A 70,102-nucleotide genomic window follows, 5' to 3' on the forward strand; every position below is an offset into this window, starting at 1 on the left:
CCTCCTGTGCTGGCCTCAAGGGCTTGAAGGGACGGCGCCTGTCAGCAGGGATGGGAGAGCAGCTGGCGTGTCTGCTCCCGGCCCTGCTCCTGCTCGTGGCCCCAGGTGAGGGGGCTGGGCCTGGGATGGAGGCTGTGGGGCTGGGGCAGGACACAGGGTCTGTGGGGCGGGGACGTGCCAGGGGACATTGCAGGGCCATCCTCCCTGCAGACTCTCCCTCCCTGGGGAGGACCCAGGGTCTCTCACAGGCCCTGCTGTGCTGGGACAGAGGGCACCGGCCAGCAGAGGCGCCCTGAGGGCAGAGTCTGCTCCTGGCTGGGGGCCCAGGGTGAGGCATGTCGAGGGCCCAGGCCTGCTCTCTCCTCAGGAGCAGACTCAGCTCAGGGCAGGCCTGTCAAGGAGGCCCAATCTCTGAGGACTGAAGGGGGTCCTGGACCTCAGCCCCCAGGAGCTGGAGCCCAGGGGGGCACAGGCAGGGGAGTAGCTGCCCGGGCTCTGGGGAGGCTCAGGGCACACGTGGTGCCTGAGTTTCTGCTTTGGAGGTGCCAAAGCCCAGAGCTGGTCCATGGGGTGAGGGCAGCAAGCCAGGCTCCTGGGGTCAGTGGGGCTGGGGCTGGGAGCCCAGGGGAGAGGGGAAGTTGGTGGGGTGAGACATCGGGAGTGTCTATTTCTGGGTGGTGTCTATGCCCTTGGGGAGCCGCTAGGTGCTGAGACAGAACGGGGGTGGGGGATCCATGCCCACAAGCCTCTGCTACTTCTCATCCTTCCTGGGCCCCCTGAGGACCTGTAACCCCAACTCTGGGACAGAAAGCAGAGTCTCTTCTAGAAGGAGGCAGCAATGGGGAACAAAACGATCATTTATCTGCCAACTTGATCATCACTTATGTGGGTGAAAAGACTCTGAAAGCAGAAATGTTTGCCAGATATTTACAGACAAACCTTTTAATTGTGTCACTTTAAGCTAGTGGAGGTAAAGGGGGTGCATTCTGCATTATTCTAGAGCTGCCGTAGCAAACAGGAAAAACGGAGCAGTGTTTGTCATGGAGTGTTCTGACTAAAGTGAATTGGGTCTTCATTCAGGATCATACTATAGATTTTGTGTTATTAAACCTTTCTGTCCCTAAAATTGCATCACGTGTGTTGACAAGTCTGACTGGTGTCCGCGGTGGCTCTTCCCGGGTCTGTAACACACCTGCGTGTTGTCAGGATGGAGCTTGTTTTCCTTGGGTTGTTCAATGTTTCTTTTTGGCTCACAGGGACGTCACTGAAATACACGTGCAAATCTCACTGTTGAATTCAATTATGGACTCAAATAGTTTTAATTTAAATCTTTTTTTCCAAATCCTTTTTAATAAGCATAAGTTTGGTGTTTTTCCTTCTCTCGTGTTTTGGTCTTAGCTCCAGAAGCATCTGACAGGAACACTGAGAACTCGTATGTGGTTCATAGTTTCTGGTGGAGTGACTGTAGTACGTCCTTGCTCAGCACAACTTGGCTTTGGGGTTACTATATACCTACAAGTTATTTTAGTTGTGGAAAATACGTGTCTGCAGAAAAGTACATAGAACACCAATGTCAGTGATGAGCAACGTAGTAGAGCGCGCACCAGTTTCCACGATGACCTGACATGTGAAGTGTGTGATCACTGACCTTCCAGGAAAGGAGGTTGTGTCTTCACTAAGGCTTTTTTTTTTTTTTTTTGATCAGAGTAATCTGTCAGTATATTTTATTTGGTTCTTGTGTTTATGTTGATTCATCATCATCATTTGCTTATTTTTCATTCTTAGAAGTTAGATACATAAAAAGTAATAGCTAGTGAATAGAATTTTGATGTTTAATTTGTTTTTTTAATAATAAATTTTATTTTTCTATTCCCCATACAATTGCAACCGCCCCATTCTGACCCCAATCCCTCCCATCCCGCCCCCCACCCCCCAAAAAGTGTCTCTGGTTCATAGTTTTTGTTGATTTTGATTTTCACTTTCACTTTCTTAACTTATAGTTATTCATTTTCCTGGTCCCTTATTTAAGTTTTCTAGATTCCTGCTATGAGTGAGACCATCCGGTATTTTTCTTTTTCTTTCTGGCTTATTTCGCTGAGCATGATCCCTTCCAGCTCCATCCATGTTGCTGCAAATTGCATGTGTTTATCTTTTTTGAATGCTGAGTAATATTCCATGGTATATATGTACCACATCTTCTTGATCCAGTCATCTATTTTTGGGCATTTGGGCTGCTTCCAAAGTTTACCTATTGTAAATAGTGCTGCTATAAACATAGGGGTGCAGGTGCTCTTTGGAATTGATGTTTCTGTGTCCTTTGGGCAAATACCTAGGAGTGGAATGGCTGGATCCTATGGAAGCTCTATGTTTAGTAGGTCCAGAAATCTCCACACAGCTCTCCATAGTGGTTGGACCAGTTTGCACTCCCACCAGCAGTGCAGGAGAGTTCCTTTTTCTCCACACCCTCGCCAACATTTGTTGTTGCTAGTTTTTTTAATATGTGCCATTCTCACTGGTGTAAGATGGTATCTCATGGTAGTTTTGATTTGCATTTCCCTGATGACAAGTGATGTTGAACATTTTTTCATATGCCTGTTGGCCATTTGCATTTCCTCTTCAGAGAAGTTTCTTTTTAGCTCTTCTGCCCATTTTTTGACTGGATTCTTTTCTTTGTTGTTGTTGAGTCTCATCAGCTCTTTGCAGATTTTTGTGATCAGTCCTTTATCATTAGTGTTGGGTGCAAAAATGTTCTCCCAGTTGGTGGGGTTTCTCTTTGTTTTTGTTATTGTCTCTTTTGCTGTGCAGAAGCTCTTTAATTTGATGTAGTCCCAGCTGTTTATCTTTGCCTTCACTATCACTGCTTTGGGTGATGTGTCTGTAAAGATGTCTTTGATGTGCAAATCACGTAGTGTTTCACCTATATTTCCTTCTATGTATTTTATGGTTTCAGGTCTTATGTCTACTTCTTTAATCCATTTTGAGTTGATTTTTGTGTATGGTGTGAGGTGGTGGTCAAGCTTCATTCTTTTGCATGTATTAACCCAGTTTTCCCAGCACCATTTATTGAACAAACTTTCTTTGCTCCAATGCATAGTCTTTGCTCCTTTGTCAAAGATTAGTTGACCATAAATCTGTGGGTTTATTTCTGGATTTTCTATTCAATTCCATTGGTCTGTATGTCTGTTCTTGTTCCAATACCATGCGGTTTTGATGATTATGGCTTTGTAGTAGAGTTTGAAGTCTGGGAGTGTGATGCCTCCATTCCCTTCTTTTTTTTTTCAGGAGAGCTTTGGCTATTTGGGGTTTTTTGTGATTCCATATGAATTTCATCAATAATTGTTCTATTTCTTTGAAGAATGACATTGACATTTTGATTGGAATAGCATTGAATCTGTATATTGCTTTTGGTAGGATGGCCATTTTAATAATGTTTATTCTTCCAATCCATGAGCAGTGGATGTCTTTCCATTTCTTTGTGTCTTCTTCTATTTCTTTTAACAGTGTTTTCTTTGTATAGGTCCTTTACCTCTTTTGTTAGATTTATACCCAAATATTTGAAAGGGATTTTTTTTTTAATTTCTTCTTCTTCAGATTTATTGTTTGTGTATAGGAAGGCTACTGACTTTTGCGTGTTGATTTTGTATCCTGCCACTTTACTGAACTGATTGATGAGTTGAATTAGTTTTTCTGTGGAGTTTTTGGGGTTCTCTATGTATATTATCATATCATCTGCAAATAGTGATAGTTTGACTTCTCTTTTCCTGTTTGGATTCCTTGGATGTCTTTCTCTTGTCTTATTGCTCTGGCTAGGACTTCCAGTGTTATATTGAAGAGCAGTGGCGGGAGTGGACATCCTTGTCTTGTTCCAGATCTTAATGGAATTGCTTTCAGCTTTTCACCATTGAGAATGATACTGGCTGTTGGTTTGTCATAGATGGCCTTTAAGATGTTGAGGTATGTTCCTTGTATCCCAAGAATTTCAAGGGCTTTTATCATGAATGGGTGTTGCACTTTGTCGAAAGCTTTCTCAGCATCTATTGATATTATCATATGGTTTTTATATTTCTTTTTGTTGATGTGTTGGATAACGTTGATTGATTTTCGGATGTTGATCCATCCTTGTGTCCCTGGAATGAATCCTACTTGGTCGTGGTGAATTATCTTATGGACACATTGTTGGATTCTGATAGCTAAAATTTTATTGAGGATTTTTGCATCAGTGTTCATTAGGGAGATTGGCCTGTAGTTTTCCTTTTTTGTGTTGTCCTTGTTCGGTTTTGGTATTAGTGTAATGTTGGCTTCGTAAAACGTGTTTGGTATTGTCCCTTCCTTCTCAATTTTTAAGAAGAGTTTGTGAAGGATAGGCACTAATTCATCTCTGAATGTTTGATAGAATTCATTTGTAAATCCATCAGGTTCTGGGCTTTTGTTTTTGCGGAGGTTTTTGATTACCATTTCAATTTCGCTGCTTGTAATTGGTCTGTTTAGGTGTTCTATTTCTTCTTTATCTAGCTTTGGGTGATTGTAGAGTTGTAGGAATTTGTCCATCTCCTCTAGATTGTTGAACTTGTTTCCATATAAGTGTTCATAGTAGTTACTGATTATTCTTTTGATTTCTGCTGTGTCCGTTGTGATTTCTCCTCTTTCATTGATGATCCTGTTTATTTGTGCTTTCTCCCTTTTTTCCTTTGTCAGCCTGGCTAGGGGTTTGTCTATTTTATTGATTTTTTTCAAAGAACCAGCTCTTGGTTTCATTGATTTTTTGGATTGTTTTTTTTAGCTTCAATTTCATTTATTTCTGCTTTGGTTTTTATTATTTCTTTTCTTCTACTGGTTTTGGGGTTTTTTTGTTGTTCTTTTTCTAGATCTTTGAGCTTCGAGATTAGGTTGTTTCTTTGGGTTCTTTCTTGTTTCTTGATGTGAGCTTCTATTGCTATATATTTTCCTCTTATTACTGCTTTTGCTGCATCCCATACATTCAGGATATTGGTGTCCTCCTTGTCATTCAATTCAAAGAATTTTTTAATTTCTTCTTTGATCTCCTCATTAGTCCAGTGGTCTTCCAGTAGTGTGGTTTTTAATCTCCATGAGGTAGGAAAGTTCCTTGCCTTCTTTTTATGGTTTATTTCTAGTTTGATGCCTTCATGGTCAGAAAAGATGGTTGGTATGATTTCAATCTTGGTGTATCTGTTGATGTTTGTCTTGTGCCCCAGTATGTGATCGATCCTGGAGAATGATCCGTGTGCACTTGAGAAAAATGTGTATTCCGTTTTTTGGGGGTTTAGTGTTCTATAGATGTCTGTTAAGCCCAAATGCTCTAGGTCCTTATTTAGAGCTTTAGTTTCTTTACTTATTTTTTGTCTTGTTGATGTATCCATTGTTGATAGTGGTGTATTGAAGTCTCCCACTACGTATGTGTTTTCTCTGATGTCTGTTTTCAGAGAGGACAACAGTTGTCTGATATATTTTGGTGCTCCTTTGTTTGGTGATTATATGTTAATGAGTGTTATTTCTTCTTGAAGTATTGTCCCCTTGATCATAATGCAGTGACCGTTGGGGTCTTTTTTTTATTTTTTTGAGTTTGAAGTCTGTTTTATCTGATATAAGTACAGCTGTTCCTGCTTTCTTTTTTGGTCCATTTGCTTGTGGATTGTTTTCCATCCTTTAACTTTGAGCCTATTTTTATCTTTTGTAACTAAATGTGTTTCCTGGAGACAGCAAAAGGTTGGGTTTTGTTTCTTAATCCAGGCTGCAACTCTGTGTCTTTTTATTGAAGAGTTTAGTCCATTTACATTTAGAGTTAATATTGATATGTTAGCATCTGTATTTGCCATTGTGTTTGTCTTTCCTTTGATTTTATTTATTTATTCTTTTAATAACTTTTTTTTTTTGCCTTCTTTCGTTGTTATTCATCCCTCTGAGGTTCTGTCTTTAGGATTCCTTGTAGTATTTTTTGGAGTGGGGGTTTATTCATAATGAAATTCCGGAGTTTCTCTTTGTCTGGGAAGGTCCATATTCTTTCTTCATGGAGGAAAGAGAGCTTTGCGGGATATAGTATTCTTGGTTGGCATCTGTTTTCTTGGAGTCTGTTGACTATGTCCCTCCACTCTCTCCTTGGCCGTAGTGTTTCTTCAGAGAAGTCTGATGTCAACCTGATTGGTTTTCCTTTGAATGTTATCTGTTTCTTCCCTCTTGTCAGCTTCATTATTTTGTCCTTGTCCTGGATTCTTGGGAGGTTTACTATTATGTGTCTTGCTGTATTTTTCCTTTCGTCGTGGAAGTTTGGTGTTCTTTTTGCTTCTTGTATATCAATTTTCAGCTCCTGGGCCTCCCCGGTGGCGCAGCGGTTGAGCGCTGGGTTGCGAAGCTGCCCGCGGCCTCTGCGGCGCCGGTTCGATCCCCGGCTGCTCCCAGGCCACTGGAGGAGGGTCCCACATGGTGCGCAGACCTCTCCTGCCACCCGCTGCTCCCCTCAGCAGTGTACTTCGGTCCTTCTGTCTGCTCTGCTCCCTGCTCTGGCTCTGGTGAGTTCTCTCACCCTCCCGCGCTTCTGACTGTACCCAGTGCATGTATAAACAAAACAAACAAACAAACCAGCAAACAAATAAAAAGCATGCCTCTATTAAAAAAAAAAAAATTTTCAGCTCCTTCTTCACATTTGGGAAGTTCTCTTCAATTATCTCCTGTAATATTTTCTCTGTTCCTACATCTCTCTCCTCTCCTTCTGGAATTCCTATAACTCTTATATTTCCTTTCCTCATGGAGTCAGATAGTTCCCGAAGTCTTTCTTCATTCTTTTTCCTTCGTACTTCTCTTTCCTTTCCTGTTTTGGTTCTTTTTATTTCTGTGTCTTCAAGAGAACTTATTCGTTCTTCCATTTCATCTATTCTGCTTTCATTGCTTTTCCCAGAGTTCTTTAGTGCCTCCATTAATTCTTTGATCTCCTGCATTTCTTTTGCTTCCCTCTTTAGGGACTCAATTTCATTCCTCTGATTGTTGATTATTTTTCTCATATCATTGTTTTCCTTTATGACTTCTGTCACTTTTTTAATCAGGGCAATTTTAAATTCTCTTTCTGGAAGGCTCAGAAGTTCTTACAAGTTACTGTCATTGTAATCTGGGGGGTGGTTTTCTTTTTGTGGTGTGTTTTTTTCCTGAGGAGTTGTTAGGTTGCGTGTGGTTCTTCTACTCCCTACTGTCTGCTTTCTAATTTGCCATATGCATTGGGACACTGTGTTGCTGGGACTGGCCAGCATCTTGGGTGAACTTCTCCGCTCCCCTCTGGCTCCTCCAGGAGCCATCTCTGGCTTCTGAGGGAGCTTTCTGCTGGTTTCAGGCAGTGTTTACTGAAGAAATATCCCTGTTCTAAAACGGCGGCGTGGGATGCAGTCCCTGTACATCTGATCTCAGGCACACTCTTCTGCGCACCTGGTATGCCCCGGCGTGGGTGCCTGCTCCCCCTGTGGGTTCAGACTGCTGGTTGGAAGGGGCCAGGCATGGGCTAACTGCCCAGCTGGCCACTGGCTTCTCTGGGAACCTTCTGCCCTTTTCAAGCAGTCTTTTCTTAAGAAATTTCCCGGTTCTATGGGGTGTTAGTGACTTTTTTTTCTGGTCGCTAGGTGGCGATAGAGATCTCTCCTATTGTCCTTGGGGGGTTGTTTTTCGCTCCCCCCCCCCGTGGGACAGGGAACAGAGCGGGAATGGTAGGGTCCCCAACACCCGCCTTGAAACCCCCGGGTCAGTGACCATGAGGCTGTTATTGACGAGAGGGACACAAGGAAGGACAGAGTGGGAGCCCACTCAGGGTTTGAGGAAAAATTTAAAGAGTTTCAGTGAAGGGCTACAAAAACAAAAGTCGCTCACTAGGGCCTGTGTCGATCCCCACAGGTTATGTGAACCCCAAAAAGCTGACTGTCACCAGCACCAAGGGCTGCTCAAGAGGCCTGAGCCCCTCTGGGGATTTCTCATCAGAGCCGGCGGGGCTGAGAGGATGAGGCAGGTGTGGGGTTCAGGGCGTGGATCCAGGCCTGCTCGGGGCTGCCCTGAGGGGCTGGGCCTGTCCTGTGGGCGCGTCTCTCTGACGGTCAGTCCTGGCAGGTGGTCAGGGAGGGCTGGGAGCACTGATGGCAGCTGTGAGATGCTCGTGGCCACCCGCCCTCGTCCACCCCAGGCCACGCGCGTCGCAGCTGTACTCACGCCCGTGAGCGCGGGTCAGAGGCTGCACCCCTGGGCAGGGCTCCCTGGGGCTCCGTAACTGTGGAGATTTTTGAGCAGGTCCCGTTCAGTTGTGTCCGTTACTCTGAGTCCTTCAAGCAAAAGCCTGGACCGAACCACCAAACACGCTGGTGTTTACACCTGACCCTGCTCCTCTCACAAGCCCGCCTGGCTAGGTGTCACCCTGGCAGCTACCGCAGTCCCCCCACTGCTGCTGCATGTAAACCGGCTGTCAGGGGCACATCCGGGTCATAGCTCAGGGACCTGCCTGACACCACACCTGGAGAGGCCGCTCTGCCCCTCGGTTCTGTGTGTTCCTGCTCCTCCCTGTCTGCTCCTCGTGGTGCTCGTGACCTTACTCACCCCTAGATCTCTACTACCCTGGGACCCCACCCCCACAGTGTCTGGGGCAACCTCCAGGGCCACCCTCGCTTCTCCCTCAGCCAGGGAGGCCGCTCTCAGCTCCTGGGTATTTGGGGACATCTGAGAGCATCTGACACAGAGGGCGCAGGAGACGGTGAGATAGGACATCTCCCGGGGAACTGAGGAGAGGCCGTGGGGGCCCCACATGGACATTTCCCCGCCTAGTCCGAGACACCGTTGTCCTCTCAAGCAATGGGAGCCACCAGTGGACATGAGTTCCGTCATACCTGGGGCCGTGGCATGAACTTGCTGAAGGAAGCTGACCTGTTTCACAGCTCCAAGGCTTAGAAGTCTGCCAGCTCCGAGCAGGCTCATTCTCTGTTACACCTGGAACCTGGAAGGATCACCGTGATGATGGACAAATATAGAGCAGGACCCACAAGGACAGAGTCATGGAGATGAAGAGCAGATTCAAGGGAGGGGAGATCAAAAAGTCGGCATTTTGAGAACAACCATGGAGAATTTCACATAAAAATTAATTTCAACAGGGCCTCCCTGGCGGCACAAGCGGTTGAGCGCAGCGCTATGAAGCTGTCCGCAACCTCTGCAGTGCCGGTTTTGATCCCCGGCTGCGGAGCAACCCACATGGCGCAGCAGACCTCTCCTGTCTCCCTGCTGCTCCCCTCAGCAGTGTATTTCAGTCAGGCTGCCTGTTCTGCTCCCCACTTTGTCTCTGGTGAATCCTCTCACCATCCTGCACCTCTGGCCTGTCCCCCATTTCTTGTATAAATGAATAAATTTTTAAAAAAATTTAATTTCTACACCAAATATTTCATCCAAGGGTTAGATGGCTGCATACAAATAGAAGACAAATTAAAAATCTCCAAAAATTACAATGAAAATTAATAGTGATAAAAAATGATAAAGAAGAGATACAAAAAATCAAATCCAATGTAGGGGAGAAGGACCAGGGCACTGAAAAAAAGAGGGGCCCCCCTGAGGGAATGGGACAGCAACAGGAAAGTCACTAGAGGCCGTCAGAAAAGCCAGTTTCTTGCATCAGGGAAATAGGCAAAGAGGAAGTAGAAGAACCTTCCAGAATAAAAGGCAGAGGGTAAAAGCCACCCCTCCTTTCCAATAATCTCCTCGTGGTGGCCTCTGCTCAGAGTTCGTAGGGGTCTGGGATGAAGGGGCGGCTTGTCAGCCTCAGCGGGGACAAGACCCAAGGCAGGAAGGGGGTGTCCTGCTCTCGGGGAGGGCTGTGAAGGAGGTTGAGGATGGGGTCGTCCTCCTGGAAGGTGGGGAGGCCAGAGTGCTGCTTTCTCCCCAAGGCAAGTCCATCGAGTCTCTAGATCACCAGACTCCCCACCCAACTCTATAGTCTCCTTCTGACAGAGACCCCTGAACTCCTGCTGGCAACCGCCCCCCGCCCCAGCTCTGCTCTTCTTCTGTGCATCTGCACAAAGGTCTTGTCTCACACAGCCCGAAGTTCAGTGCCCCAAAGAAACACCCCCTCGTCTCCTCATATGTGAGGAGGAGAAGCAGGTGCAGGTATAACAGGAAGGAACGAGAGAGAAACTCAGAGGAATTCTCCCAGGTCCTGACTCAGAAGCAGGTTCAGGGGTCAATTCTGTCCTGGCCTCCAGCCCCAGAAAGGAGCGGTGCTCGTCGTCAGGAGGAGCCGCGGACAGCCAGACAGCCCGGAGGGCCTCAGCTGTTACCCGAGACTCGGCATCTGAGCGAAGGTGTGGCAGGGGCGGCTGGGGAGAGCCATCGAGAGCAGCGCTGCCTCTCCCTCTCCCGGCCAAGCTTTATTAAAGATATGAGCAAAGGAACAAAAACATAGCACGCAACTGTGTTTTGCTGATCCAGATGAACAGGTTCCTGCTGAAAACAAGCTTCTGTAGCCAGTAGGGCGCGTGCACACAGCCAGCGTGTCCTCAGAGGACAGGAGTGAGGCCTGGGAGAAGTTCTGTTCGCAGAACCTCAAAGGTCTTGGAGCTCCGTGTGCAGAGTGGGCAGGTGCTCTCGGAGAACTCAGCTCCCTCTGGGGCGGCAGACGCCCGGCAAGGAGGCCGGAGACAGGAATTAGGAGCCCGATGAACAGAGCCAGAGCGGGGCTTCTGTCCTCCTGGAGCCCAGGGGGTGACAGTGGACCCCCAGCCTGGACGAGCTCTCAGTCCCCTCCCCTGGGATGTTCGGAGGCTGACCGCGGGGCCATGACTGACTGACTATTGGTCACTGGTGACTGGTCCCTCCCCCCACCCAGAAGTCAGGGGCCAAACTGGAAGGTCAGCCCGACTCTCGGTTGGTTTCCCTGATGCAGCAACACCCTTAGGTGCTCCCCAAGAGACCCTCATGGATGTACAGAGACGTCTTAGCTGTAAGTGAGGTGTTTCCGGATCCCGAGGGCAGCTGCAGGATGGGGCCTGAGACCAAACACAGACGCCCATTCTAACCGCGCCAGCCTAATGCCGACATGATAGGCTTCTTCCTAAAGAAGCCCCCTCACCCCTCCTGCCATGTGAGGTACGGCAGGAAGGCAGCACCTATGCCGCATAGGGTGTGAGCAGACCATGCCCTGTGCACCCTAATCCTGGACTGGCGCCCCGGATTTGCGACGGCAACGTCTGTGGGTCATGAGCCCCAGTCTCTGTCCTCGTGACAGCGCGTGGGGGTGAGCGTGAAGTTTCAGGTCCTCTGGTCGCAGCGGCTCCGGTGCCCCGAGTCTGCTCTGTCAGAGGCTCAGCTGTCCGGGAACCTCACACTGGACACCAGCCCTGGGCGTGGGCGAGGAAGATGAATCGAGGACCTGGGACTGCAGCGGAAGCCCGAGGTCCTGGTGACACCGCCACGGCATCAGGGACCCCAAATTCAGGGGTATCAGAGTTAGAGGGCGTGCATCGATGGCGGCCCGAGGCCCAACACACACAAAAGCCGGGAGACGTTCAGGAGACGCCAACAGATGCGCAGACAGTGACGGGGGATTAATTGGCCAGAGGTCGTGTCCACCCGCCATCGGGGACTGTCCTGGGGGGCGCGGAGGAATCAGTGTCACCTGTTCTCATAGCCAGGCTGACTCTGCCTCCCCCCAGGGTGCCTCTGAGGCTGGTGCGCTCAGAGGACGGCACTGAGCATGCCCAGGAGCAGGGGCACCTTCAGGAAGACCAGGAGCAGGAAGTGGACGCTGCCCAGCAGGGAGCTGTGGGGGGACAGGACACAGGAGATGAGCAGCCTCCAGGGCCCCAACCCCAGCCCTCCCTGGGCCCATCGGGGGTTCCATTGGCTGTGAGCCCCCCAGAACTCAGCCAGGACAGCTCCCCCAGGCCACGGGCATGGTGCTCCAGGGTGAGCCTTCAGCTCCTCCTGCCCCAAACTTGGCCCCATCCCCTTCCTGCTGCCCCCAGCCCCCTTCCCTTCTGCCTGGTTCTCATGCAGCCTGGACACAGGCCGGGTTTTCTGGTCAGTGTCGCCCTGGCTGCTCCTGCGGTCCCCCCGCCGCTGCTGCATGTAAAGCGTCTATCAGGGGCACATCCGGTCACAGCTCAGAGGACCTGCCCGAAGCCACACCTGGAGAGGCTGCTCTGCTGTGGCCTTGGACGTGGGGGCGCTGCCCCTCGGTTCTGTGTGTTCCTGATCCTCCCTGGCTGTTCCTGTGGTTCCTGTGACCTTACTCACCCGTGGATCCCTACTACTCTGGGAGCCACATCCCCACAGTGTCTGGACCCCCTCCTGGGCCACCCTTACTTCTCCCTCAGCCAAGGAGGCCACGTTCAGCTCCCGGGTGTTTGAGGATGTCCGAGAGCATCTGACCCCGAGTGCACAGGTGGCAGGATGACACAGGATGTGTCCCGGGAACTGAGGAGAGGCCGTGGGGGCCCCACATGGACATGTCCCCACCTGGTCTGAGACACCTGTGTCCACTCCAAGCACCTCACCCTTGGGCTTCACGACACTCCCTCCCCTGCGCCCTGCCCTATGCCCCCGCTGCACCCTCCATGGTTTATAGAAGGGCTTCGCGGGCCCTGAGGAGACCTGTGACGGGGAGGGCTTCAGAGCAGGCCCCCGCTGGGCTCTGCAGACATGTTTGCAAACCTGAAGGTTGAGTGAATAAGGCCCAGCGTTGTGTGGGAGCAGGCGTGGAGAAGCCTTCCTGGCCCCCTGACCAGCGCTTGTAGAATAGTGTCCCCCCAGTCCAGGCCACTCAGACCCGGGGTGACCTCCTGGACAGGAGACCCTTGCAAGTGCCATCAAGGTGAGGAGGTCGCTCTGGGCGGGCGCCCTGTCCAGTGACTGGTTCCTTGTAAGAGGGAAAGAGGCCCAGGGACTCGCAGGGAGAGGCCCCGGGAGCAGGATGGAGGGGCCACATGCCAGGGGACACTAGAGTTGCCCCAATTCCAGAAGCAGGAGAGGGGCCAGGACGCACCTGCCTCTGACCCCCAAGAGGAGCCACCCCGCCCTCACCTGGTTCAAGTCTGGCCTCCTGAGCTGGGAGAGAAGGGGAAGCCCCTCAGCCTCCCCCTCAAAGGACCCAGAAAGTCGGGAGTCAAGTGCTGACCGGGACCTGGCCCTACAAAGGACTCCTAAGGGAGCTTCAGCCCACCAGGCACAGGACTCAGCAGCAACAGAGCTTTCTTACGTGCTATTGGTTACAGTTGGGGGGTCTTTGTCCTCTTCTGGGGAGACCGGTGCTTTGTGGTGGGTCGTGGTGGTGGTGGTGGTGCTGGTGGTGGTGGACACTGCAGCGGCTGCTTGGACACAAATCAGATACACACACTCTGCCTGACCACCTGATCCCAGCCCTGTGATTCCTCTGAGCCTGGGGGTCCCAAGGATGCCCTGGTTGAGGAGCCTGGACCAGGGATGTGGGGAGGGGTCTGGATGTGTCTCCAGGCTTCAAGCCGACTCAGGAGCCTGGGGCAGGTGGGCTATGGAGCAGGAGGGCATCCCACAGGCCCCGGGAGCAGAGGGGCACTCAGGAACAGGTAGCTGGAGTCCCTGAACCATAAACAGCTCTGCTGCTCCTGCGTACCACCCAGAGCCCCCTGTTCCTCCTCCAGCGAGGACAGAGCAAAGCAGGGCTGCCCAGTGCCTGACAGATGAGCATGTGACTCAGGTCAGGACCAGCCCGAACCCAAGAGTCCCAAGGAGACCTGCACTTTGGGCAAGTGTTGAACTTCTCGACAGGACGGCCCTTCCCAGGACGAGGTAGGATTCCATAGGACGTGAACGGCTGCGCCTGCAGCGTGACCTCCCTCCAGGTCCCCAGGGTGGTAGGGTGGTAGGGGCTCTGCTGACCCTTGTGTTCACCCCATTTCCACCAGTGCCTGGGGGCGGTCAGCAGGAGGGGAGGCCCAAATTCACTGCTTGAAGCTCAGGAGAGGGGACCTTGAAGCAGCCTCTCCCTCAGGGTCTGAATTCTAGAAAGACTCTGAAAGGACACCCTATAGCAGGGGCATGAATGGCTCGTGGTGGGATTCCAGGCCCCAGAGGTACAGCCCATCGATTATGAAGACTTTTAAAGGCTCTGGAATGAGCCATGGTCTGTGCCAGGCTGTCCCCTTCCTGGACATTGAGCTTGGGAGGGAACAGTCACGATGAGGTCTCGGCCCCAAACTCCAGAAGGAACAGGGAGGTCCCCAGAATCACTGGCAGGAGTTAGGGTCTCTATCCCCATGGAAGGGGGTCCCTTTACCCATGTGCTGACCAGGGCATCACCTGACTTCTGTGACCGTGGACAGAGGGGCTGAGCCGGGCAGAGCGGGACAGTGAGCCACAAGGATCCTCCCATCCAGGAGGTGCCTGGAGCCTTGAGCATCCTGGAGAAGCCCCCCTCCCAGCACCCCCGGGTGAGGCTCCCCCCTCTGGGACCTGAGGCCCCAGGACAGAGCAGGCACCGCAGAGACAGCCACATGCACAGGCACTCACCTGGGTCAATGGTCACTTTAACTTGGGCCCCAAGGTCAGGATGTGCTTCTATATCAACCCCACACCAGTAAGTGTCCGCATCGCCCCGCGTGAGCGCCTCCATGGTCACGGTGAATGTGCGGTGTCTCTGATTGTCCCTGATGGACACGCGGCCCTTCTTCACCTCCTGCTCCGAGCCGGTGGTTCTAACAAGGGTGTTGCAGCTCATCCAGTCAGCCCCTCGACACCACCACTTCCTGTGGGTCTTGTAGTCTGGGCCATAGTCACACCGCACAGTCAGCGAGCCCCGCTCCCGGCCCTTCACTGCGCCTGGACCCGTGACGGCAGAGGAGCCTGGAAAACACACGTCCATGCCCCTGTGACCCCACCTGCACCCAGGCCCAGCCTCCTGCCCTGTGCCTGCCCCCTCAGCCCTAGGGTAGGGAGGGGGATACAGCCATGGAGGGAATGACCCCCAGGAGAGAGGCCTGTGTCCTTCTACATTCCACTGGGCCAAGCCCCGGGAACAGCACCTGAGACACAGCTCAGAGTCAGAGACACAGAGAGGCTGGCCCTGAGCAATGACAGCCCCCAGATTCACACCCCACCCATCGTCAATGAATCTCTGTCCCCAGCAAGGCCCCCTTGCTGGGGGGCCATGGTTATTCTGCCTGATGGGGATCAAATCCCAGAGGACCCGCCTCTCCAAAAGAGGCCTGTGCCTACCCCGCACCGGTACCCGGGAGGTGCAGCTGAGGCTCCCGCACCCCTGGAGTAGGGGTTGCCCCCATGACTCTGAGCTCCTAGGGGTTCCCTCGGAATCCACTGCGGGGACAGCTGTGGGGCTGACCGGACACTGCTGCCCAGTGGCCACACGTACTGTGGGTCCATGTCACACGGGGGCCACGTCCCCCACTGAAAGTTGCCAATTCCCATGCAAGCTCCTAGCCAGGCGGGCTTGTGAGAGGAGCAGGGTCAGGCGTGACACAGCTGCCCCTTCATGCCTCCCCGTGTTGGCAGATGTTGTTACCCCCGGGGGGAAATGACTCAAGCAGGAGCTGAGAGACCCTGACGTGCCTCCTTGTCCTCTCCCTTCCCCGTGCATCGAGGTCCCCAGGTGCTTGGCGGTTCCGTCCAGGCTTTTGCTTGAAGGACTCAGAATAACCGACACAACTAAGCGGGACCTGCTCAAAAACCTCCACAGTTACGGAGCCCCAGGGAGCCCTGCCCAGGGGTGCAGCCTCTGACCCGCGCTCCCGGCCGTGAGTACAGCTGCGACATGCCGTGGCCTGGGGTGGCCGAGGCGGTGGCCACGAGCATCTCACAGCTGCCGTCAGTGCTCCCAGCCCTCCCTGACTCGTTGGCCTCATAGCTTTGGGTATATCGACACCGCACGGTCAGTGAGCCCCGCAGGGGCTCTGATGGCCAGGACTGACCATCACAGAGACGCGCCCACAGGACTGGCCCAGCCCCTCAGGGCAGCCTCGGAGCAAGCCTGGACCCGAACCTTCGAAACCTCGCAGACCGTCCTGCTTCTCAGTCCTGCCCGGTCTTCTGACAAATCCCCAGAGGGACTCAGGCCGCTTGAGTAGCCCTTGGTGCTGGTGACAGTCAGCTTTGTGGGGTCACATAGCCCCGTGAGGATGGACACAGGCCGTGGTGAGCGCCTTTTTTTTGTAGCCCTTCACTGAAACTCAAAATTTTTCCTCAACCCCTGAGTGGGCTCCCACTCTGTCCTTCCTTGTGTCCCTCCTCGTCATAACAGCCTCATGGTCACTGACCCGGGGGGTTCACGGCGGGCCTTGGGGACCAGGCTTCTCCTCTCCCAGGGGGGACCCCGGACAACAGGCTCCCCTGTCTGCTCCATGCCCAGCCCTCGTCCAAGGGCACCGCGGCCGGCAGACTCATGTCAGGACCAGCTCTCGGGCCTCATCCAGGTCACATCCTCACCTTCTCAGGGGAGCAGCGAGCACCTCTGGCCCCATGGTCACCCTCCTGGCCCAGGCCACAGAGCAGGCCCCACGCCCTCAGGTTTTAAAAGCCTTAGTGACGACACAGAACCTCCTTTCCTGGAAGGTCAGTGATCACACACGTCACATGCCAGGTCATCGTGGAAACTGGTGCGCGCGCTACTACATTGCTCATCATTCATGCGCTTTTCTGCAGATGCATTATTTTCCGCTATTAAAATAACTTGTTAGTATATAATAATTCCAAAGCCATGTTGTGGTGAGGAAGGACACATTACAGGTGTATTAAATACTGAGGAAAAGCCACAGCAGAAATAATTAAGATTTTTAACACACACAAAGACATTTCAGAGAGACAGAAAAGTTTAATAAAACAAAACATATATATGATCCTGAATTAAGATTATATTTATGTTAGGCCTCCCTGGTAGCCAAGGGGTTAAGTCCCAGTGCCATCACAGCCACTGCAGCAAGAGAGTAATCCTCAGCCAGGGAGTGACCCACATGGCCCAACAGACCTCTCCTGTCTCCCCACTGCTCCCCACAGCAGTGAATTTCAGTCTGTGTGCCTGTTCTGCTCCCCACTCTCTCTCTGATAAGTCCTCTCACCCCCTGTGTTCTGGTCAACACCTCAGTTCTTGTAAGCATAAATAAATAAAAAAATCTTTTTATAAAGACTATATTTAAAGATATTCAGATCCATAACTAAAGCCACACAGTTTTTGAATAATGCAGCCTCTTGATAATGCACACATGTAGCCCCTTTAGCTATGCTAACTTAAAAAGGGACATAATAAAGAGGCTTATCAGTGAATTTTTGACATACGTTTCTGCTTTTCAGAGTCTTTTCTCCCTCATAAGTGATGATCAAATCTGTGGATAATAAATAAATGACTGTTTTGTTCCCCATTGTCACCTCCTTCTAGAAGAGACTCTGCTGCCTGCCCCAGAATTGGGGTTACGGGTCCTCAGGGGGTCCAGGGAGGATGAGAAGTAGCTGAGGCTTGTGGCCATGGACCCACCCGCCCCCATCTGTCTGAGCATCCAGCAGCTCCCCCAGGGCCATGACACCGCCCAGAAATAGACACTTCTGATGTTTCACTCCACCAGTCACAAACCCTCCCTCCCGGCTCCCAAACCCTGACCCCATGATCCTGCCTTGCTGCCCTCACCCCATGGACCAGCTCTGGGCTTTGGTGCCTCCAGAGCAGAAACTCAGAAACTCACACTCCACGTGTGCCCTGAGGCACCCCAGAGCCCAGGCTGCCGCCCGCCCCTGCCAGTGCCCCCCTGGGCTCCAGCTCCTGGGGGCTGAGGTGTGGGAGCCCCTTAAGTCCTCAGAGCCTGGGCCTCCTTGACAGGCCTGCCCTGTGCTGACACCTGCTCCTGAGGAGAGAGCAGGCCTGGGCCCTGGGGACTCCTGACCCTGGGCCCCCAGCCAGGAGCAGGCTCTGCCCTCAGGGCGCCTCTGCTGGCCGGTGCCCTCTGTCCCAGCACGGCAGGGCCTGTGAGAGACCCTGGGTCCTCCCCAGGGAGGGAGAGTCTGCAGGGAGGATGGCCCTGCCCTGTCCCCGGCGCATCCCCTCCCCACAGACCCTGTGTCCTGCCCCAGCCCCGCAGCCTCCATCCCAGGCCCAGCCCCCCTCACCTGGGGCCACCAGCAGGAGCAGGGCCGGGAGCAGACACGCCAGCTGCTCTCCCATCCCTGCTGACAGGCGCCGTCCCTTCGAGCTCTTGAGGCCAGCACAGGAGGGACCCTGAGTCTGCTTCAGAGTCCAGGGACCCGGAGACTCTCCTTTCAGTTTCACCCTCATCACTGTCTCCACATCTGCAGTGACTTCCCTCTTGACATATTAGGGCAGAGGGAGGTTCTCTGGGGCATTGACCTCAGGGGTGAGCATCAAGACCCTCATGCAGATGGGAAAGGAAAGGAGCCCAGAGGCATCTTTGTCCAGGAGGGGGACAGAGTCTCTGCCAGGTGGGACCCCATAGCTGGGTGAGGGGCGTGGAGAGAGGGGAGCCGGGCAAAGGGAGACTGGAGACCCACTGGACCTCACCTTGGGGGTATGCACCTTTCAGGGCCCTCCCACTTCTTAGCAAGCCCATCCCAAACCTCCTTGAGGCTCCCCTGAGCAGGAGACCCTCTTCCTACCCTGGGGCATGTCCCCCTGAGCCTGACCCACCGCCCCTCCCTCCCAGGGCGTGGAGATTCTGAGCAGAGGCCACCGTGACAGTCATCAGGAAAGGAGAAGTGGCTTTTACACTCTGCCTGTCTGACTGGAAGCTTCCTCTTCCTCCTCTTTGCAGGTCTCCCCTTCCTCTGGGCTGCTGGTCCCCTCCCCGCAGGAGGCTGTTTGCTCTTGACCTGCGGGGACTTTCCCAACCTCCCCCCTGTTCCCTGCTGTGCCCCTCCCCACCATCTCATGGAATCCTATCCTAGTCCTGGGAAGGGCTGAACATCACAGAAGGTCACCACTTGCCCACTGTGAACACCGTGGGCTCGGGCTGGTTCTGACCTGAGTCACTTGCTGGTCTGTCAGCCCTTGGGTAGCCCTGCTCTGCTCTGTCCTCACTGGAGGATGAGGTGGGTGGGGTGGGGTGCGGGCAGGACTGGCAGGAGCAGCAGGGCTGTTCAAGGTTCAGGGACTCCAGCGGCCTGGTCCTGAGCACCTGCCCCTCTGCTCCCAGGGCCCGCAGGACGCCCTCCTGCTCCACAGCCCCACCTGCCCCCAGGTGAGTGAGTCTGCTTGAGGCCTAGAGACAAGAGAGATTCAACCCTAGTTCCTCCCCAAGGCTCTGGCCCAGGCTCCTCAGGACAGCCCTGGGATACTCAGGCTCAGAGGAGCGAGCAGGCTGGGCCAGGCAGAGAGTGTGTGTATCTGATCTGTGTGTCAAGCAGCCACTACAGGGTTCACCACCACTGCCACCTCCACCCACTGCACAGCACCAGTCACCCCAGAAGAGGGCGAAGCCCCCCTGACTGTAACTGATAGCAGGTAAACCAGCTCGGATGTCATTGTCTCCTGTGCCCTCCTCTTCCTGGTAGCCCTGTAGCCCCACGTCCCGGCCAGCACTTGTCTCTGGACCCTCTGAGAGGAGATGCTGACAGGCTTCCCCTTCTCTCCCCACTCAGGGGCCAGAACCTGAGTCCAGGTGGGGCGGGGCAGCTCCCTTTGAAAGACCCCCTCCTGCTTCCAGTGTTGCTGGCACCCCCAGCTGAAAGGGCCGGAGGAGCTGGGGTCTCAGCCTGGAGCAGCATGACTGTGTCGGGGGCCTATCCTGGCTGAGGTCCGGGATTCACAGCCATGGAGCCCTGGGCGGACCCAGGGAGGGCTGCGGGGAGGGGTCCCTGGAGCTTCTCATTCCCTGTGTCCTGTCCCCCCACAGCTTCCTGCTCCGCAGCGTCCACTTCCTGCACCTCATCTTCCTGCAGGTGCCCCTGCTCCTGGGCATGCTCAGTGCTGTCCTCGGGGTGAGCCGGCCTCAGAGGGGCCATCGTGACACAGAGCCTGGGACCCCACGTCCATCGACATCTGTTTCTAGAGAAAAACTCAAACAAAAGAGAAGAAACTTGTCAGGAAGTGGTGTGGTTGCAGTGGTTTCTGAGGCAGTGAGGTTCCCCCTTCCGGAACATTCTCGGAGACCTCAGACCCTACAGCTGTGATTACCAGACCTCAGGACCTTCCTCTGGTTGCCCTCACTCCCCATATGCGTCCTACTTCCCAAGGGCTCTGGGGTGACAGAAAATGGCGGCAGGAACACTCCAGAACATGCCTCTCCCCTAAGCCCCGTCCCAGGACACACATGATCTCAGCTGGGAGCTGCCTGTGGGGTTAACAGACTTTCCTCTGGGTTCCATGGGGCTCGAGGCTCCGGCCAAAAATAGGTTTCAAGAATCTAGACGCTGTGACAACAGGGAAACAGGCCCGTTCTGGAAGCCCACCTGGGCGTCACCCTGAGCCCACGGAGGCCGGACTCGGCTCCTGGGGAGGAGACCTCAGCAGCCTGCCCCTGCCTCCTGCCGCCCTGGCCTGGGGGTTGGCATCGCCTCCTCTCCGTGCCCCTCGCCCTTCCTGCCACTGTCTCCAGGTCCCTGTCTCATCTGAGGGTCCAGCTGGCGGGTCCTTCCACTTGGGGCACAGGGAGAAACCGGGGGCTGGGGGCTGTGGAGACTCCCCCAGTCAGACCCCAGAACAGAACAGATGCAGCAGCCTGGAGCCCTGTGGCCGGGAGGGAGGATGTGGGTGTTACTAAGGCTCTTGAACGACCCTGGACCCTGTGCCCGCCCGCGGGGACATGAGATTTTCCTGCAGGCTCCTGGGGCAGAGGAGTGGGGCACCGGGTAGAGAGGAGGCTGGGCGCTTCCCTCCTGGGCCTCCCAGGTCACCGCTGGACAGAGATGTGGGCCATGGGGGGGGGGTGGGGTTGCTGCAGGAGACATTGTTGCCCCAGCCAGATAGGATACTGACAAGCAGCTAAGAGAAAAGGCCTCACACTGTGGGGCTAAAGATCTGGCATCCCTTTGCTTTTTGTTCTTGGTCATAGAGAGAGAAAAATTTATCAGAAAGTACATTAGGCAATAAATTATATGTATGAGCATAGTGTAAGTAAATAGCACAGAAAATTGTTTGTTTAGAAATTAGTTGTTGGGCAATTTGGCCCACTTGACAGTGGGAGATGGTGTGTTGAACATGCCTGACAAGCATTACAACACAATAATTATAGTGGGTCCTTCTTTTGCCTTCTCTTGAAGTTTCTTGGGAAAGTGTTTAAATAAAGCTATTTGAGTTAAGGAGTTTCTAGGTAAAAAAAGTTCTGATAGCTGAGTAGCAGCCGGCCCCTGGTGTGAAGGCCATGAGAATAAGAAAAGTCTTTTCTTGGTTAGGCTTTAACTGATAGGGATGTACTGGCAGCTATCAACTGTCTTAGGTTATTGTTTAGCTGAAACAATGAGTTTTAGTGTAAGGCTTAGTTTTTTATTACCCTTGAAAGTTGCCTTCTTACTGAGAGCACGTAGTGGCCAAAAGCCCATGGAAAAAGAGATGCACTGATTGTTTCTGCTTTGTTTCTGTGTACATGATAATGTCATCTCACTGCTTGCAAAAAATGTATAAATAAAAAACCTGCTGAAGATACTGTCCTCTCAGGAGAAGATACTAGCACCTCACCAAGTGTCAGTGTCTCCTCTTTCTACCTCATCCCCTTCCCCTCAGCCCTTTCCTTTTCGCGGACGCCATCTCATCCTTTCAGGAACCCCTGACATGACATTTTGCCGGAGGCTGGTCCCCGGCAGGGGGGCTTGGCCAGGCCCCAAGGGACAGTGAGGACATGGGGCGCAGACCCGTCAGGGCCTGATGGCCCCACTGCTCACTGGACTCTGCCCTCCCAGGCCCCCACTTAGCCTGGCTGAGTCCCCACTTGGTGTCTGATTGTTAACACACTTAAACCCTCGGGGATCCAGCCCTAAACCACCAGGGCTTTGCCTCTTACTCTCGGCCCCTCCCCTCCCGCGCTGACTTCTGTTATGACGGTATTTTGGGGGTTCGGACATTCACGTGGTCTTCTGTAAGTATTTCCCGTGGTTGGTCAAGGGATTTTTTTTTTTCTATTTTGAAATCCCCCCATCGCTCACCAAAGCTTCGCTCTTCTTGTCCTTGTTATGTACTTATCCTTTTAGGACAACATTTCATCATGGTGTAGATTTTCTACTTTTAAAGAGCTCAGCGGGCTTGTTTCACAAGTTCCCGGGGCAGCAGTGTCTGTGGTTGGAACCTTGAACAGCAGCTGCCCTGCCCCGAAATGTCCAGACTTGGCCTCTTGGCACCTAACAGCAGGGACTAGGCCCGCAGGAAGAAACGACAGAAAATTGAGGCCACTGCCTCTTTGCCCTTTAAAAATAAGATACAGAAACAAACTAAATGCCCCAAAACAGACGAGTGGCTCAAGAAGATGTAGTCTGTGGACACGATGGACTATTACTCAGCCATCAAAAGGATAAACTTACACATTTTTCAGCAACATGGATGAAGCTGCAAGGGATTATGCTCAGTGAAACATCGGAAGGAAAAAGATAAATATGAGATGGTCTCACATGTAGGGGGATGTAGGGAACTGAACACAGGGTCAGGAAAAGACAAAATGTGCAGAGACTGCAGATCTGAGGCATCCGGCAGGGGCGGGGCCGGACGAGGGAGGGAGAGCTCAGGGGACTGTGGTGACAGGTCCCGGGTGCTGCAGTGGTGGGGAATAAGAGGAACTGCTCCTGGGGCGAGAAATCAAATATTGTGCAAAAATGAACTGGTCAGAACCAGTTCAGGATCCTCTCTGGGAGCTTGCCCTGCTGAACACACACCCTAAGTGTCCTCGCCTGGCTTCCAGCCACACGATGAGGGGGCTGTGTCGCTGTCACTCTCTGGATGTGTTCTTTTGTTTGTTTGTTTTTAAATATTTTCTTATATTGTTTGTGATTTTTTAAAAAGATTTATTTATTTATGCATACAAGAACTGGGGTACAGGCCAGAGGTGTGGGGGTGAGAGGATTCACCAGAGACAGTGGGGAGCAGAACAGGCAGATCTACTGAAATACACTGCTGAGGGGAGCAGCGGGCAAGTCAGGAGAGGTCTACTGTGCCATGTGGGTAGCCCCCTGGCTGGATTCAAACGCTAACTGCAGTGGCTGTGGATAGCTCCATAGGTTGTGTCTTAACCCCTTGTGCCACCAGGGAGGCCCAGGACGTGTTTTGTTAGAGAGAAACTATCGTAACAGAAGACAAATGAGAGAGGGGGAAGAAAGTGGGCCAGTATAAAAAGAGCGGGGCCTCCCAAGAGATTCAGTGGGGGGCCCAGCAATAGGAGTCCAGGAGTGTAGAATGTAGGCAAGAGGACCAAGATGAGTGAAGGAAGGACGAGAAGGAGTCTCTGAGGCTCGGGAGCCCTTGGCCAGAGCCGCTGGCGGGACTGGTGGGTGGGTGGCCGGGGTGGCAGCCGGCACTGTGGTTGGTGCTTGGCACACACATCAGATCACAGCTACTCTGCCTGCCAAGCCCCCCCTCAGTCCTGCACGTGGCTCTGAGCCTGGGTCCCAGGGCTGCCCTGGCCTAAGGAAGGGTCTGGAGCTGGACCTCTCATGTCTCCAGGCCTCGAGGACACTCCTGGGGGCAGGTGGGCAGTGGGAGAAGAAGGGCATCCTGCAGGCGCCGGGAGCAGAGGGGCAGGTGTCTGGGTCAGGCAGCTGGAGTCCCCCAAACTTAAACAGCTCTGTTGCTCATGAGCCCCCAGAAGCCCCGTCTCGTCCTCCAGCAAGGACGGAGCAAGAGGGACTGCCCGGCTGCTGACAGAACAGTTTGTGACTCAGGTCAGGACCAGCCCGAGCTCCCTGTGTCCAGGGAGACCCGCACTTTGGACTGAGGTCAGACTCCACGCGACAGTGAACGGGCCCAGCTTCCCCCACGCCAGGCCCGTCCTCGGGAGACCAGGGTTGGCTGAAGACGGGTTTATTCAGGAGCGCCCTGGGGAGAGGGTAGAGTGGGCCTGAGAGACACCTCCCCGGCCGGAGACGCGGGTGCTGATATGGGGCGTCCTGAGGAGGAGGGAGGCTAACGGGGCTGCACCGGGAGGATGTCAGAGAAATGGGCCGGGCTTTGGGAGCTGCACTCAAGCTCCTGTCCCCTCCAAGGCCGCCTCTGCCGGGTCTGCCATGACGCCGTGGGTCACGAGGCTCTGGTGCAGCCCTTGTGGTTCTGCTACCGCCATCTTGGTGGCGGCTGTGCTTGTCTGGTTGTCTGTCGTTTTCACTTCAGGAGCAGAGGAAGACCACGGGGCTCCTGGTAAAGAAAGATAACCAGGGTCAGGGCCAGGAGGAGGAATGTGGTTGGTGGTGGACGGGCCCTCCCCGGGCTCCGTGCTGCTCCTCATCCCCGGGCAGAGGGCCAAGCCCACCCCTGGACGGCTTCCTGCTGAACGGGGCAGAGATGCAGAGACCCAAAAGTGATACAGGGCAGCAGGGGCACTAAACTGGCCAAGGACACTGCCCAAATAGTTTACCGGTCACTGTCTGAGTTCTTCACCCGCGCACACAATAGCAAGACTCCTCAGGCTTGGGGAACAACAGCAAAGAAACTGATATAACAAACCAGAAAAAAGCAAGGAGTCACAGAGACCAAAGAGCCCTTTCTTTTACCCAAAGCCATGCCCAGTATTGTCCAGTCTTGAACAAATACAGTTAAAATGGCGTCTTAGTACCACTGTGGACACGCAGCAGCCAAACTGTAGGCCAGGTTCTGACTCACAAACACGACAAAGGCTACAACAGGAGCTGTTTCAGAGGCCGCTGGGATGCCCAGCACAGCCCCAAACAAGCCACACTCAAATGGCAGCAGCCGAACAGTCTGACAGGCGGCCACGCTCACGCATCTCAGGAAACTCCTGGCTCCGGGACTCCCGTCTGCTCCAGGCCAACCTCAGCAAGACGCCTGGCTCCCGGGTCTCCCGCCTGCTTTGCCAGGCCTCCCAACACTGCCAGACGATTGCTGCAAAACAACTGCGCAGACAAAGCCGTGTGCAACGGTCACAGCCCCACGGCCCGCGGCCACAAAGCCCACATGGAACAGCCAGGCGTCTGCCTCTATCACACCCCACACTCCCAGGGCCCCTGGAAAACACAGCTATGCACCTGTGCCCTCCCACCTGAGCACAGGCCCAGGCCTCCTGTCCTGCACCTGACTCCACTCAGTCCAAGGACAGACGAGTTAAATACAGCCATGGAGGGACTGGCCCTCCAGGAGACAGACCTTGTGTCCTTCCAAATTCCACCCGGCAAAGCCACCGGGAAAGTCACCGAGACACAGCTCAGAGCTCTGTGAATCACTCCTGAGCATGACCACAAACATATGAAGCCAAATTCAGTTCCCTGAATCCAGGGATGTAACAAAAGGAAAATGCGTTATCACCAAGTTGCACTTAGGCCAAGAACGAAAAGTTGTTTGGAAACAAGAAAACCATCGAGTGTGATGTTCACAGGAACAACGCAGGGGAGAGCGATGACAGGAGGATCTCAGTGGAGCAGATACACTTTTTTATAACATCCAACTCCCAGTCTTGACTTGCAAAAGCTCTCAGCAGAATAGAAGTAAAACTCCCAGGAGCTGCTGGACTATGGGACACCCCAGCTGATGCCACAGCAGGTCCGGCCCAGGGGTGGACACGCAGCCATGTTCTCACCCGGACGCTGGTGCTCTGTGCTCCCAGCACCACCTTCTCCTCCACAAGGAGGAAACCCTTCAGGGACCTCACAGACCAGCACCGCATCCTCTCCTCGGGAGGCCCTCAGAGCTTCAGCTGAAACCAGGAGCAGAGCAGAGCCCGGGAAACGGAGCAACGCTCTGGAAATTCTGCCCCAGGCAGCGAGACGGAGTGCGGATGCCTTGATGATTATTGGGGGAATGATAAGCTTTAGAGAAAATTAAAAAAAATAAAGTTATTTTTATTAAATGGGGGTTGCCAGCCGGAGCCTGGGGGTCTCACCAGGAAGAGACCATAGACTGATGTTCCGGAACGCCCGTCCGCATCCCTTGGCCAAGGAGAGGAGAGAGTTGAGGGGAAGGAAAGGAGTTTTCATTGTGGACACACTGAGGGGGGCAGGCTTGTGTCCCCAGACCACAGACCTGGGTTCTGACAGCGAGCTGGGTGTGTAGCCGGCATTGCAGGGGCCTAAGGAAGGAGGAGCTGGGCAAAGGCCAGGACCAGTGTGACCCTGAGGTTGGACCTGCTGGTGTTGGCCTGGGAGCTATGAGGTGCTGTTTTCTCAGTCTGTGAAATGTGAAAAAAAAAGGAGGTGTCAAGCCTGGGGGATGAAGGGGAGAGACTGTTTGCCTGGCAGGTTTGGTGACAGTGAGGGGGGGCTGGGGCAGGGGGAGGGCAGAGACTCACAGTGCTGGACTTGGGGACAGGGCAGCTCTCAGGGCCCCCTGGGGACACAGCCCACCCTAAACCTCACTCACAGCTGCACCTCAGCCCAGAGCAGGACACCCCCGCCTTGAGGTTTGGGGTTTGCCCCTCCTTGAGCCTCACCCGCTGCCCCGTATGCCCCGGTCGCTGGTCACTCAGAGCAGAGGCCACTGTGATGATTTCACTGGAAGGAAGGGCCCTTACCCTGGCTGCTCCCCTGGGGGTCCCCCTTCCGCCTCCTGTGCATTTCCCTGATGGGCTGTGGCACCTCTTCTGCCTGACCTGCCTGTCCTGGCTCCAGTGACTATCCCAGGCTGTCCCACCCTCGGGGGTGCCCCTTCTCCGAGCTCTGCTCCTTCCCCTTTGAATAATTTGCGTATCTTCTTTTTTCCTTATTATTTTTCATAAACGTTATTTTTGCATTTAATTAAGGGAGACTTTTAATATGGCTTCTATTTTTGAGGGGTCATCAAACCCTTGGATGAAATATTTGCTGTAGAAATGAACTTTTATGTCAAATTCTTCATTGTTGTTCTCAGAATGAGACCTTTTTTGCTCTCCCCTGCCCTGAATTAGTGCTCTTCAGAGGGCAGAGACTGGATTCCTTTGGAGGGAAGCAGGGGGAGGTGTGGGGAGGTCACTCACAGTCAAGAGGCCAACAGCCTCCTGCATGGAGGCGACCAGCAGCCCAGAAGAAGGGGAAATCTGTTTAGAGAAGGATGAAGAAGCTTCCAGGTCAGATAGGCAGAGGGTAAAAGCCTCTTCTCCTTCCCTGCAGCCCGTCACGGTGGCCTCTGCTCAGAGTGACCAGGGTCTGGGAGGGAGGGGCAGTGGGGCAGGCTCAGGGGGACATGCCCCAGGGCAGGAAGGGGGTCTCCTGCACTTGAGGGGCATAAAGGGCGTTTGGGATGGGCTGTTCCTGAAGGCTGTGTGTCCCCCAAGGTGAGGTCCAGTGGGTCTCCAATCTCCCCTTGCCCAGCTCCCCTCTGTCCATGCCCCCAACCAGCTGTGGGGTCCCACCTGGCAGAGACCCTGTCCCCTCCTGGGCAAAGCCTCCTCTGGGGTCCTTTCCTTTCCCATCTCCATGAAGGTCTTGATTCTCACCCCTGAGGTCAGCGCCCCAGAACCTCCCTCTGCCCTAACATGTCAAGAGGGAAGTCCCTGCAGATGTGGAGACAGATGAGGGTGAAACTGAAAGGAGAGTCTCCGGGTCCCTGGACTCTGAAGCAGACTCAGGGTCCCTCCTGTGCTGGCCTCAAGGGCTTGAAGGGACGGTGCCTGTCAGCAGGGATGGGAGAGCAGCTGGCATGTCTGCTCCCGGCCCTGCTCCTGCTCCTGGCCCCAGGTGAGGGGGGCTGGGCCTGGGATGGAGGCTGCGGGGCTGGGGCAGGACACAGGGTCTGTGGGGCGGGGACGCGCCAGGGGACAGGGCAGGGCCACCCTCCCTGCAGACTCTCCCTCCCTAGGGATGACCCCTGGTCTCTCACAGGCCCTGCCGTGCTGGGACAGAGGGCACCGGCCAGCAGAGGCGCCCTGAGGGCAGAGCCTGCTCCTGGCTGGGGGCCCAGGGGGAGGCGTCCCCAGGGCCCAGGCCTGCTCTCTCCTCAGGAGCAGGTCTCAGCGCAGGGCAGGCCTGTCAAGGAGGCCCAGGCTCTGAGGCCTGAAGGGGCTCCCGGACCTCAGCCCCCAGGAGCTGGATCCCAGGAGGGCACAGGCAGGGGAGTGGCAGCCGGGGTCTATGGAGTCTCAGGGCAGACGTGACACCTGAGTTTGTGCTTTGGAGGCTCAAAGCCCAGAGCTGGTCCATGGGGTGAGGGCAGCAAGCCAGGCTCCTGGGGTCAGTGGGGCTGGGGCCGGGAGCCCAGGGAAGAGGGGAAATTGGTGGGGTGAGACATCGGGAGTGTCTATTTCTGGGTGGTGTCTCGGCCCTGGGGGAGCCGCTAGGTGCTGAGACAGAACCGGGGTGGGGGATCCATGCCCACAAGTCTCTGCTACTTCTCATCATCCCTGGGTCCCCTGAGGACCTGTAACCCCAACTCTGGGGCAGAAAGCAGAGTCTCTTCTAGAAGGAGGCAGCAATCGGGAACAAAACGATCATTGATCTGCAAACTTGATCATCACTTATGTGGGTGAAAAGACTCTGAAAGCAGAAATGTTTGCCAGATATTTACAGACAAACCTTTTAATTGTGTCACTTTAAGCTAGTGGAGGTAAAGGGGGTGCATTCTGCATTATTCTAGAGCTGCCGTAGCAAACAGGAAAAACGGAGCAGTGTTTGTCATGGAGTGTTCTGACTAAAATGAATCGGGTCTTAATTCAGGATCATACTATAGATTTTGCTCTATTAAACCTTTCTGTCCCTAAAATTGCATCACGTGTGTTGACAAGTCTGACTGGTGTCTGCGGTGGCTCTTCCCAGGTCTGTAACACACCTGCGTGTTGTCAGGATGGAGCTTGTTTTCACTTGGGTTGTTCAATGTTTATTTTTGGCTCACAGGGACGTCACTGAAATACACGTGCAAATCTCACTGTTGAATTCAATTATGGACTCAAATAGTTTTAATTTAAATCTTTCTTCCAACTGTTGTCATTTTTTATTTTAAGTAGCATAAGTTTGATGTTTTTCCTTCTCTTGTGTTTTGGTCTTAGCTCCAGAAGCATCTGACAGGAACACTGAGAACTCGTATGTGGTTCATAGTTTCTGCTGGAGTGACCGTAGTATGTCCTTGCTCAGCACAACTTGGCTTTGGGTTTGTTATATACCTATAGGTTATTTCAGTTGTGGAAAATAACGTGTCTGCAGAAAAGTGCATGAAACACCAATGTCCATGATGAGCAATGTAGTAGAGCGTGCAACAGTTACCACAATGACCTGGCATGTGAAGTGTGTGATCACTGACCTTCCAGGAAAGGAGGTTCTGTGTCATCACTAAGGCTTTTAAACCCAAGGGTGCGGGGCCTGCTCTGGGGCCTGTGCCAGCAGGGTGACCTGGGGGCTCCCCTGGGGCCAGAGGCGCTCCCTGCTCCCCTGAGAAGGTGAGGAGGTGACCTGGATCAGGCCCGAGAGCTGGTCCTGACACGCGTCTGCCGGCCGCGGTGCCCTTGGGCGAGGGCTGGGCATGGGGCAGACATGAGAGCCTGTTGTCCAGGGGCCCACCTGGGAGAGGAGACGCCTGGTCCCCACTGCCCGCCTTGAAACCCCCGGGTCAGTGACTATGAGGCTGTTATTGACGAGAGGGTCACAAGGAAGGACAGAGTAGGGGCCCACTCAGGGGTTGAGGGAAAATTTAAAGAGTTTCAGTGAAGGGCTACCAAAAAAAAAAAAAAAAAAAGGCACACACCATGGCCTGTGTCCATCCTCATGGGGCTATGTGAACCCCAAAAAGCTGACTGTCACCAGGACCAAGGGCTGCTCAAGAGGGTTGAGCCCCATTGGGGATTTCTCATCAGAGCTGGTGGGGCTGAGAGGATGAGGCAGGTGTAGGGTCAAGGACTCAGTTCCAGGCCTGCTCCAGGGCTGCCCTGAGGGGCTGGGCCTGTCCTGTGGGCGCGTCTCTCTGACGGTCAGTCCTGGCGGGTGGTCAGGGAGGGCTGGGAGCACTGACGGCAGCTGTGAGATGCTCGTGGCCACCCGCCCTCGTCCACCCCAGGCCACGTCGCATCGCAGCTGTACTCACGCCCGTGAGCGCGGGTCAGAGGCTGCACCCCTGGGCAGGGCTCCCTGGGGCTCCGTAACTGTGGAGGTTTTTGAGCAGGTCCCGTTTAGTTGTGTCCCTTACTCTGAGTCCTTCAAGCAAAAGCCTGGACTGAACCGCCAAACACGCTGGTGTTTACACCTGACCCTGCTCCTCTCACAAACCCGCACGGCTAGGCGCTTGTGATGGGAATTGGCAACATTCAGTAGAGGACGTGACCCCCGTGTAACATGGACCCGCAGCATGTGTGTCCCCTGGGCAGCAGTGCCCGGTCAGTGCCACAAATGTCCCCACAGTGGATTCCCAGGGAAGTCCTAGGCGCTCAGAACCACCGGGGCAGCCCTACTCCAGGGGTGCGGGGGCCTCAACTGCACCTCCTGGGCCCTGGTGTGGGCTGGGCAAAGACCTCTTCTGGGGAGGCGGGTCCTCTGGGATTTGCTCCCCACCAGCAGGAACAACACAGGGTTGGTGCAAAGGGGCCTCGCTGGGGATACAGATTCATTGACGATGGGGTGTGTGTGTGAATCTGGGGGCTGTCATTGCTCAGGGCCAGCATCTCTGTGTCTCTGACTCTGAGCTGTGTCTCAGGTGCTGTTCCCGGGGCTTTGCCCAGTGGGATGTAGAAGGACACAGGCCTCTCTCCTGGGGTCATTCCCTCCATGGCTGTATCCCCCTCCCTACCCTAGGGCTGAGGGGGCAGGCGCGGGGCAGGCGCAGGGCAGGAGGCTGTGCCTGTGCGCAGGTGGGGTCACAGGGGCATGGACGTGTGTTTTCCAGGCTCCTCTGCCGTCACGGGTCCAGGCGCAGTGAAGGGCTGGGAGCGGGGCTCGCTGACCGTGTGGTGTGACTATGACCCTGGCTACGAGACCCACAAGAAGTGGTGGTGTCGAGGGGCTCCCTGGGGCAGCTGCAAGATCCTTGTTCGAACCACCAACTCGGAACAGGAGGCGAAAAAGGGCCGCGTGTCCATCAGGGACGATCAGAGATCCTGCATCTTCACCGTGACCATGGAGGCGCTCACGCGGGGCGATGCGGACACTTACTGGTGTGGGGTTGAGAGAGTCGGAACTGACCTTGGGGCCCAAGTTAAAGTGACCGTTGACCCAGGTGAGCGCCTGTGCGTGTGGCTGTGTCTCTGTGGCGCCTGCTCTGTCCTGGTCCCTCAGGTCCTCCCCAGGGGTCACTGTCACTCAGGGTGACTGCCCCAGAGCGGGGGGCCTTACCCGGGGGTGGGAGGGGCGGCTCTTCCCGGATGCTCAAGGCTCCAGGCCCCTCCTGGACAGGAGGATCCTTGTGGCTCACTGTCCCGCTCTGCACGGCTCAGCCCCTCCGTCCATGGTCACAGAGGTCAGGTGATGCCCTGGTCAGCACATGGGCCAAAGGGACCCCCTTCCATGAGGCCTGAGACCCCAGCTCCTGTGGTTTCTTTGGACCTTCCTGCTCTTTCTGGTTTTGGGGCTGGGACCTCAGGTGAATATTTTCACTTTATTTTCCAGGTATGCTCTCAGGGGGAAGTGCCCAGACCAGTCAGGGGCTTGGTTGATTCTGGAGACCTGGAAACGTCCCCACAGTCAGGCAGCTGCTTCCCTGGGGCTGACATGCGGCTGACCCTTTCTGTACCAGGGCTCATGGTGGTTTTTTCCCTGAGTCCTTCTAGAATGCAGACACCCTGGGAAAGGCAGCTTAGGGACAACTACCTGGGTGTGAAGGAGCTTGTCTGGGGATCCATCCAGTGACCTCCCCAGGGCACTGTAGCAAAGAGGGGTGCACCAAACCTGGGACCTGGGAGGAGTCCTGACCTCATCCTGGGAAGGCTGAAGCCCAGTGTGAGGGTCTCCCTGGACACAGTGGGCTCGGACCAGTCCTGACCTGAGTCACAGGCTGGCCGGTTGGCCCCCAGGCAGCCCTGTCCTGCTCTGTCTTCGCTGGAGGACGAGACGGGGCCTCTTGGGGGACTCAAGAACAGCAGGGCTGTTTACAGTTCAGGGACTCCAGCTGCCTGGCCCTGAGCAGCCTGGCCCTCTGCTCCCGGGGCCTATGGGATGCCTTCCTGTTCCCACAGCCCCACCTGTCACCAGGCTGGTGAGTCTGCTGGAGGCCTGAAGGCCTGAAAGGTTCAGCTGTAAGCCCCCACACCCTAGGAACCCTGAGGCTTGAAGAAGCATTCAGGCTGGGGGCAGGCTGGCAGCGTGTATGTATATCTGATTTTGTGCCAAGCAGCCACTGCAGTGTCCACCACCACCACCACTGCCACCACAATATCCACCACCACCAGCACCACCACACCCACATCCACAGTGCTGGCCACCCCAGAAGAGGACAAAGTCTCCCGACTGTACCCAACAGCAGGTAAGCCAACTCTGATGCTGCTGTGTCCTGTTCCCACAGGGCCCCCAGGAGGAGAGTGGGGCCACTCCTCCTGGGGGCCCTGCATAGCCCCAGGTTCCAGCCAGCACTTGTCTCTGGACCCTCTGAGGGGGACTCTGAGGGGCTTCCCCTTCATCCCAGCTCAGGGGACCAGAGCCTAAGCCAGGTGAGGGCAGGGTGGCTCCTGTTGGGGGTCAGAGGCAGGTGTGTCCCGGCCCTTCTTCTGCTTCTGGAGATGCCGGCACCTGCAGCATCCCCAGCGTGTGCCCCCCCCCCCATCCTACTGCTCCCAGGGCCTCTCCCTGCGGGTCCCTGGGCTCTTTCCCTCTTATCAGGACACCAGTCACTGGACAGGGCACCCACCAGAGCGACCTCCTCACCTTGATGACACCTGCAAGCGTCACCTATTCAAGAGGTCACCCCCTGTCTGGACTGGGGGTGGACTGCAAGGGACACTATTCCACCAGCACGACCTGGGTGGGCCCAGGACCCACTTGTGGAGCCTGATGCTGTATTTGTCTTGGATTCCAGACCCCCGGGGACATCCTGGGGCGGCGGGGAGGGGGTCCTTCTCTCCTCTGTTTTTTTTTAACCATCCCCGAGGACACCTGAGAGTGGGGCATCCCAGGCTGGACACCACAGGACTGAAGGTCAAAAGGTGGTGTCCTCCCTGCAGCAGTGGGTGGGATGCCCAAGGGGGCAGTTGGGGTGCATGGGGTCCCCTCTGTGTTTCCAGGGACTTCGTCAGGAAGATCCTCCCCCTGGTGGCGGCCGTGCTGCTGCTGGTCCTGACGGCGGCCTCGCTCCTGGCCTGGAGGCTGGTGAGGCGGCAGAGGAAAGGTGAGAGGCCGGGCCGGGTCGAGGGATGGGGCCGAGGCCTCTGCGCTGCCCTCCGGGACCCGCCGGACAGGTGACCCGCAGGACAGGTGACCCGCAGGCCTGGAAGGGGCGTGTCCCACGGGCCACCTGCAGGGCGGGCACAGGGGCTGGGGGGAGACGTGGACCTGTGGGAGCCCCAAGGGGTCTGGCGCCCCTGTCTGCTGCTCACCCCCGGCTCGCTCTGGTCTCTGCCCCGCCCGTCCCTGGCTTGGCTCTGGGGCAGAGGCGGCGAGGGCCTTAGGCAGAGCCCAGCTGCGGGCCAGGACTCGTGGGCAGAGCAGACGTGGTTGCCGAGGGGGCGCTGAGCCTGCACGGGGTGCGGGGTGAGGATGGAGGAGGAGAACCCCCAGACACATGCACACTCGTGACCCTGCACACGTGACTGCGCACACCACACGGGCACACGGCGTCTCCACGCTGCTCCCTCTGCCCGGCCCCTTCTGCCCCGGACGTGTCCCGAGACCGCGGCCCCTTAGGGATCCTCCTCGGGGCCGGCGCTGGGCACGAGCTCTGGCCTCAGCCAACCCTTTCCCGCGGGCTCCGTCCACATTCTCACACCAACCCCCCGACTCCTCCGGGCCGGGCCTGAGCTGTCTCGGGACCCCGCGGCCGCCCTCCCCGGGCTCTGCTGGTCTGGGCAGAGGAGCCGGGTCTTCCTCGTCACTGTCCTCCCGGACGCGCAGGCTGGGGCCCGGCTCTGAGCACCCCTGAGCCCGGGGGGGTCCCTAGACTTCCGCGCGGAGAAGCAGGAAGAGGCTTCTCTGTGGTCCATGAAGCAGCAGGTGGGGCGGGCGGCAGGGGTGGGGCCAGGAAGACACGGGAGCCCGCGGGGCACCGGAAGCTGGTCCAGACCCCGAGACACGCTGGCAGGTCCCCCCGCAGGGCAGGTGGGGCCGCCTGTGTCCCAACAGCTGTACCCCCGGCCCCCGTGTCTCCTGCGCTGGCACAGCCACGCCAGGGCGCCCTCCCTGAGCCACCGCCCCGGAGACCCCCCAGGACCTGTGGGATGTCAGTGACAGGACAGACAAACCCAGGGCAGCCCAAGGGGTCAGGGAGGGCTGAGGTGGCCGGTGCAACGCAGGCAGCTCAAGATCCGTGAAGCTCCGAGTGGGAACTGGGGGACATTGGGGGTTTGGGGGTTCCGGGCAGGGCTGCCGGCCAAGGTGGCAGGTTGAGCCTGGGCTGAGGGGATGGGAAGGACCCGGGGCTGCGGGCGGCCGGCAGGGCCCCCTGAGACTGAGGCGGGTTCTGTGACGTGGCCGCGGCTGGGCCGAGGGTCCTCACTCTCCAGGGGTAGAAGCGGGGGCCGCACGGGGGAGGTGACGATGCCGCGTGTGCTGGGTCAGCAGGGCCGGGGCCTCTCTGAGCAGGACCCGGCTTCCGGGACTTCCCCAGGGCAGGTGAGACCCCTGAGGCCAGACCCGGACACCAGCCAGCCCCACCCCGGAGCACTGAGGCCCAAACTAGCAGGCCCCGAGGACCCAGATGTCCTGTACCCTGGGGGTGGCAGGTGGGAGGCTGGGAGGGGCCGATGGAATCAGCCAGAGGCAGGAGGGCTGGGAGGGGCAGGTGTGGGAACTGGAAGGGGGTGTTGGAGGGAGCCTGAGGGCGCCAGGGTGGCAGAGAGGCTGGTGTCCCTCCAGAGGAAAAGGAACCTGTCCTTCCTGTCCAGGCCCCAGAGAGTGAAGTTTGCTATGCCAGCCTGGCCCTGCATCGGACGGGCAGCACCAGGAAGAAGGCCTCCACCCAGGTGGAGGTGCAGGTGGAGTACATCCCTGCTGTGGGCTGGGGGGCTGGGAGCCACCTGCTGGGGCCACTCCTGTGAGGATGGCTTCTCCCACACACGTGGGCCCAGAGGAGGGGGGAACAAAGCCACAGCCATGGAAGACTTCTTTGGGGAGCCCGCCCCTCACCTCTTCCTGCTTTTGGGCTTTGGAAGAGTCCCCACACCAGGGCTAGTACTGGGAACTCAGAGGCCCTTCAATCACGTGCTCGTGCCTGGCAGGGGAGACCCACATGGCTGAGTGACCTGGACCCTCTACATGGGGCTGAGGGGTGTCCTCTCTGGGGGGAGCTCAGGGCCCCTGGCAGAGGGCAGGGCAGGGGAGCTCGAGGGGCTGGGGTTGGCTTCAGAGCCTGGTAGCGTCAGTCTCGTCTCACAAGGCCTCCCCCTCGTGCTGGCACCACCTCCTGCCGGCTGACACCCGCCGTCTTTATCTCAGGGTCCTTCTCAGAGGGAGGACGTTACCTATGCAGCCCTGTCTCTGGGTGCCCTTGGTCAGGAGCCCACCTACGGCAACATGGAGCAGCTCATCACCCACATCCCCCGCAGCAGCCAGGAGGAGCCCGCGGAATACAGCACCGTCAGGAGGCGCTGAGCCGGCTGAGCCCTGCTGACCCAGCCTGGCCCGGAGCTCCGGCTTGTGGGACAGGGACCTTCTGCCGGCACCTCCCTTATTCCTCCAACACTTCCACTACCCCCGGCGAGGACCAAGCCCTGCGGGAACGGATGGACAGTCGTGTCTGTCTGTCCGCTGCTCACGGGTCTGTCTGAGATGCTGCAGCGGAGGCTGCTCTGCCTTAGCGGGCGCCTGTCCCCCTGGAGCAAGCCCGGCACGTGGCTGTGCCCGCGCGTGGTGATGCTGAATGAGGAACAGGCTCTGCACTGAGGCCCCTTGTCCTGGTTCCCTGGCGTCCCGGCAGGAGCCGCCCTGCTCTGGGCTTCACTGCCCCGAGCCCGTGGTCAGGTCCTGGCACAGCAGACCCTAAGCCGTGGCCTGGTGCTGAGCCCCTAAGCACACCCTTGTCCTTGTGGCTTTCCAGACTGGACTGGCGGCAAGAGGGGCGGGGGGTTCTCTGAGCGAAAGAGCAGAGGCTCTCCACATGTTTTCAGTTATTTAGTTCCATCAAATATTCAGATTTGTGAGAACAACAGCAACACTAAAAACTCCAAGCGTGGGATGGATGAAGGAAATGCTTCCAGCACTTCCCAGCCCCCAGCCCACCCTCCAGGAATATTCTAGGAGTTCCTCAGGTTCATGTAGGTTGGCCTTCAACTCTTAGGGCCAGCTGAAGCACAAGCTCATCCGAGGCTGTGATAACTGGCTTATGACTTTCGCAACAGAGAATTTCATAAGTGGTTTGATTGCCCCCCACCCTCACCTCCCGAGAAAGAAGATATTCAACTTAGCAAGTCAGAGCTGGGGTGTTCACACAGCAGGGATAAACACAGGGTCCCTCTGTTACAGGGCAGGGAGAGGGGCAGCCCAAACCCCGCAAACCTGCCTATTCTAACTGGGTTCTGCCATCCACCGCATCAACACAAAACACAGGAGACTTTAATGGGAAGGAACTTTAATACAATTAGAAAACAATACAGGAAAGGCAAAGAATCTAGTTTCTAAATGAAGCCCCCAAAGTGACCCGTCCCCTCGTGGGTAAAACTCCATCCAAATGGGATTGGCCCAGAGCAAGGCCCCAAAGCCTGCCACAAGTTCTAAAGCTCCTTTCAGTGGGGACCCACAGAAAAGGGTCAGAAACAACCAGACAAGCCCGGAAGGAAAACAGTAAAATCAACATCAAGATAAAAGCTGCCATGGTCACCTCCCCACGGGTCTCACCCACATCTGTGTCACCCAGTCCACGACCAAAAGACAAGCGCAGTTTCTTCACGTGTCTCTAGGCTCCATGCGCCTCCTCCAGGTCTCCTTCTGGCTCCATCCTGCTTCCTTCCTCAGTCTCCTCTGCAGCTTCTTCTCTCCCTGCTCAGCTCCACCCTCCCTTGGGTGGGGCAGAGAACCTGGAACCTCCCCCTTTCCTGGGGACCCCCCTGTTACAACCCCCTCTTTTAATTTTTACTTCACCATATCTATGGTGGCACAGATCTCAGGGTGTAGTCTTAGGAGACAGTCTTTTTTCAGGGTTACAATGCGTGTAAGAGAAGCAACAATTAGTCAGCAGCATTGTCCATGAATGTCTAGTATGACAGTTTTCCATTACTGGAAAATAGTCCATTATCCAAGCCAAAAGAAAAAAAAATCTTGAGCATTAGCTAAAACAAGACAGCAAATATATCAAAATCACAGAGAAAAAAATCTTAAAATTGGTTGAAATTATGTAAAAACAAATTCTCTCAACCTTGATCCCAAATTTTTGAACAGCATAGCAAAAGTTTGCAAACTAAGGTGCTTTTAAACCATATTGCCTATTTTTGCATAAAATCACAGGGCAGAATAACTAAGCAGCAATTTTAGCTGGCTTTGTTGGAATACTCCATATAGAATCAGAGCGAACTGTTGGCATCCGGTCCATGTAGGCTTCAGGAACAAAGTTGGTCTCATCAGACTCCACCTGGGCTTCCTCTTCTCGAGGGTACCAGGGCTTTTTCGTTGGCCGGGTTGTCCAGTCCTGCCGATGAAGGCAAGCTTCCTCACCTTCTTTGGAGGTCTCTGGAACCCTACAGACAAAGCAAACAGGTTCACCACTTCTTGGTTCAGCTCTTTTTCAACTTTCTGGAAGAACTCCACACAAAGCCACACAATGAAACTCATGTCCAATTTTTTAGTTTAAGCAGACAAAATCCCTATGGAGGTTATGCAAAAACAGACTCTGAGATAAGTAGTAAAAGATCACTACCACTATTTTTATGCTGTGTTGGTATCGAGGGGAGAGAAAAGGCAAGCACAGGTTAGCTTTGCTGGAAAAAAATTGCAACCTTGCTGCAGATCCTGGTCACCAAAATAAGAAAACTTTGTGGATTCAGAACAAAATGCAAAAAAAAAATTACCAGTATTATGTCAAAGAAAACTTAATAAATGTCAGGTGTATTTCCAGGTCTATTCAGTCCTTTGTAGGAAAGATTTACTCTCAACAGTTCCATCAATAGGAATCTGTTGAGACCTTTTCTCCCTATATTTCCAGAAACAATTCCTGTAGATATGAAACAATCGAAGTATACAATATTACAAGGCGACAATCACCATTGACAATTTACATCCATATCAGGTACTGAGAGGTTTTATACACATTTTAGAAAACCACTGTTAACATTTCTGTAGTTGCCAAAGTTTTACCATTTTCCCAAGTGACAATGCTTCCTTTCTAGCTTTACTTCACTAGGGAAGCCAAATAGAACAAATTCATTTAACACTTTTCCCTGGAGGAAAGGGAGAAACTTTGTGGAGTGTCTCAGGAGCTCTACTGAGGTTCCACAAAATTCCCTTGCAGCAGCCAAATGACAGGCTACCAAATTTGTACTTGAATTTAGATTTCTGGGAAGCTTTGTCATAAATATCAGAAAAACAACAGAAACAACAATATTCAATCTCTATGAAGGCACCGGCTTAGTTCAGTAGTTCAATGTTGACAATCAAACCATAACCTTTAGTTTTTCTCATAACTGGAGACTTGTTTTTTCCCAACATCTATGGGCACCATGTGTACCAATTTTTCAACCTCTCGAGGCCAAGACAGACAGAAGGACATACAACATATAGACAAAGACAGTTGTTATTAGTTATGCCAAGTAGAATATCTTATGTAACTGCAGTTTTACTCCGTAGGCTCAGAAAAAAATGTCAAAGTCCAAAAAAAAATATGTGAGGTGTTGCTGGCAGAAAAGTTTCCAGTTGTCATCCTACAAATCTAAGACTTTGGAAATAGGAGGGAAAAGTTTTATTAATCACAAGAGTTACATGACCTTGTTTATCACTGTAGGGTTTTCAGTGTTCAAGACTTTTTATTAGCAGTCAATCCTGGGGTATCCTGTACAGCAGCTGAAAGAGCAAAAGTAACAGTTAACTTTTAAGCAAAAGGAATCATCTCATTAGCCACCAAGCAGGCAATACTTGAGTTTCCTGGAATAAAACCTGAAAAGCAAAAGCAAAATATCAGTAATTAGCTTTCAATTAAAAGGAGTCATCTCCTTACTTCTGTTAGCCACTCTGGGACAGAAGCTGAAAGAGCAGATTCAACATCTAAGCACAGATGACACCTCCCCTACACTAGGGAGGGACAACAACAAATGTATGAAAACCAGGGACAGTTACATGATGCACCCTAAAGAGTGCTTTCCACAACAGACCTTCCTCAGTAGGAAGCAGAAACTTAGAATCTTGTCTTACACCAGCAATTAAATCCAGAATTCCAATGGCAAACATGCCCAAAACAAATTGTGCAGACAAAATTCACAGCAGCAAATCCTTTCAGACTCAGACAAAATCTTGTTTATTTTTCTGATCCAGACTTTACAAAAATTCAAGTTACCTCCAAGAATCCATCAAGGCTACCAGCAATTACCAGTTACTGTTTAAGGCTACTCTTTCCTTAACACCCAGGCATACATTTGCTAATTTAAACACCACTGCTCCACAGTTGACTTGCAAAACCCCTCAGGCAGAGGTCAGGAAGTAGTCAAAGACAAAGCAACAAATCACTGAAGAATCATTATTGCCTTTAGAAATGCTAATGAGACAGCAGAGATTACAAAAAGAAAGAAAAAAAGTTCCAAAGTCCTAGCAACAAGAACCTCTGAATTTTACAAGAGCCCGCCAAGTGGCCTCGGATACCATCTTTGATCTGGCCACATGGTCCAACGTACTGGCTAATCTTTTGAGTAAAACTGTTGCACAGAACAATTTCCACAAAATCAAATGTCTTAGCAAGTCACTACAAACAAATTACATACAGACACACAGATCTTCACAAAGCCCAACCCAGTTTTTCAATAGCAAATCGACATATGAAACAAACACACCAGAGAAACCAAAAATCACATTTGCGCTTATGGTAGCCAGTGCCACAGGGAAGCACAATTTCCCCATGGGGCTGAGTAAACATGGATGGCTCTGTCCTAAATCACGTTGGGCGCCAAATCTGTTACAGGGCAGGGAGAGGGGCAGCCCAGACCCCGCAACCCTGCCTATTCTAAATGGGTTCTGCCATCCGCCGCATCAACACAAAACATATGAGACTTTAATGGGAAGGAACTTTAATACAATTAGGAAACAATATGGGAAAGGCAAAGAATCTAGTTTCTAAATCAAGCACCCAAAGTTCCCCATCCCCTCGTGGGTAAAACTCCATCCAAAGGGGATTGGCCCAGAGCAAGTCACCAGAGCCTGCCCCAAGTCTAAAGCAGCTTCCAGCAGGGACCCACAGAAAAGGGTCAGAAACAACCAGACAAGCCCGGAAGGAAAGAGCAAAATCAAAATCAAGATAAAGCGGCCATTGTCCCCTCCCCACAGGTCTCACCCACATCTGTGTCACCCCGTCCACGACCAAAAGCAAGTGCAGTTTCTTCACGTGTCTCTAGGCTCCATGCGCCTCCTCCAGGTCTCCTGGCTCCATCCTGCTTCCTTCCTCAGTCTCTTCTGCAGCTTCTCTCCCTGCTCAGCTCCACCCTCCCTTGGGTGGGGCAGGGAACCTGGAACCTCCTCCTTTCCTGGGGACCCCCCCTGTTACACCTCGAGGGTTAAGAAGACCCAGGGTGCTCAGGGGACACAGGACTTCAAAGGAAAAAGGAGGGAGGCTGAGGAAAGGACACAGGTGATTAAGTGAAGGAGACGCTCCTGATGCCTGGGGCTCAGTTGGTGGCCCCACCCCGTCATCACAAGTCCACTTTGAGCAGTAAACAGGATCACACAGAATCCGGCTGTTTCTCTTTAAGTCCCAAGTGAAGTCGGGGGATGGAGAGAACGCCTGGCAAAGGTGCCTCTTGCTGCTTTGAGACCGGGCAGGGCGCAGGAGGAGAGTCTTACCTTGTGCAGGACTCGCTCATAGAAGTCAGGGCCAGCTCCCCCTGCTAGGAGTCCAGTCTCTGCAGGTCCATGCCCAGCTTGGAGGTCGCTGCTTCTTGGTCTGCAGCGCTCTGCGTCAGAACACATCGCAGCCGTCCGGGCTCCCCTGAGCGGGGTGGGGGGGCAGGGGGGGGTGGGGACTGGATTCTAAGCCCCCTGGCCAGGCTGCACCCAGGTTCAGCACTGGACAGCTCCCGCGGCCTCCAGGACAGAGGACCCTGCTCTCCTTCCACATTCAAGGGAACCTGCCAGAATGCCCTTTGGGTTTCTCTCTCATCACCTCCTGTCATGTCTGCCCCTACACGCGCACTGACACCTGAGGAGAACAGTGTGTGTTTCTCAACACAGGGCGTGCGGATGGGGGGGTGGGAAATAGGAGCTGGGCTGTGAGATTAATGGGGAGAAAATACAGAGCTGGGGCGTGCACAGAAAGGGGGAGCAGGGGAGGAAGGGAGGCTGGATGCCCCTGGACTTGCACTTGGGGAGAACAGAGCAGTCAGGGCCCTGCGCAGCCTCCTGGAGAAACAGCTCATCCCAAACCTCCTTCATAGCAACCTCCGCACCCGCCCCCACCCTGCCAGAGCAGGAGACCCCCTTCCTGCCCTGGGGCATGTCCCCTGAGCCTCACCCACTGCCCCTCCCTCCCAGGCCCTGGTCACTCTGAGCAGAGGCCACCGTGACGGGCTGCAGGGAAGGAGAAGTGGCTTTTACCCTCTGCCTGTCTGACCTGGAAGCTTCCTCTTCCTCCTCTTTGCAGGTCTCCCCTTCTTCTGGGCTGCTGGTCCCCTCCCTGCAGGAGGCTGTTGGTTTCATGACCTGTGAGTGACCTCCCCACACCTCCCCCTGTTCCCTTCTCTGCCCCTCCCCTCCCGACCCCCTGTTTGCTGCGTCCTCTCCTTGCTTGGACCCTCCTGGCATCTTGTGGCACCAGCCCTCCATGCCCTTCCCTCCGTCTCCAACTCACCCCACAGATGACTGTCACACACACCCCTGCTGTCCCCCATTTCCAGGCCAGCTCTGGTCTCACTGCCAGTGCCTCCGTCCCAGGCAGGGGCTGAGAAGGGGCGTCAGTAGAAAACTCCAGATGGACAGTCCACTCGCTATGATCTGGTCCTTTCCTCGTCCCCCTGCTCTGTTCAATGCAGAATCCTCAGGGGCTGCCCCCCTTTCTGTGGGTCCCTCATAGTGGTCAGTACATGCCACTGGTGGAGGGGGGCCCGTCGTACCTGGGGCCGTGGCATGACCTTGCTGGAGGAAGCTGACCTGTTTCACAGCCTTGGTCCCCCCGAGGCTCAGAGGTCTGCCAGCTCCGTGCGGGCTCATTCTCAGTCACAACCTGGAACCTGGAACCTGGATCACCCTGATGATGGACAGATACAGAACAGGACCCAAAGGGACACAGTCATGGAGATGAAGAGCAGGATTCAAGGGAGGGGAGAGCCAAAAAGTCGGCATTTTGAGAACAACCATGGAGAATTTCACATAAAAATTCATTTCTACAGGGCCTCCCTGGCGGTGCAGGCGGTTGAGCGCAGCGCTATGAAGCTGTCTGCAGCCTCTGCAGTGCCGGTTTGATCCCCACCGGCTCCAGAGCAACACACATGGCGCAGCAGACCTCTCCTGTCTCCCCGCTGCTCCCCTCAGCAGTGTGTTTCAGTAGATCCACCTGTTCTGCTCCCCTCTGTCTCTGGTGAATCCTCTCACCATCCTGCACCTCTGGTATGTCCCCCATTTCTTGTATAAATAAATAAATCTTAAAAAAAATTAATTTCTACACCAAATATTTCATCCAAGGGTTAGATGGCCACATGCAAATAGAAGACAAATGAAAAATCTCCAAAAATTACAAGGAAAATTAATAGTGATGAAAAATGATAAAGAAGAGATACAAAAAATCAAATCCACATTGAGGGGGAGAAGGAACGGGGCACAGAAAAAGAGGGGCACCCCTGAGGGAATGGGACAGCAGCAGAAAAGTCACTAGAGGCCGTCAGAAGAGCCAGTTTCTTACATCAGGGAAATAGGCAAAGAGGAAGTAGAAGAACCTTCCAGAATAAAAGGCAGAGGGTAAAAGCCACCCCTCCTTTCCAATAATCTCCTCGTGGTGGCCTCTGCTCAGAGTTCGTAGGGGTCTGGGATGAAGGGGCGGTTTGTCAGGCTCTGGGGGGACATGACCCAAGGCAGGAAGGGGGTGTCCTGCTCTCGGGTAGGGCTGTGAAGGAGGTTGAGGATGGGGTCTTCCTCCCGGAAAGTGGGGATGCCAGAGTGCTGCTTTCTCCCCAAGCCAAGTCCATCGAGTCTCTAGATCACCAGACTCCCCACCCAACTCTATTGTCTCCTTCTGACAGAGACCCCTGAACTCCTGCTGGCAACAGCCTCCCCAGCTCTGCTCCTTTACTTTCTTTTTTTTTTTTTTTTCAAAGATTTATTTCTTCATGCATACAAGAACCAGGTACAGGCCAGATGCACGAGTGGGTGAGAGGATTCACCAGAGACAGAGTGGGGAACAGAACAGGCAGATTGACAGAAACACACTGCTGAGGGGAGCAGCGGGCAAGAGAGGAGAGGTCTGCCGCACCATATGGGATTCTCACCGGCAGTCTGGGATAGAACCCGCGCTGCAGAGGCTGCAGACAGCTCCACAGCGCTGCGCTCAACTACCTGCACCACCGGGGGAGGCCCTCTGCTCCTTTCTTGTGCATCTGCACAAAGGTCTTGTCTCACACAGCCCGAAGTTCAGTGCCCCAAAGAAACACCCCCTCGTCTCCTCATATGTGAGGAGGAGAAGCAGGTGCAGGTATAACAGGAAGCGATGAGACAGAAACTCAGAGGAATTCTCCCAGGTCCTGGACTCAGAAGCAGGTTCAGGGGTCACTTCTGTCCTGGCCTCCAGCGCCAGAAAGGAGGGGTGCTCGTCGTCAGGAGGAGCCGGGACAGCCAGACAGCCGGGAGGGCCTCAGAAGGTCTCAGCTGTCTCCTTCTGTTTCTCCCTGAGATACTCACTTCCCTCCCTTTTGTCAATAAACCCTTTATTAACCTTTTGTGCGTGCCCGAGTTGAGTATTAACAAGTCCCTTTCTGCACGGGTGAGGACCCACAGACACGCAGCCCGTTCATATCGGGGTACCCTGTAACACTGACATCCCACTAAAACGTCCTTGACCCTGGAAATAAAGTTCTGGGCTTGCATCTTTGCTGTGCCAAATCTTTGCTGTCTCTCATCAATTGTTCACACGCTCTGAGAGGCCACTTTCAATTACGTGCTCTCTCTCTGGGACACACTGGAGAACTTAGGCCTCATCTTGTCCTCAGAGGGGAACAGGGCAAGTGAGGGGTTCCCCACAGCTTCATCTCTTCCCCCTGCCCACCCCATCACCACCCATATTCCCAGCCGGATCTGCTGGAGCAGTGTCCCGTGTCCACACCCAGCCCGCCCACCTGGGCACAGAGAAGCAGGTGCTGGTGGCAGCCACAGGGCCGCGTGCCCCCGGGCCGTCTCCAATGCCTGGGGCTGAGCCTCTAGCCTCACCCGGCTCCCTCTTCTGCCCTCGCTGGCTCTGCCACTTCCCCTTCAGCCTCTTCCTGTCTGTTCTCAGAGGCAGAAAATACGGAAATCTGGAGCTGGGACATCGCGAGGTCAGCTGAGACAGGACTGAAAACCTCACCGAGGTCCATCCTCGCACACACATCTGAACTTGCACATCCCGTCTCTGCGGCCGGGAAGGTCGTGCCCGTTCTGTCCCCCCCCCCCCCCCCCCAGCTCACAGGCAGCCGCCCTGCTCAGCACGCTTGACCTGACACCACCTCAGTCTGCGTTCATTTCCACTGCATTTCCCAGCTAGCCTGCCCCGTTAGGAAAATCCATTCCCTGCTCCAGAGCACAGTCCTGGCAGGACAGGGTCAGCTACGGGCAGGGCCCAGCGCCCAACGGAAATGCTCTGGTTCCAGATTGTTAAGAGTTCAAGGTGGCGATGAGGGCGCATGAGACCCAGCGTGGGACCTTTTAGGTGTGGCTGATCCCCACACTTAGCACAGGGGTGAGCCCCTGAACACTTCCTGTCTGGGGCCCTGGGTGGTACAGATAGTGAGCAGGGCCTGTCTTCTGCACCCCCAGTTCTTGACCCCTAAGACACGACAGCCCTTGAAGGGGTCCCTGCCTTGGTCACGTGCTCGGGAGCGTCCTCAGCTCTGCCACCAGGGAGAACTCGACCGACCATCCTCAGACTCTGCCGTCAACCTGTGAGGCTAACGGAGCAGCCAAGCATCTCAGGGAGGGAGAGGCTGCGAGCCGGGACAGGAAACATGCCGGGAACAACAGGGCCGCGGTTTACTCGGGGGGCAAGTGGGAGCCCCTCACCCGGGAACGCAGATCCTGCAGCAGGAAACCCTGAAATTCTGTCGCCAAACACCTTCTCCTCGGTGGATGGTTCAGAAAGCGAACTTCTTGCTGGTTCATTTTTTGCTGTATCGGGAGGGCTCATCTCGTCTGAAGTTTTGCCTTCACACGTGTGTGTTCAAACGTGTGGGTCTCTCTGTATACACATGTGTATTGGCTACACTTGGGTACACCTGCACTTGTGTGTGCACCTGTATGTATACACTTGCGCGTGTACACTTGTGTGTGTGCAGCAGTTCTGTGTGGTGCACTTGTGTGCGTGTGCACACACTCGCCTACTCTCCACCAGAGTGGAAGGCAGTTTCCTGCCCCGGGTGTCCAGCACCCACAGAGCTGACCGGGCCAGGGACGGGGCTCGCTGGGAGTGGAAGGATTTTCCAGCTGACGAGCTTCCATTTGCTTCTGACCGACTGTCCCCGCAGGACCTGGGATTTCAGTGAGTGAAAAGGTACGAAGATTCACAGTTATATTCTTGCCTTTATTTCACGCGTCCTTGTGACATGCTTTCTCAACATGATTTTCTCTTCAAGGAGAACTGAAAGAAAATTGTTGTCCCCAAATGTGCTTTGCGGGGTGTGGCGAAAGTGCACTTTGGTGACTCAGTGATTCCTCTTGTCCTGGGGCCGCCTCAGTCGCTCCTTCTCCTCTCACATGGCTGGATGCGGCTGGCCGCGGGTGTGTGTACACGCGCGCATGTGTGTGTGTCTATGTGTGTGTGTTTGTGTGTGTGTGTGTGTGAGAGAGAGAGAAATGGAGGAGGACCTGGGGTGGTGAAGGTGTCTCCTCTTCTGCCTCCAGAGACGGGCACGACAGCCATGGAGAGGGCAGCTCAGGCACATTCGTCAGGGGCAGACCTGTCCTGTCAGTGTCTGTCGTCCCCAGTGACAGGCCTGTCAGCCTGTCCACCTGCCTTCCAAATCAGCTCCAAAGATCCCTCAAAAGGGAAGAGCCTCCAGCTGCTCCCCAGCATCCAGGGGAGGCACCCGGACGGCTGTCACCGGCCTCTCTGCTGCCCACTGCCCCAGACAGCCGCCCGCCACCCTCGTCCCGCATAGCCCCAGTGTGCAGGCCGGACATCAGCCTTTTCTAGGTGACAAACTGACACACAACTCCCAGATCCCAGCTGCTGGACCCATCGGTAAAAGTTCATTTCTTGTGCACGTTACTTGTCTGCAGTGGGAACCCAGAAGAGGGAGCAGCCCCATCTGCAACAGACAGGGGAGGCCACAAGGAGGCTCCTGGAGCTTGTGCTCAGAGGGACACTTGTCACATGTCACTGGCCAGAGCAGATCTTATGGCCAAGCCCAGTGTCCACAGGCTGGAGAAGCAAAGTCCTCTCCAGAGTGGCAGCGAGTGGCTGCAGACGGAGACAGGGCCCGTTCCAGCGGGTATAGACACAGCTCCAAGGTCCAGCAGGGAGACGCTGCAGGTGTGTGTCCACTTGATCAGCAGCAGGCAGGACACTGGCCACACGCAAAGGACTTGGCAAGGGTGCAAGGTCCTGACTTATCCAGATGCACGACGAGGGTCACCCACTAGGTCACCCACTCCAGTCTGTCTCTTGTCCCTCTCCCCACTAGACCAGGAATTCCTTGGGGGAGGGGTTCTTGGGGGAGGGATCAAGTCTGTGGCATCCTGTGATTTTTGATGTCAAGACAGGACCTGGGAGGAAGCCCGCTCCAGAATAGCTTGTGCCCACCTGCCCTGGCTCTTTCCTAGAAAATGCATCTGGTGGAGAAGGGGCTGGGAACAGTGGGCACCACGCGAGGGGAAGGTGGGTCAAGGAGGAGAACCTGGAGGACTGAGTGGGGACTGAATGTCAGGGTGACCTTTTTCTTGATTTTAAGTTGGGGGTTGATGGTCGAAGCAGTGAGAGCCCAGGTCCGTCCCCCGCAGCCCAGGGGCTCCCCGCAGTCCAGGCTGTCTCCTGCGAGCAGCATGAGCAGGTTCCTGTGTCACAGTCTGGGGTGAAAGTCATCTCCTCTGCCCAAGAGTCTGTGTCTGTCCAGGGCGTCCCGGGCCAGACACTGCCTGGGGTGGGGACTGGTCAGGCGGCCCCCACCTCCCCAGGGCCCCTTGAGCCTGCTCTTCTATTTGAAACGATTTCTCTGGAGACACTGATGAACGTGGGGTCACCGGCTCTGGGTCACGATGGCCCCCCTGAGGCCGGTTCAACCAGAGGACAGCACTGAGCATGCCCAGGAGCAGGGGCACCTTCAGGAAGACCGGGAGCAGGAAGTGGACGCTGCCCAGCAGGGAGCTGTGGGGGGACAGGACACAGGAGATGAGCAGCCTCCAGGGCCCCCTCCTCCCAGGACTCCCTGGACACACCCTGGGCTCCATTAGCTCTGTGCCCTGGACCTCAGCCAGGACAGCCCCCCCCCCCCCAGGCCACGGTCCTGCTGCTCCAGGCTGAGCCTCCAACTCCTCCTGCCCCATCTGCTTGACCCCATCCTGCTGTGCCCACCCCATGTCCCCCTGCCTGTTCCTCATCCAGCCTGGACACAGGCCAGGCTCTCTGTCGGTGTCACCCTGGCAGTTGCCGCTGTCCTCCCGCCTGCTGCTGCATGTAAACCGGCTGTCAGGGGCACATCCGGGTCACAGTTCAGGGACCTGCCCGACACCACACCGGGAGAGGCCGCTCTGCCCCTAGGTTCTGTGTGTTCCTGCTCCTCCCTGTCTGCTCCTCGTGGTGCCCGTGACCTTACTCACCCCTGGATCCCTACTACCCTGGGAGCTCCTCCCCCACAGTGTCTGGGCCCCCTCCTGGGCCACCCTCGATTCTCCCTCAGCCAGGGAGGCCGCTCCCAGCTCCTGGGTGTCTGGGGACATCCGAGAGCATCTGACACAGAGGGCGCAGGAGACAGGGTGAGAGAGGACGTGTCCCCGGGGAACTGAGGAGAGGCCGTGGGGGCCCCACATGGACATGTCCCCGCCTGGTCCGAGACACCTGTGTCCTCTCCAAGCACCACACCCCTGGGCTTTCTCTCCACCCCCTTCCCTGCGCCTGCCCTATGCCCCCACTGCACACCCCATGGGTTTATAGACGAGCTTCGAGGTCCCTGAGGAGGAGAACTGTGAAGGGGAGGGGTTCAGAGCAGGCCCCCAGGTAGACGGTGCAGACATGTTTGCAAACCTGAATTTTGAGTGAATAAGGCCCAGTGTTGTGTGGGAACAGGCGTGGAGATTCCTCCCTGGCCCCCCAATCAGCACTGGTGGAATATGTCCTCCCCAGTCCAGGCCACTCAGACCCGGGGTGACCTCCTGGACAGGAGACCCTTGCAGGTGTCATCAAGGTGAGGAGGTCACAAGGAGAGGCCCCAGAGCAGGATGGAGGGGCCACACCCAGGGGAGTCTGGCGGTGCCCCAACTCCAGAAGCAGGAGAGGGGCAGGGACACACCTGCCTCTGACCACTAACAGGAGTGGCCCCACCCTCACCTGAGATGAGGCTCTGGCCTCCTGAGCTGGCAGGGAAGGGGAATCCCCTCAGCCTCCCCTCTCAGAGGGTCCAGACACAAGTGCTGTTGGGGACCTGGGGCTACAAAAGGGCCCCCCTCAGGAGGAGATGTAGCCCTCCGGGCACAGTACACGCAGCATCAGAGCTGGCTTACCTGCTACAGTTTATTGTCGGGGAGCCTTTGTCCTCTTCAGGGGTGCCTGGTGCTGTGGTGCTGGTGTTGCTGGTGATCATGGTGGTGGTGGTAGACCCTGTCATGGCCACTTGCACACAGATTAGACACACACACTCTGCCTGGCAACCTGCCCCACCCTCACTCCAGCCCTGCATACACCTCTAAGTCCGGGGGACCCAAGACTGTCCTGGTTGAGGAGCCTGGATCATGGATGGGGGGGAGGGATCTGGAACTGGACCTCTCATGTCCCCAGGCTGTGGAGCAGGGGATCCTGCAGGCCCGGGGAGCAGAGGGCCTGGATGCTCAGGGCCAGGCAGCTGGAGTCCCAGTAAAATAAGCAGCCCTGCTGCTCTCGCCAGTCCTGCCCGCACCGACCCCAGCCATCTCGTCCTCCAGCGAGGAAGGAACAGAGCAGGGCTGCCCGGCAGCCGACAGACCAGCGTGTGACACAGGCCATGACCAGTCCGAGCCCCCCGTGTCAGGGAGACCCTCACATTGGGCCAGGGGTGACCTTCTGTGATGTTGGCCCTTCCCAGGACGAGGTCAGGATCCATGGGACAGTGAATAGCTGCACCTGCAGCATGATCTGCCTCCCGGGTCCCCGGGGTGGTGGGGTTCTGCTGACCCTGGTGCTCCCCCCTTTGCCACCAGTGCCTTGGGGGGTGTCAGCAGGAGTGTAGCTCCAATATATACTCCTTCAAGGTTAGGAATTGGGACCCAGAAGCAGCCCCAGCCACGGTATCTGAGTTCTACAAGGACTTAGAAAGGGACACCCTATAGGGCCTCCCCTGGTGGCGCTGGCGGTTGAACGCCATGCTGTGAAGCTGTCTGCAGCCTCTGCAGCGCAGGTTTGATCCTGTCCAGCTGGCGAGGGTCCCACATGGCATGGCAGACTTCTCCTGCCGCACCAGCTGCTCCCCTCAGCAGTGTATTTCGTCAGTCTGCCTGTTCTGTTCCCCACTCTGGCTCTGGTGAATCCTCTCATCCTCCTGCACATCTGGACTGTACCCCAGTTCTTGTATAAATAAATAAATCTTTAAAAAAAAAAGAAAGAGACACCCTATATCCAGGGGCATAAATGTGTCCTGGCCCAATTCCAGGCCCCAGACCAGTGACCTATTGTTTATGAAGACTTTTTCAGGCTTCAGGAATGAGCCATGGTCTGTGCTGGGCTGTCCCCTGCCTGGACATGGAGCTTGAGAGGGAACAGTCATGATGAGGTCTCGGCCCCAAACTCCAGAAAGGTCAGGGAGTTTCCAGGAATCACTGGCAGGAATTGGGATCTTGAGGCCAATGAAAGAGGGTCCCTTTGGCCCATGAGCTGACCAGGGCATCACCTGACCTCTGTGACCATGGACGAAGGGGCTGAGCTGGGCAGAGGAGGACAGTGAGCCACAAGGATCCTCCCGTCCAGGAGGGACCTGGAGCCTTGAGCATCTGGGAGAAGACCTCCTTCCCAGCTCCCCTGGGGGGGTTCCCCACTGTGGGACAGGTGATCACTGGACAGGGACCTCAGGAAACAGAGTAGGCCCTGCAGAGACACAACCACACACACATGCTCTCACCTTGATCAACGGTCACTTCAACTTTGTCCCCAAAGTCAATAAGTGCTTCTCTCTCAATCCCACACCAGTAAGTGTCCGCATCGCCCAGCGTGAGCGCCTCCATGGTCACAGTGAACGTGCAGTTCTTCTGATGGTCCCTGATGGACACGCGGCCCGTCTTCACCTCCTGCTCTGAGCCGGTGGTTCTAACAAGGGTTTTGCAGCCGCCCCAGGGAGCCCCTCGACACCACCATTTGTTGTAGATCTCGTAGCCTGGGTCGTAGCGACACTGCACGGTCAGTGAGCCCCGCTCCTGTCCCTTCACTGCGCCTGGACCCGTGACAGCAGAGGAGCCTGGAAAACACACGTCCATGCCCCTGTGACCCCAACCTGCACACAGGCCCAGCCACTGCCCTGCGCCTGCCCCCTCAGCCCAAGTGCGGGGAGGTGGATACAGCCGTGGAGGGAATGACCCCCAGGAGAGAGGCCTGTGTCCTTCTACATTCCACTGGGCGAAGCCCCGGGAACAGCACCTGAGACACAGCTCAGAGTCAGAGACACAGAGAGGCTGGCCCTGAGCAATAACAGCTCCGAGAATCACACATATGCTGCACCTCCCCCTGCAGTGACCTTCAGGGCTAATGGCTATTGCCATGGTCCCTGAGGATCTGGCGTGGGCAAGGAACCATGCGCGCAGGGGGAGAACAGCAAAACTCCCTAAAGCATAAATAAACTGGATGCCTGTTAAGAGATAATGACCACCAGAAGCCGCCATAAAGATTGTTAAACCTTATCTCCCTTTCTCAAGGCCCATAAACTTTATTCTTCCACAACTGTCTTTCTAAAATCTTTCCTTTTTCTGGTCATTGGTTGCTAATTACAAAACATTCGTAATTTAATAAACAAGCTAATCCAAATGAAACATTACTAAACACTGTGTAATAATAGAATTGTTGGTTTAATAATCTTCTATTATGTGCTTAACTTTAGTACCTATGATATTAACTGCATTATAAAATAAATTCACCCATGACAATTAATTATGAGTAAAAACGAGTAGGTAATAGTGGTAGTTAATCCAACTAAAATATACTTATAAGAATTAATAGCCTGTCTACTTAGGAATGTGACTAGGTCCAGATGTAGCTTCGAACATAGATCACTGCCCTGTCAATGATAAACTAAACCTATGAGCCATCTGGCTTAGTTCACTAATAACCGATCCTATGCCTTTAGAAAAACATATATATGCTGACCACTGACTCAAATTAAATCGCACTCAGATTTTCACTCTCTTGAAGTGTGTCTGTGTGTCATTTATTCGCCAAATCCCTGACCACCCCGCACAATCTCTCAACCCTGAGACGGCCTCATTGTCCACTGCTGTGCTGGTCCGCGGCACACATACACCCCCATCGTCAATGAATCTGTATCCCTAGTGAGGCCCCTTTGCACCAACCCTGGGTTGTTCCTTCTGGTGGGGAGCAAATCCCAGAGGACCCGCCTCCCCAGAAGAGCCCTTGCCCGGCCCACACCAGGGCCCGGGAGGTGCAGCTGAGGCTCCCGCACCCCTGGAGTGGGGTTTGCCCCTGTGGCTCTGAGCTCCAAGGGGTTCCCTGGGAATCCAGCTGCAGGGACAGCTGTGGCGCTGACCGGGCACTGCTGCCCAGTGTCTACACATGCTACAGGTCCATGTCACATGGGGGCCACGTCCCCCATGGAATGTTTCCAGTTTCCTTCGCAAACTCCTAGCCAGGCGGGCTTGTGAGAGGAGCAGGGTCAGGCGCGACACAGCTGCCCCTTCATGCCTCCTCGTGCTGGCAGATGTTGTTACCCCCGGTGGGAATGACTCAAGCAAGAGCTGAGAGACCCTCACGTGCCTCCTTGTGCTCTCCCGACCCGGCAGATCGAGGACCCCAGGTGCTTGGCTGTTCAGTCCAGGCTTTTGCTTGAAGGACTCAGAGTAACGGACACAACTAAACGGGACCTGCTCAAAAACCTCCACAGTTTCGGAGCCCCAGGGAGCCCTGCCCAGGGGTGCAGCCTCTGACCCGCGCTCACGGGCGTGAGTACAGCTGCGACGCGCCGTGGCCTGGGGTGGACGAGGCCGGGTGGCCACGAGCATCTCACAGCTGCCGTCAGTGCTCCCAGCCCTCCCTGACCACCCGCCAGGACTGACCGTCAGAGAGACGCGCCCACAGGCTGGCCTAGCCCCTCAGGGCAGCCCTGGAGCAGGCCTGGACCCGCACCCTCGACCCCACACCTGCCTTCCTTTTCTCAGCCCCACCTGGTCTGATGAGAAATCCCCAGAGGCGCTCAGGCCACTTGAGCAGCCCCTGATGCTGGTGAAGTCAGCTTTTTGGGGTTCACATAGCCTGTGAGGATAGACGCAGGCCATGGTGAGAGGTTTTTTTTTTTTTTTTTTTTTTTTTTTTTTGTAGCCCTTCACTGAATCTCTCTTCAAATATTTCCTCAACCTGGGCCTCCCCTGGTGGCACAGTGGTTGAGCGCTGGGCTGCGAAGCTGCCCGCAGCTTTTGTAGCACCGGTTCTGAACTTGGCCGCAGGCGAGGGACCCACATGGTCCCTCCTGCCGTGCCCGCTGCTCCCCTCAGCAATGTATTTCATTCATCTGCCTGTTCTGTTCCCTGCTCTGGTGAATTCTCTCACCCTCCCGCACTTCTGACTGTACCCAGTGCTTGTATAAATAAATAAATAAAATCTTTAAAAAAATTTTTTTTTTAATTTTTCCTCAACCCCTGAGTGGCCTCCCACTCTGTCCTTCCTTGTGATCCTCCTCGTCAATAACAGCCTCATGGTCACTGACCCTGGGGGTTCACGGAGGGTGTCGGGGATCAGACATCTCCTCTCCCAGGGGTCCCTGGACAACAGGCTCCCGTGTCTGCCCCATGCCCAGCCCTCGCTCAAGGGCACCGTGGCCGGCAGACGCGTGTCAGGACCAGCTCTCGGGCCTGATCCAGGTCACCTCCTCACCTTCTCAGGGGAGCAGGGAGCGCCTCTGGCCCCAGGGGAACCCCCAGGTTACCCTCCTGGCCCCACACCCTCGGGTTTTAAAAGTGTTAGTGAAGAAACAGAACCTCTTTTTTCTGTAAGGTCAGTGATCACAAGCTTCACATGCCAGGATGATCACGGAAATGGGTGCGCGCTCTACTACATTGCTGATCATGGACATTGGTGTTTCATGCACTTTACTGCAGACGCGTTATTTTCCGCTATTAAATAACTTTTAGTTATAATATCTCAAAGCCAAGTTTTGCTGAGCAAGGACACATTATAGGTGTATTAAATACCTAGGAATAGTCACGGCAGAAATAATTTACATTTACAGCACACACACAAAGAAATTTTAGAGAGACAGAAAGGTTTAATAAAACAAAACACAAATACATCTAAAACAAAACAAAACATATACATGATCCTCTTTTAAGATGATATTTATTTTATGGCCTCTCTGGCAGCCAAGGGGTTAAGTCTCAGTGCTATCACAGCCACTGCAGCAAGAATGCCATCTCAGGCCAGGGAGCAGACCCACATCTCCTGCCTCACCAACTGCTCCCCTCAGCAGTGTGTTCCAGGAGCCCTACCTTTTCTGTTCCCCACTCTGTCTCTGGTGAATCATCTCAACCCTGCACCTCTGGCCTACACCCCAGTTCTTGTATGCATAAATAAATAAATAAATTTTTTAAAAGACTGCATTTATTTTAAAGATATTCAGTGTCCATTACTGAAGCTACTTGGTTTTTGAATAATGCAGCCTCTTGAATAATGCACACATGCACCCCCTTTAGCTATACAAACCTAAAGTGACGTAATAAAGAGGTTTATCAGGGAATTTTTGACATACATTTCTGCTTTTCAGAGTTTTTCTTCCACATATGTGATGATCAAGTGAGTGAATGAGAAAATGGTCATTTTATTTTCCATTGCCACCTCCTTCTAGAAGAGACTGCACTTTCTGTCTCAGAGTTGGGGTTACGGGTCCTCAGGGGCCCTGGGAGGATGAGAAGCTGCAGAGGCTTGTGGGCATGGCCCTCCAGCTTCTATCTGTCTCAGCATCCAGCACCCCCAGCCATGACACCGCCCAGAAAGAGACATTTCTGATGGCTCACCCCACTAGCCACTTCCCTCTCTACCCAGCTCCCAGCCTGACCCTATGAGCCTGGCTTGCTGCCCTCACCCCATGGACTTAGAGCCGGGCTTTGGCAACACCAGAGCAGAAACTCAGGCACCACGTTTGCACTGAGACACCCTAGAGCCCCTGCTGCCACCCCCTGGCTTTGCCCCCTTGGGTTCCAACTCCTGGGGGCTGAGGTCCTGGAGCCCCTTCAGCCCTCAGAGCCTGGGTCTCCTTGATAGGCCTGCCCTGTGCTGAGACCTGCTCCTGAGGAGAGAGCAGGCCTGGGCCCTTGGGACCCCTCACCCTGGGCCCCCAGCCAGGAGCAGGCTCTGCCCTCAGGGCGCCTCTGCTGGCCGGTGCCCCCTGTCCCAGCACGGCAGGGCCTGAGAGAGACCCTGGGTCCTCCCCAGGGAGGGAGAGTCTGCAGGGAGGATGGCCCTGCCCTGTCCCCTGGCGCGTCCCCGCCCCACAGACCCTGTGTCCTGCCCCAGCCCCGCAGCCTCCATCCCAGACCCAGCCCCCCTCACCTGGGGCCACGAGCAGGAGCAGGGCCGGGAGCAGACACGCCAGCTGCTCTCCCATCCCTGCTGATGGGCGCCGTCCCTTCCAGCCCTTGAGGCCAGCACAGGAGGGACCCTGAGTCTGCTTCAGAGTCCAGGGACCTGGAGACTCTCCTTTCAGTTCCACCCTCATCACTGTCTCCACATCTGCAGGGACTTCCCTCTTGACATATTAGGGCAGAGGGAGGTTCTCTGGGGCACTGACCTCAGGTGCGAGAATCAAGACCTTCCTGGAGATGGGAAAGGAAAGGACCCCAGAGGCAGCTTTGTCCAGGAGAGGGACAGGGTCTCTGCAAATGGAAGGGGACCCCACAGCTGGGTGAGGGGTGTGGAGAGAGGAGAGTTGGGCAAAGGGAGACTGGAGACCCACTGGACCTCACCTTGTGGGGACACAGCCTTCACGGCCTTCCCCCTCCTTAGGAACAGCCCATCCTAAAGACCCTCAGACACCACCCCCTAGAGCAAGAGACCCCCTTCTTGCCCTGGGCCATGTCCCCCTGAGCCTGACCCACTGCCCCTCCCTCCCAGGCCCTGGGCACGCTGAGCAGAGGCCACCGTGACGGGCTGCAGGGAAGGAGAAGTGGCTTTTACCCTCTGCCTGTCTGCCCTGGAAGCTTCCTCTTGCTCCTCTTTACAAGTCTCCCCTTCTTCTGGGCTTCAGGGGGCTGCAGGAGGCTGTTTGCTTCATGACCTCTAAGTTACCTCCCCATACCTCATCCCCTGTTCCCTGCTGTGCCCCTCCCCTCCTGACACCCCCCATTCGCTGTGCCCTCTCCTTGCTCTGCCCCTCATGGCATCTCCTGGCACCTGTCCTGCATTCCCTTCGCCTCCATCTCACCCCACAGATGACTGTCACACACACCCCTCCTGCCCCCATTTCCAGGCCAGCTCTGGTCTGGTCCCACTGCCAGTGCCCAGAGGCAGTTGGCAGAGAAGGGGGCATGGGTAGAAAACTCCAGCTGGACTGTTCACTCACTCTAGTCCTTTCCTCGGCTGCCTGCTCCACTCAATGCAGAATCCTCAGGGTCTGCCCCCCATTCTGTGGGTCCCTCATAGTAGTCAGTGGGTGTCACCAGAGGAGATGGGTCCCATCGTAACCGGGGCCGTGGCATGACCTTGCTGGAGGAAGCTGACCTGTTTCACAGCCTTGTTCCCCCAGAGGCTCAGAGGTCTGCCAGCTCCGTGCGGGCTCATTCTCAGTCACGACCTGGAACCTGGAAAGGTCACCGGGATGATGGACAGATACAGAGCAGGACCCGCAGGGACAGAGTCATGGAGATGAAGAGCAGATTCAAGGGAGGGGAGAGCCAAAAAGGCGGCATTTTGAGAACAACCATGGAGAATTTCACGTAAAAATTAATTTCCACAGCAAATATTTCATCCAAAGAGTAGACGACCACGTACAAATGGAAGACAAATGAAAAATCTCCCAAAATCACAAGCAAAATTAGCAATGATGAAAAATGGTAAAAAAAAAAAAAAAAGATACAAAAAATCAAATCCACATTGAGGGGGAGAAGGAACAGGGCACGAAATAAGGGGGGCCCCCCTGAGGGAATGGGACAGCAGCAGGAAAGTCTCTAGAGACCGTCAGAAGAGCCAGTTTCTTGCATCAGGGAAATAGGCAAAGAGGAGGAAGAAGAACCTTCCAGAATAACAGGCAGAGGGTAAAGGCCACCCCTCCTTTCCAATAATCTCCTCGCGGTGGCCTCTGCTCAGAGTTAGCAGGGGTCTGGGATGAAGGGGCGGCTTGTCAGGCTCAGCGGGGACAAGACCCAAGGCAGGAAGGGGGTGTCCTGCTCTCGGGGAGGGCTGTGAAGAAGGTTGAGGATGGGGTCGTCCTCCTGGAAGGTGGGGAGGCCAGAGTGCTGCTTTCTCCCCAAGGCAAGTCCCTGGAGTCTCTAGATCACCAGACTCCCCACCCAACTCTATTGTCTCCTTCTGACAGAGACCCCTGAACTCCTGCTGGCAGCACCCTCCGCCCCAGCTCTGCTCCTTTTCCTGTGCATCTGCACAAAGGTCTTGTCTCACAGCCCGAAGTTCAGTGCCCCAAAGAAACACCCTCTCTTCTCCTCATATGTGAGGAGGAGAAGCAGGTGCAGGTGTAACAGGAAGGGACGAGAGAGAAACTCAGAGGAATTCTCCCAGGTCCTGGACTCAGAAGCAGACTCAGGGGTCACTTCTGTCCTGGCCTCCAGCGCCAGAAAGGAGCGGTGCTCGTCGTCACGAGGAGCCGCGGACAGCCAGACAGCCGGGAGGGCCTCAGCTGTTACCCGAGACTCGGCGTCTGAGCGAATGTGGGGCAGGGGCGGCTGGGGAGAGCCATGGAGAGCAGCGCTGCCTCTCCCTCTCCCGGCCAAGCTTTATTAAAGACATGAACAAAGGAACAAAAACGTAGCACGCAACTGTGTTTTGCTGATGCAGATGAACAGGTTCCTGCTGAAAACAAGCTTCTGTAGCCAGTAGGGCGCGTGCACACAGCCAGCGTGTCCTCAGAGGACAGGAGTGAGTCCTGGGAGAAGTTCTGTTCGCAGAACCTCAAAGGTCTTGGAGCTCCGTGTGCAGAGTGGGCAGGTGCTCTCGGAGAACTCAGCTCCCTCTGGGGCGGCAGACGCCCGGCAAGGAGGCCGGAGACAGGGATTAGGAGCCCGATGAACAGAGCCAGAGCGGGGCTTCTGTCTTCCTGGAGCCCGGGGGGTAACAGTGGACCCCCAGCCTGGACGAGCTCTCAGTCCCCTCCCCTGGGATGCTCGGAGGCTGACTGCGGGGCCATGACTGACTGACTATTTGTCACTGGTGACTGGTCCCTCCCCCCACCCAGAAGTCAGGGGCCAAACTGGAAGGTCAGCCCGACTCTCGGTTGATTTCCCTGACAAGCAGCAACACCTGTAGGTGCTCCCCAAGAGACCCTCGTGGACCCATAGAGACATCTTAAGGCTGCCAATGAGGTGAGTGTCCAGACCCTAAGGGCAGCTGCAGGACGGGGCCTGGGCCTGAGATCAAAAACGGACACGCATCTAACTGTGCCTGCCTGATGCCAACGCGATAGGGTTGGCGCCTTCATAAAGGCGCCCCTCACCCCTCCTGCCCTGTGAGGTACGGCAGGAAGCCAGCACCTGGGCCACATGGGGTGTGGGCAGAGCGTGCCCTGTGCACCCTGATCCTGGACTGGCGCCCCGTGGTCGGCGATGGCAGCATCTGTGGGTCCTGAGCCCCAGTCTCTGTCCTCGTGACAGCAGCCCCCGATGTCAGGGTGAGCGTGAGGTCTCGGCTCTTCTGGTTGCAGCTGCCCCGGTGCCCCGAGTCTGCTCTGTAGAGGCTCAGCTGTCCGGGAACCTCACACTGGACACCAGCCCTGGGCGTGGGCGAGGAAGATGAATAGAGGACCCGGGACTGCAGCGCAAGCCCAAGTTCCTGGTGATACTGCCCATGGCATGGGGGCCCCCGAGTTTGGGGGTGCCAGAGCTCAGAGGTCATGTGTCAATGAGGGGCCTGAGCCCCTCCCCCAACACACACAAAAGCCAGGAGACGTTCACGAGACGCCAACAGACGTGCAGACCGTGACGGTGGATTTATTGGCCAGAGGTCGTGTCCACCCGCCAGCGGGGCCTGTCCCGGGGGGCGCGGAGGCATCAGTGTCCCTGGTTCTCCTAGTCAGGCTGACTCTGCCTCCCCACAGGGCGCCTCTAGGCCGGTGCACCCAGAGGACGGCACTGAGCATGCCCAGGAGCAGGGGCACCTTCAGGAAGACCAGGAGCAGGAAGTGGACGCTGCCCAGCAGGGAGCTGTGGGGGGACAGGACACAGGAGATGAGCAGCCTCCTCAGGGGCGCCCCGGTGCCCCCATTCCTCCATCCCTGTGCCCATGTCCTGTGGCCACAGCAACCACATAAACACAACCCTGGGCTGAGGACCCCAAACAAAGTCCCCCTGACCCCTGCTCACCATCTCCCTGAGACCTAGCACTTGTGCACGGCAGGGCAGGGCCACTAGAATGATGCCACCAACCCAAAACTCACGAGGGACCTCATTATCAGGAGTTCCACCTAAGTCCTCAAATCAGGGGTCCCCATCTGGGGTGTCCTAATCAGTAATAGGGGTGTGGGATGTCTGTGCAGGCGCCAGCCCTTCCCGTAGAGGATGGGACTGTCTTATCCACAGTGAGGACTTGGCACCTGCCAGCAGCCTGTGACTCATCAACACTTCAAAGTTGGGGTGCTGCTCTCACCTCCCTCAGAGGCCTCCCTCTGATAGGTGTTGGGGAGGGGGGAACAGGGAGCAGAGACCACTGACCCCGCATCCGCCTGCTACACTGCCTGGGGGCGTCCTAGGCTCCTTTGACAGGACTTGCACTCACTGTTCCCTCTGCTTGAACCCCACTTTGCAGATAACTGACTGCCAGGCCAAGCCCTTTAGGTCCTCATCTCAAAGTCTCTTCCCCTCTCCTCCCCCCAATTCTCCCTTAAGAAGCTCAGCTCCCCCTCCTGTCCCCGCCGGCTCGCCACAAGCCCAAGTGGCGTGTTTCCGCAAGCACCCTCCCCACTCCCCTGCCCACGGGGCCCAGAGTGGATCATTCCTGGGGTTTCCCCTCGACCACACTTGCATAGAACAGGGTTGTATCTGGGGTTCCCAGCTGTACCTACAGAAGAGCACCTACTAATTAACCATTAGGGTCTCCTTGGCCAGGTGTGGGATGGTAAATAAATGAGGGTCCAGGCTGAAGGGAGGCACCGACCACAGCCCCCCATCTTGTCTAAAGTCTTCCCCGTAGTCTGCCCTAGATGGATGCCGACCCTTTACCCGGGGTGCTTGCTGGGACCCAAAGTCTCCCGCCAGGTCTCCATGGTCAAGCTTGATGATGACGGTGCCCCCTGAGTACCGGGGGTGCTTGCCGTGACAAGACTGGAGGCTGAGGCAGAAGCACAAGTCAGGCTGGGTTCCTCCCCCTGCGCCTCCTGTCACGTCACCTGTGACTCACACCGTCAAGGCCACTGAGGCCCCTGACACCCCCCATGGCCACCTCTGGGCCTGACCAGTACCTGCTCCCGCCTCAGAGAGGCCCACCAGGTGCACCTGCCATGTGGGGTTCAGAGTCTGCCGGCCCAGCCCGCCTCTCCTCTCCCCTCCCCGCCGGGACACAGGGTGACAGAGGGCAGGAGCTGACCCAAGCACAAGGGCCACCCTGGCTGATGGCTGCTGTGAGGTCACGAACAGGGTCATGCACAGGGCTCCCCAGAGATGGGACCCCAATCCCATCCTATATGCTGGTGCCCCCACACTCACATGTTGAACATAAAACTCTCAGCCCATGTGTAATACAGTGGACAGTCCAGTTAGTCTTGTTCTCTGGCTGTTCCCCCCACCCCCATGTCCCTGGGGTGCTCCAGATCTTCATACCGATGGTGGCAATGACCCAAGTGGCCACTTTCACTTAGGTGCTCTCTCTCTGGGCCACATTTGACCACTTAGTCCTCATCCTATCCTCAGGGGGGAACAGGGCATGTGAGGGGTTCCCTGCAGCTTCATCTCCACCCCCATCACCACCCTTTATCTCAGCCGGACCTGCTGGAGCAGTGTCCTGTGTCCAGACCAGCCCACCCACAGGGCACAGAGGAGAAGGAGCTGGTGGCAGCCACATGGCCGTGTGCCCCCGGGCCCTCCTCCTGGTCAGGGAACTGAGACTCCAGCCTGGCCCAGCTTCCTCTTCTGCCCCCGCTGGCTCTGCCACTTCCCCTTCAGCCTCTTCCTGTCTGTTCTCAGAGGCAGAAAACACAGGAATCTGGAGCTGGGGCATCGCGGGGTCAGCTGAGACAGGACTGAAAACCTCACCAAGGTCCATCCTCGCACACACATCTGAACTTGCACTTCCCGTCTCTGTGGCCTGGAAGGGTTGTGCCCTTCTGCTCCCCCCCAGCTCATAGACAGCTGCCCTGCTCAGCACGTTAGGCCAGGATGCCCCCCCCAGTCTGGGTTCATTTCTACTGCATTTCCCAGCTAGTCTGCCCCGTTAGGAAAATCCGTTCCCTGCTCCAGAGCGCAGTCCCGGCAGGACAGGGTCAGCTACGGGCAGGGCCCAGCGCCCAACGGAAATGCTCTGGTTCCAGATTGTTAAGAGCTGCAAGGTGGTGATGAGGGCGCAGAGACTCTGTGTGGACCCTTTAAGTGTGGCTGATCCCCACACTTAGCACGGAGCCCCTGAAGCCGGCCCTGTCTGATGCCCTGGGTGGTACAGATAGTGAGCAGGGTCTGTCCTCTGAGCCCCCAGCTCTGGACCCCCCAGACCCGACACCCTGAAGGGGTCCCTGCCTTGGTCACGTGCTCGTGGGTGTCCTCAGCTCTGCCACCAGGTAGAACTCGACCAACCATCCTCAGACTCTGCCGTCAACCTGTGAGGCTAACGGAGCAGCCAAGCATCTCAGGGAGGGAGAGGCTGCGAGCCGGGACAGGAAACATGCCGGGAACAACAGGGCCGTGGTTTACTCGGGCGGCAAGTGGAAGCGCCTCCCCCAGGAACGCAGATCCTGCAGCAGGAAACCCTGAAATTCTGTCGCCAAACACCTTCTCCTCATTGGACGTTTCAGAAAACAAACTTCTTGCTGGTTCATTTTTGCTGTATTGGGAGGGCTCATCTTGTCTGAAGTTGTGTGTGCACACGTGTGTGTACAAATTTGTGTGGCTGTCTGTGCACACGGGTGTATTGGGTACCCTTGTGTATGTGTGCACTGGAGTGTGTTGTGTGCACCTGGATGTATACACTTATGCGTGTGCACTTGTGTGTGCAGCAGTTTTGTGTGCTACTCTTGTGTGCACGTGCACACACTCACCACCTCCCTGCCACAGTGGAGGGCAGTTCCTGCCCCAGGTGTCCAGCACCCACAGAGCTGACTGGGCCAGGGACGGGGCTCGCTGGGAGCAGAAGGATTTTCCAGCTGACGAGCTTCCATTTGCTTCTGACCGACTGTCCCCGCAGGCCCCTGGGATTTCAGTGCGTGGAAAGATCCGAAGATTCATAGTCATGTTCTGTGCTTCTATTTCACGAGTCTTTGTGACATGCTTTCTGAACAATATTTTCTCTTCAAGGAGAACTTCAAGAAAACTGTTGCCCCAAATGTGCTTTGCGGGGTGTGGTTGACAGTTTCATTTCGTCGCTTTTTAGCCAAGTGCAGTTCGGCAAGTCACAGGATTCATGTTCCTGGGAGGCCAAGCAGCCACTCCTTCTCCGCTCACACACTGGACGCAGCTGGCCGTGTGTGTGTGTGTGTGTGTGTGTGTGTGTGTGTGTGTGATGGAGGAGGCAGGAACTGGGGGTGGTAAAGGAGTCTCCTCTTTTAGCCTCCAGAGACGGTCAGGTCACAGCAGCCGTGGAGCAGGGCGGCTCAGGCAGGTTTGTCAGGGACAGACCTGTCCCTGTCAGTGTCTGTCATCTGCCAGTGACAGGCCGTCAGCCTCTCCACCTGCCCTCACCATCATTCTTTGAAGGCAGAGCCTCCAGCTACTCCCCAGCATCCAGGGGACGTGCCCTGAGGGCTGTTTCCCACCTCTCTGCTACCCACTTCCCCAGACAGCCGCCAACCTCCCTCGCCCCTCACAGCCCCAGTGTGCAGGCCGACATCAGCCTTTTCTAGGCGCCGCTGCTGAGACAAATGCCCTGTTCCCAGCGCGCAGGACCCACGGGCAGAGTTTCATTTCTAGAGCACATTACTTGTGTGCTCGATATGGGAGCAGCCCTGCTGCAACAGACAGGGAGGCCTCACGGAGGCTCCTGGAGCTTGGCTCAGGGGACACTTGTCATTTAGGCTCACGTGTCACCGGCCAGAGCAGGTCTATGCCCAAGCCCGACGTCCACAGTCCACAGGCTGGAGAAGCCCAGTCCTCTCCAGAGGGGCAGCAAGTGGCTGCAGACGACGGCACGGCCTACCCCCGCGGGTATAGACGCAGCTCCAAGGTCCAGCAGGGAGACGCTGCAGGTGTGTGTCCACTTCATCAGCTGCGGACAGAACACTGGCCACATGCAAAGGACTTGGCAAGGGCGCAGGGACCCTAATTATTCAGATGCACGACACCCTCCAGTTCATTCCAATCAATCACTCGTCCCACTCCGCTCTAGACAGGGAATTCCTCAGGGGTGAGGGTCCCTGGGGGGAGGGATCATGTCTGTGGCATCCTGGGATTTTTTGATGTCAAGACAGGACCTGGGAGGAAGCCCGCTCCAGAGCAGCCTGTGCCCACCTGCCCTGGCTCTTGTCCTAGAAAATGCATCTGGTGGAGAAGGGGCTGGGAACAGTGGGCACCAGACGAGGTAAGGGGGTGCAGGGGTGGCGGGAGAGAACCTGGAGGACTGAGTGGGGACTGAATGTCAGGGTGACTTTTTTCTTGATTTTAAGTTGGGGGTGATTGTCAAAGCAGGGAGAGCCCAGGTCCGTCCCCCGCAGCCCGGGGTCTCCCCGCAGTCCAGGCTGTTTCCTGCGAGCAGCATGAGCAGGTTCCTGTGTCTCAGTCTGGGGTGAAAGTCATCTCCTCTGCCCGCGAGTCTGTCTGTCCAGGGCGTCCCGGGCCAGAGCACTGCCTGGGGTGGGGGCTGATCAGGCAGCCCCCACCTCTCCAGGGCCCCTGAGCCTGCTCTTCTATTTGAAACGATTTCTCTGGAGACACTGATGAACGTGGGGTCACCGGCTCTGTGTCACGATGGCCCCCCTGAGGCCGGTGCACCCAGAGGACGGCACTGAGCATGCCCAGGAGCAGGGGCACCTTCAGGAAGACCAGGAGCAGGAAGTGGACGCTGCCCAGCAGGGAGCTGTGGGGGACAGGACACAGGAGATGAGCAGCCTCCAGGACCCCCTCCCTGCAGCCCTCCCTGGACCCTCCCTGGGCTCCATTGGCTGTGAGCCCCCTAGACCTCAGCCAGGACAGCCCTCCTAGGCCACAGTTCTGCTGCCCCAGGTTGAGACTCCAGCTTTTCTTTCCCCATCCGCTTGGCCAAACAGCCCCGTCCTGCTGCACCACCCCACTGTCCCCCTGCATGGTCCTCATCCAGGCTAGGCACAGGCCAGGCCCTCTGGTCAGTGTCGCCCTGGCTGCTGCCATGGTTCCCCCCGCCGCTGCTGCATGTAAACTGTCAGGGGCACATCCGGTCACAGCTCAGAAGACCTGCCCGAAGCCATACCTAGAGAGGCCGCTCTGCTGTGGCCTCGGCCTATGGGCAGGGCTCTGCCCCTCAGGTCTGCATGTTCCTGCTCCTCCCTGTCTGCTCCTCATGGTGCCCCTGACCTTACTCACTTGGATCCCCACACCCCCTACCCTGGGACCCGCCCCCACAGTGTCTGGACCCCCTCCTGGGCCACCCTGTCTTCTCCCTCAGCTGGGGTGGCCACTCCCAGCTCCTGGGTGTCTGGGGACATCCGAGAGCATTTGACCCGAGTGTGCGTGAGGCAGGATGACACAGGACGTGTCCCCGGGAACTGAGGAGAGGCCGTGGGGGCCCCACATGGACATGTCCCCCCCGGTCCGAGACACCTGTGTCCTCTCCAAGCACCACACCCCTGGGTTTCACGCCGCCCCCTCCCCTGCACCCTGCCCTATGCCCCCGCTGCACCCCCCATTGTTTATAGAAGAGCTTCGCAGACCCTGAGGAGAACTGTGAAGGGGAGGGGTTCAGAGCAGGCCCCCGCTGGGCTCTGCAGACATGTTTGCAAACATGAAGGTTGAGTGAATAAGGCCCAGAGTTGTTTGGGAACAAGAGTGGAGAAGCCTCCCTGGCCCCTCAACCCAGCACTGGTGGAATAGCGTCCCCCACAGTCCAGGCCATCAGCCTGGGGGCGACCTCTTGGACAGGAGACCCTTGCAGGTTCATCAAGGTGAGGAGGTCGCTCTGGGCGGGCCCCTGTCCAGTGACTTGTTCCTTGTAAGAGGTCAGAGGCCCAGGGACCCGCAGGGAGAGGCCCCGGGAATAGGATGGAGGGTCCACACCCAGGGGACAACAGGGTTTCTGGTTCGGCAACTCCAGAAGGATGAGAGGAGCTGGGACACACCATTCCTCTGACCCTTAACCGCCCTCACCTGGTTAAGGCTCTGACCTGAGCTGGGGAGAAGGGGAACCCCTCAGCCTCCCCCTCAGAGGGTCCAGAGACAAGTGCTGGCAGGGATCTGGGGTTACATGAAACCCCCAGAAGGAGATTTAGCTTACTAGGCACAGGACACAGCAGCATCAGAGCTGGCTTACCTGCTGTCGGGTATAGTCGGGCAGCATTTGTCTTCTTCTGAGGTGACAGGCACTTTGGAGGAGGAGGTGGTGGTGGTGGTGGACACTGTAGTGGCTGCTTGGCACAAAAATCAGATAAATAACTCTGCCTGCCAACCTGCCCTCCCCCCAGTCCTGCTCTCTCCTCTGGGCCTGGGGTCCAGGGCTTCCCTGGCCTGTGGAACCCAGAGCAAGGCCGTGGAAGGGGGGTGTCTAGAGTGGGACCTCTCAGTTCTCTGAGTCTCAAGCAGACTCACAAAGATGGGGACAGCGGGGGCTGTGGGAGCAGGAGGGCATCCTGTAGGCCCCGGGAGCAGAGGGCCAGGATACGCAGGGCCAGGCAGCTGCAGTCCCCGAACCGTAAACAGCCCTGCTACTCATGAACCCCCAGAGCCCCCTGTTCGTCCTGCAGTGAGGACGGAGCACAGCAGGGCTGCCCATTGACCAGCAGACCAGTGTGTGACCCAGTCCAGATTGCCCCTCACAAAGGGCAAGTGGTGAACCTTCTGTGACATTAGGCCCTTCCCAGGATGAGGTCAGGATTCCAGGAGACGGTGAACGGCTACGCCTGCAGCGTGACCTGCCTCCCGGTACCCAGGGTGGTGGGGGCTCTGCTGACCCTGGTGCTCCACCTTTTGCCACGTGCCCTGGGGGGACCCACTCAGCAGGAGTGGAGGCCCAAGATTAACTGCTTCAAATCCAGGCTCTCGGACCCTGAAGCAGGCCCCCCCACGCTGTCTGCTTTCTAGAAAGACTGGAAAGGACACCCTAGGTCCAAGGGCATAAATAGTTCATTGTCGGATTCCAGCCCCAGAGGTGCAGCCCATTGGTTATGAAGATGTTTCCAGGCTTCAGGAATGAGCCATGGTCTGTGCTGGGCTATCCCCTGCCTGGACATCAAGCTTGGGTGGAAACAGTCACGATGAGGTCTCAGCCCCAAACTCTAGAAAGGACAGGGAGGTCCCCGGAATCACTGATAGGAGTTGGGGTCTCAAGCCCCATGGACGGGGGTCCCTTTGGCCCAGGTGCTGACCAGGCCATCACCTGACCTCTGTGACCATGGACGGAGGGGCTGAGCCGGGCAGAGGGGGACAGTGAGCCACAAGGATCCTCCCATCCAGAAGGCGCCTGGAGCCTTGAGCATCCAGGAGAAGCCCCCCTCCCAGCACCCCCGGGTGAGGCTCCCCCTCTGGGACAGTCACCCTGAGTGACTGTGACCCCTGGGGAGGACCTGAGGGACCAGGACAGAGCAGGCCCCGCAGAGACACAGCCACAGGCACAGGCGCTCACCTGGGTCAACGGTCACTTTAACTTGGACCCCAAGGTCAGCTCCGTCTCTTTCAACCCCACACCAGTAAGTGTCCGCATCGCCCAGCGTGAGCACCTCCATGGTCACGGTGATCGTGCGGTATCTCTGATCGTCCCTGATAGACACGCAGCCATTTTTCACCTCCTGCTCCGCGAGCCGGTGGTTCTGACAAGGATCTTGCAGCTGCCCCAGGCAGCCCCTCGACACCACCACTTCACGTAGGTCTCGTAGCCTCTGACATAGTGACACTGCACGGTCAGCGAGCCCCGCTCCCAGCCCTTCACTGCGCCTGGACCCGTGACGGCAGAGGAGCATGGAAAACACACGTCCATGCCCCTGTGACCCCACCTGCGCACAGGCCCATCCTCCTGCCCTGCACCTGCCCCCTCAGGCCCAGGGCGGGGAGGTGGACACAGCCATGGAGGGAATGACCCCCAGGAGAGAGGCCTGTGTCCTTCTACATCCCACTGGGCAAAGCCCCGGGAACAGCACCTGAGACACATCTCAGAGTCAGAGACACAGAGAGGCTGGCCCTGAGCAATGACAGCCCCAAGATTCACATACACACACACCCCCATGCCATTGTCAATGAATCAATGTCCCCAGCAAGGCCCCTTTGCACCAACCCTGTGATGTTCCACCTGGTAGGGAGCAAATCCCAGAAGACCTGTGTCCCCAGAAGAGGCCTGTGCCAGGCCCACACTGGGACCTGGGAGGTGCAGCTGATGCCCCAGCTCCCCTGGAGTGGGGCTGCCCCTGGGGCTCTGAGCTCCTAGGGGTTCCCTGGGAATCCAGCTGCGGGAACAGCTGTGGCGCTGACCGGGCACTGCTGCGCAGTGGCCACACGCTCTGTGGGTCCATGTCACACCGGGGCCACATTCCCCACGAAATGTTGCCAGTTCTCATAGCGAGCTCCTAGCCAAGGCAGGCTTGTGAGAGGAACAGGGTCAGGCGTGACACAGCTGCTCCTTCGTGTCTCCCCGTGTTGACAGATGTTGTTACACCCGGTGGGAATGACTCAAGCAAGAGCTGAGAAAGAGAGACAGTCAGCTATCTAGGGTTCACGCAGCCCCCCTCAAAGGATTGATTTTTGAGGATGTTCACAGGCCCTAGTCCTGGCTTTTTTTTTTCTTTTGTATCCCTTAACAGAAACTCTTTAACATTTTTATATTAGTGCATACAAGAGCTAGGGTGTAGGCCAGAGATGCGGGGGGTGAGAGGGTTCACCTGAGACAGAGTGGCAGCAGAACGGGCAGATGTACTGAAAATCACTGCTGAGGGGAGAGCGGGGAGACAGGAGAGGTCTGCTGCGCCATGTGGTATCTCCCTGGCCAGGGACTGAACTCGCGCTGCAGTGGCTGTAAATCTTTAACTTTTATTTTTTCCTTAATCCCTAAGTGAGACCCCCACTCTGTCCTTCCTTATGATGCTTCTCGTGAATAACAGCCTCATGATCACAGACCCGGGGTCTTCAGAGCGGGCATCGGGGACCAGGCGTCTCCTCTCCCAGCTGGGCCCCTGGACAACAAGCTCCCGCATCTGCCCCATGCCCAGCCCTCGCCCAAGGGCACCGCGGCCAGCAGACTCATGTCAGGACCAGCTCTCGGGCCTGATCCAGGTCACCTCCTCACCTTCTCAGGGGAGCAGGGAGCGCCTCTGGCCCCAGGGGAGCCCCCAGGTCACCCTCCTGGCCCAGGCCACAGAGCAGGCCCCGCGCCCTCAGGTTTTAAAAATCTTAGTGAAGACACAGAACCTCCTTTCCTGGAAGGTCAGTGATCACACACTTCACATGCCAGGTCATTGTGGAAACTGGTGCGCGCGCTACTACGTTGCTCATCATGGACATTGGTGTTTCATGCACATTTCTGCAGACACGCTATTTTCTGCTATTAAAATAACTTGTGGGTCTATATAACCCCAAAGCCGAGTTGTGCTGAGCAAGGACATATTACAGTCACTCCAGCCTAAATCACGAACAAACAGGGTTCCCAATACTATTGTCAGGTGATTCCAGGAGCCAAGACCAGAACACGAGACAGGGAAAGCATACAACTTATGCTCATTAAAAGAAAATGACAACAGATGGAAAAATGATTTAAATGAAAACTATTTTAGTTCATAATTTAATTCAATTGCAAGATTTCTGCTTATATTTAAATGACTTCCCATATGCCAAATACGTTCAAATATTTTGAACAATCAAGTAAAAACGAGCTCCATCCTAACAACATGAAGGTGTATTAAATACCTAGGGAATAAATAAGATATGTAACCCACACACAAAGAAAATTAGAGAGACTAAAGGTTTAATAAAACAAAACATATGTATGATCCTGAATTAAGATTATATTTATTTTAGGGCCTCCCTGGTAGCCAAGGGGTTAAGTCTCAGTGCTATCACGGCCACTGCAGCATGAGTTCCATCACTGGCCAGGGAGACCCACATGGGGCAGCAGACCTCTCCTGTCTCCCTGCTTCTACCCTCAGCAGTGTATTTCATAAATCCGCCTGTTCTGCTCCCCATTCTGTCTCCGGTGAATCCTCTCACCCCCTGCACCTCTGGCCTACACCCCAATTCTTATATGCATAAATAAATGAAAATAAATCTTTCGTAAAAGACTACATTTATTTTAAAGATATTAAGCATCCATTACTAAAGCCACTCAGTTGTTGAATAATGCAGCCTCTTGAATAATGCACACATGTAGCCCCTTTAGCTATACTGACTTAAAAAGTTTCATAATAAAGAGGTTTACCAGTGAAGTTCTGACATACATTCTGCATTTCAGAGATTTTTCTCCCACATATGTGATGATCAAGTCAGCGAATGAATAAATAAATGGTCATTTTATTTCCCATTGCCACCTCGTTCTGGAAGAGACTCTGCTTTCTGCCCAGAGTTGGGTTTATGGAAACCTCAGGGGGCCCAGGGAAGATGAGAAGCAGCAGAGGCTTGTGGGCATGGCCCCCCAGCTTCTATTTCTCTCAGCATCCAGCAGCTTCCCCAGGGCCATGACACCACCCAGAAATAGACACTTCTGATGTCTCACCCCACCACTTCCCTTCTCCCCTGGGGCTCACCCCCATGTTCACAGGTTGGGAGGGGCCACCCCAGAAATCCCAAACCTGCCTGCTCTAAATAGGTTCTGCCA

The 70,102-nt window shown here is 55.6% G+C and overlaps 2 protein-coding genes across 2 annotated transcripts; one reads left to right on the forward strand and one right to left on the reverse strand.

The window, feature by feature from the left end:
* Window positions 1-30,852: 30,852 nt before the first annotated feature.
* LOC311173973 (CMRF35-like molecule 1) lies at window positions 30,853-35,718 on the forward strand (the record flags this gene model as incomplete). The annotated part of the gene is made up of 5 exons (XM_084238057.1): window positions 30,853-31,139; window positions 33,198-33,301; window positions 34,070-34,122; window positions 35,013-35,120; window positions 35,563-35,718. The coding sequence occupies 5 exons, from the start codon at window positions 30,853-30,855 to the stop codon at window positions 35,716-35,718; spliced, it is 708 nt and encodes a 235-aa protein (XP_084094183.1).
* Window positions 35,719-46,677: 10,959 nt separating this feature from the next.
* LOC311173974 (CMRF35-like molecule 5) lies at window positions 46,678-51,081 on the reverse strand (the record flags this gene model as incomplete). Its single annotated transcript, XM_084238058.1, has 4 exons — window positions 46,678-46,736; window positions 47,682-47,791; window positions 49,144-49,240; window positions 50,730-51,081. The coding sequence occupies 4 exons, from the start codon at window positions 51,079-51,081 to the stop codon at window positions 46,678-46,680; spliced, it is 618 nt and encodes a 205-aa protein (XP_084094184.1).
* Window positions 51,082-70,102: the final 19,021 nt, after the last annotated feature.

Source organism: Talpa europaea, assembly GCF_964194135.1.
Source record: "Talpa europaea genome assembly, chromosome: 7".
In the NCBI taxonomy this organism is placed as follows: domain Eukaryota; kingdom Metazoa; phylum Chordata; class Mammalia; order Eulipotyphla; family Talpidae; genus Talpa; species Talpa europaea.